General features: G+C 42.9%; 1 protein-coding gene and 1 pseudogene across 6 annotated transcripts; both read left to right on the forward strand.

Moving 5' to 3' along the window:
- Window positions 1-1543: 1543 nt before the first annotated feature.
- On the forward strand, window positions 1544-44108 carry TTK (TTK protein kinase). Of its 5 annotated transcripts, none has more exons than XM_081187348.1 (22): window positions 1544-1889; window positions 17112-17255; window positions 18177-18402; window positions 20042-20148; window positions 20324-20467; window positions 21134-21230; window positions 21320-21386; window positions 21475-21572; window positions 24899-24980; window positions 27460-27583; window positions 28079-28251; window positions 30030-30199; window positions 32426-32534; window positions 33189-33281; window positions 33549-33706; window positions 33799-33947; window positions 35234-35358; window positions 36784-36864; window positions 39667-39843; window positions 41136-41226; window positions 41424-41521; window positions 43465-44108. In XM_081187348.1, the coding sequence occupies exons 1-22, from the start codon at window positions 1802-1804 to the stop codon at window positions 43549-43551; spliced, it is 2688 nt and encodes an 895-aa protein (XP_081043474.1). In that variant the 5' UTR covers window positions 1544-1801; the 3' UTR covers window positions 43552-44108. The 5 variants fall into 5 exon arrangements, with proteins under 5 accessions (XP_081043474.1, XP_081043475.1, XP_081043476.1 ...); XM_081187349.1 differs by lacking the exon at window positions 1544-1889 and adding an exon at window positions 7760-8627; XM_081187350.1 differs by lacking the exon at window positions 1544-1889 and adding an exon at window positions 8639-8805.
- A 24546-nt stretch (window positions 44109-68654) lies between these two features.
- LOC308583304 (nuclear receptor subfamily 0 group B member 2 pseudogene) lies at window positions 68655-70769 on the forward strand (annotated as a pseudogene). The gene is made up of 2 exons (XR_014013488.1): window positions 68655-69329; window positions 70456-70769. The product of XR_014013488.1 is annotated as a nuclear receptor subfamily 0 group B member 2 pseudogene (transcript).
- Window positions 70770-72089: the final 1320 nt, after the last annotated feature.

Consider the following 72089-nt stretch of genomic DNA (forward strand, 5'->3'; position numbering starts at 1 on the left):
GGGGATACATTTCCTGTGTTCTGTTGACCCTGCTGCTACATGTTCTCTGCCTGCTTGCTATGAACAGCATTTATTTTCAAATCTGTCCCTGTAATTTCTGTAACATGTAGTGATGCAGTGTCACTGGGTAGGGCCTTCTCTTGAGCCAGTATAAATGACAAATTTGGCAGTGTTGAAGTGCTTCATCATAAACACCACAAACAAGGCGATATCATTCCTAGCATGCCATCTACGAAACCCTCAAAACTGCACTTGAGACAGTGTAGCTCTGCAATAGAAGCAGTAATGCTATGGGGGGAGGGTAGAATCCCTGTGACCCACATGTATGAACATGGGGCTAAGCTTTGGTGACCTCTAGGTTGGATTGTTGCAATGCGACATGCATGGGGCTGTCTCTGAAGATGCTCAGAATCTTCAACTGGTGCAAAATTCAATGGTCAGATTACTCACCAGAACAAGACATATATTGAGCATATTACACCAATCCTGACCCAACTACACTGGCTGCCAATTAGTTTCTGGGCCCAATTCAAAGTGCTAGTGTTGACCTATAAGGCCTTACATGGCTCAGGACCTCAATACTTTATACAGACTGACCCGGACCCTGTGCTTGTCATCCAAGACAAGCTCTATGTCCCCTCTCTCCGAGAGGTTTGTAGAATGCTCTCTTCAGAGAGGCTTGCCTGGTGCCACCATGATATGTTTTGAGGCGCCAGGCAAAAACATTCCTCTTTACCCTTGCATTCGGCTATTAAATAATCTATAGCATGTTAAATATGTGTGTGGGGAGGGGACTGTTATTATGATTCTTTTATCATTATGCTGTCTATCATTATGCTATGTGTTATGTTTTTATTATTATGCTCTGTTGTTAATGTTGTACACCACCCTGGGTGATAAATCGGGAAAATAATATCCAATAATAAATAAGAATGTGTGGCATGAACATAGACATCCTGGCTTTAATAGCAGTGAAACAGGAAGAGAATAGCAGACCAGCAATTTCAAAGGAGGGGCCTCAAAATGTAGGCCTTGAAGGATTCTTATCTAGTCCTGTTGACAGAGTGCTTCCAATAATTATACATTATTCTTGGCAAGGTTAAGGAATAGGTCAAGGGCTTGTCTATCTAAAAGGTGTTAATATGGCTGAAGTCATGCTTCATATCTGAGTCATTCAGAACCATACAATTTTCTCAAGAAGGTAATCTGATGCTTATGGGAAACCCACATGCAGGACCAACTGGAGCACTTAACACCTAATAGGCATTATTGAAATCTGGTGAGATAAGACTCAAGACTGGAATGTAGAAATTGAGGGGTATAACCTGTTCAAAAGGAATAGACCGAACAGGAAGGGAGGAGGAGGAGTATACGTAAAAGATGTGTACACTTGTGAAGAGATCCATTACCTGGAGCACAGAAGGCAGATATGGGTACAAATTGTAGGAGAAAGAAATAGCAGTGACCTTACTGTGCAGGTCTGCTATTGACCGCCAAACAAGACTGAAGACTTGGATGATGCCTTCCTAGATCAGATTACCAAGCATTCAAAAAGGAGAGATACTGTAGTCATGGGAGACTTCAACTCCCTTGATATCTATTGAGACTCAAACTCTGCCAAAAATGTAAGGTTCAACAAATTCCTCTATTGCCCTGATGTCAGTTTCATTTCCCAGAAGGTGGAAGGAGCAACAAGAGGATCATCTAACTTGAACCTGGTCCTCACCAACAGGGAGTAACTGATTGATGAAGTGGAGGTACTGGGGAACTTGGGAGGAAGTGATCATGACCTCCTGATTTCATGATACAGTGGCAAGGGAAAGTTGAGTGTAGTTGGACATGCACTCTGGACTTTAAGAAGGCAAAGAACTACTGGGTGAGATCCCATGGTCAGAAATACTCAGAAGGGAGTCCAAGGGGGATGGGAGTTTCTTAAAGGTAAAATTTTGAAGGCACAAATGCATGCAATATCAACAAGAATGAAAAGTGGGAGGCATCTAAAGAAACCGGAGTGGCTGTATAAGGAGCTTAGAGATGAGCGAAGATATAAGAAGTGGAAGAAGGGGGAAATCATGAAGGAGGAGTATACAAAAGTAGCCACAGTTGCAGGGAGAAGTCGGGCAGGCGGGCCAAAGCTCAGAATGATCTCAAGCTTGCAAGAAAGGTTAAAAATAATTTAAAAAGATTTCTTCAGCTATGTTTGAAACAAGAGGAAATACAAGCAAGTGGTAGGTTCTCTGCATAGAGAAGATGGAGAAATGCTACTTCGTAACAGAGAGAAGTCAGAACTGCTCAACACCTAAAGGTAAAGGTACCCCTGCCCGTACGGGCCAGTCTTGACAGACTCTAGGGTTGTGCGCCCATCTCACTTAAGAGGCCGGGGCCCAGCGCTGTCCGGAGACACTTCCGGGTCACGTGGCCAGCGTGACAAAGCTGCATCTGGCGAGCCAGCGCAGCACATGGAAACGCCGTTTACCTTCCCGCCAGTAAGTGGTCCCTATTTATCTACTTGCACCCGGGGGTGCTTTCGAACTGCTAGGTTGGCAGGCACTGGGACCGAGCAACGGGAGCGCACCCCGCCGCGGGGATTCGAACCGCCGACCTTTCGATCGGCAAGCCCTAGGCGCTGAGGCTTTTACCCACAGCGCCACCCGCGTCCCATCGCTCAACACCTACTTCGCCCAAAAAGAAAGCAGTGTTCAACCTGGTGATAAACAGAATACATGATGGAAGGAGGAAGCTGGAGCCCAAGACATGAAAAGAGGTTGTAAGGGAACACTTACCGGTAGCTACTTTAAATGAATTCAGATCTCCAGGGTCTGATGAGCTGCATCCAAGGCTACTAAAGGAGCTTGTGGATGTAATCTCAGAGCCTGTCTATTATCTATGAGAATTCCTGGAGAACAGGTGAGGTCTTTGCAGACTGGAGGTGGGCAGATATTGTCCCTATCTTCAAAAAGGGCGGGAAAGAAGACCTAGGTAACTACCAACCGGTGAGCTTGACAATGATACCAGGAAAGGTCCTAGAACAGATAATTAAACAGCCTTTGAGCACTTAGGAAAGGATGCTGTGATTACTAAGACCCAGCATGGGTTTCTCAAAAACAAGTCATGCCAGACAAATCTAACTTCTTTTTTTGATAAAGTTACAAGCTTGGTGGATTAGGGGAATGCTGTGGACGTAGTGTATATTGATTTCAGCAACACTTTTGACAAAGTCCCCCATAATATTCTTGCAGAGAAGCTGGTAAAATGTGGGCTAGATGAGGTAGCTGTTAGGTGGATTTGTAGCTGGTTTACTGACTGAACCCAGAGAGTACTCAATAATGGTTCCTTATCATCTTGGGGAAAAACTGACAAGTGGGGCACCACAGGGTGCTGTCTTGGGACCGTTGTTGTTTAACATCTTCATAAATGACCTGAACGAAGGAATTGAGGGGGTGCTCATTAAATCTGCAGATGACTAAACTGGGAGGGATAGCTAAGACAGAGTGGGGGATTCAAGATGCCCTTCAATCTGTTGACTGAAGAACTGGGCCCAAACTAATAAAATGAATTTTAATAGGGACAAATGTCAGGTTCTACACTTAGACAGGAATATCCAGCTGCACCAGTTTACGATGGAAGACACCTGGCTTGTCAGCAGTACATGTGAAAAGGATCTAGGGATCTTAGTAGATCCCAAGCTTAACATGAATCAACAATTTGATGCAGCAGCAAAAAAAGTGAATGCTATTCTAGGCTGCATCAAAGGAAGCAATAGTACCACTCTATTCTGCCTTGGTCAGAGCACACCTCAAATTTTGCGTCCAGTTCTGGGCACCACAATTTAAGAAATATATTAACACGCTGGAATGCATGCAGACCAGGGCGACCAAGAGGCTCAAGGGTTTGGAAGCCAAGCCTTATGAGGAACAGTTGAGAGAGTTGCATATGTTTGGACTGCCCGCTTATTCCCTCACCCCAGTAATGCTAGATGAGTAGCACTCAGAAAGGGGTCGTTCTTTGCATCCCTGCTCTTCTAGTTAGTCACTGAAAGGCAGGAGAGAAGTAGAAAGACTGAAAAGGTAGCGGGGAGGACTCCCAAAGGAAAACAATGGTCCCTGTAAAACCAATTAATCAATTTGCAAAGGCCAGAGTAAAGAAGCACATATTTAGCAACCAACAGAAGCTGTAAAAATATGGTACTAGAGGCACCTCTCTTGAGAGGTCTACATTCTCGAGGCTATCACTGAGATGGCCTCAATGTGGTTGTGCTATCTATATTTGTATCATGGGCAGCTGAAGATGGGAAGTGGGGCAAAGAGCACAGGAAAAATATAGTTGAAGAAGGTAGGTATGACTTGCCTCCCTTGCATCACATATAGGCTATGCTCACAGTCTTATTTAATATTGCAGATAAACCAACTACAGTACAGTATTGACAAATTACTGATAAATTCATGACAGACACACAAGACTTTGTTTGCCATGTAATTTTACACAGTGCATTCGTTTTTTAAAAAAGGTTGTTTGAATATCTGTTTAAAGTATTGCTATCACAACATCTAACACACACTAGGTGTGGTGAATATACTTTTGCAAGATTCATTTGTCGACTCTTGAGCATAAAAATGTGCCCAAGTGATGCTTAGGTGTTATGTTGAAATTAGAGTAACATGTATGGTCAAATCTAAAGCACTTTTCCACATAACAAGTTGAACACTTCACTGTCTCACACATTGCAGGTGTGTGCTGTTGTTACAACACCTACCGTAATAGGTGTGTCAGCTACCTTAAGGTGTGTACTTGTTTGCAAGAATGATTCTGTATCCTGACTTTCACATTAATATTCATCTAATCTTCCTCTAAGTAAGTGGCTTTGATTTAATTTTTAGCATTATGTGATAAGAGCACAGTCATCTGTCAGCAATGAAATAGGGATAGTAACCTGGATGATTCAGTTAATTGAACTTTTTATACTGACAGAATTATTCTTCTATGTTTCCTTTGGAGACACATCTATTAAAAATATGGTTTACCAGAGCTTGTTAAGAACCTTAAGGAAGTATTTACATTAATGGTTTTAGGCTGTGCATTATAAACCCAGTTAACTAGCAAAAGTCCCTTTAAGATAGGTTAGTGTTTTATTTACTGTATTAAAATGTATTGGACTGGTATGTGTATTAACATCTGAATTAGGAGAGGCTATACAGTCCCTGGGGCAGTGCATGGATGCAGTTGTGAGATGAATGAGAAAAACCAAGCTGAACTAGAATCCTAGCAAGACAGAGGCGCTGTCAGGGAATATTTCCTATGTCCAAGAAATTGGTCACGCCCACCCTGGACGAGGTTGCACTCCCCCTGAAAGAGTAGGATCACAGTCTGGGGGCACTTTTGGTTCCAGCTCTGTTACTGGAGGCTCAGGTAGCCTCTGTGGCTAGACTTGCCTTTTACCAACTGCAATTGATACAACCATTCCTCAGCTGGGGAAGTTGGGCCACAGCAGTTCATGCGTTGTCTACTTCAAGACTGGATTACTGCAATGTGCTCTATGTGGGGCTTCCCTTGCGCTTGATTCAGAAGCTGTAGTTAGTCCAGAAAGTTGTAGCACAAGAGCAGGAAGGACCACAGACAGCCATCTAGTCCAGCCCCTGCAATGCAGAAATCTCAACTAAATCATCCATGACAGATGGCTATCTTTCTTCTGCTTAAAAACCTCCAATGAAGTACAGTCCGTTGCCGCTCATGGGAGTCTGTTCCACTGTCAAACAGCTCTTACTGTCCAAAAGTTATCCGGTTTTAGTTGGAATCTCCTTGTCAGCCTATAATGCTTGTGCTCAGAAAACTGCACTGGGCCAAGTTTCATGGGTGTAAAGCCCTTAACAACTTGAGACCTGTTTACCTCTGAGATTGCCTTACCCCATATATGGCCACATGACCACTATTATAACCACCATTCCATATTTGTAAAAAATTAGTATTTTAGTGTGGCGGCACCTGAACTCTGGAACTATTGCCATCTTCTTGGCACCCGCCAAAAACCTTTTTGTTTAGAAAAGCCTACCCAGCCTGTAAAATACTAATGTATGTTTCAATTTGTTCATAGTTTACTGCTGATTTTATTTTTTGAATGTTTTTAAAGAGTTGTTTTTACTGACAATTTTCTCTCTTTGTAAACCACTTTGAGGGTTCTTGGGTGTGTATTTTTTACAATCAAGCACTGTATAATTACATGAGATAAATAAATATTATGGTATAAAAATTAGTGAGTTGCTATTTATGGGATGCGGGTGGCAATGTAGTCTAAACCACTGAGCCTAGGGCTTGCCGATCCGAAAGTCAGTGGTTCGAATCCCCGCAATGGGGTGAACTCCCATTGCTCGGTCTCAGCTCCTGCCAACCTAGCAGTTCGAAAGCATGTCAAAGTGCAAGTAGATAAATAGGTACCACTCTGGTGGGAAGGTAAACGGCGTTTCCATGCGCTGCTCTGGTTCGCCACAAGTGGCTTAGTCATGCTGGCCACATAACCTGGAAACTGTACACCAGCTCCCTCGGCCAATAAAGCAAGATGAGCGCTGCAACCCCAGAGTCGTCCGCGACTGGACCTACGGTCAGGGGTCCCTTTACCTTTATTTATAGTTAGTTGATTTTTGTTGACGTTTAGTCGTGTCCGACTCTTCGTGACCCCATGGACCAGAGCACGCCAGGCACTCCTGTCTTCCACTGCCTCCCGCAATTTGGTCAAACTCACATTAGTAGCTTCGAGAACACTGTCCAACCATCTCATCCTCTGTCGTCGCCTTCTCCTTGTGCGCTCAACCTTTCCCAACATCACGGTCTTTTCCAGGGAGTCTTCTCTTCTCATGAGGTGGCCAAAGTATTGGAGCCTCAGCTTCACGATCTGTCCTTCCAGTGAGCACTCAGGGCTGCTTTCCTTCAGAATGGATACGTTTGATCTTCTTTCAGTCCATGGGACTCTCAAGAGTCTCCTCCAGCACCATAATTCAAAAGCATCAATTATTCGGCAATCAGCCTTCTTTATGGTCCAGCTCTCACTTCCATACATCACTACCAGGAAAACCATAGCTTTAACTATACAGACCTTTGTCGGCCAGGTGATGTCTCTGCTTTTTAAGATGCTGTCTAGGTTTGTCACTGCTTTTCTCACAAGGGAGGAGCTGCTATAGCATAACAAATGCAGGACAAAGACAGAGCAGAACATTTGTGGGTATAATAAGCTATGAGGTTTATCAGGTGGTTTTGGGGTATGCACAAGTGTGGCCACCAGAGAACTTTTGCACTTGCAAACTAAGATGCTGTCTAGGTATTTATATTAATGACATGATTCTTATTTGTTTGATATCATCAAACGCCCCTGCACCTTTACTTAAAAGACTGCACAACCTATGTACACATGCAGTTGATCTTACTGACTTCAACAATTTGTACACTTGCTTGAAAGGAAGCCCCCAGTGAAGTAAATGGGAATTGTTTGCAGACAAACCTGTTTAGAGCTGCCATGGGGAAATACCTCACTTTTGGATATTACATGGTGAATGTCTTGTTGCAACAGGTTCCACAAACTACTCACTCCACCACAGCAGTAACCTACTTGGCTTTCGGCACATCATTTTGTACTCTCTCTCACACAGAGAGAGAAGTAATTCCCACTGAGTTCAAGTTTAAGGCCTGCAGCCTTAAACGTCCAGACTGATCTTTTTCATTTTTAGAAGAAAAATAACAATAAAGTAAAGAGAGAAGCTTAAGATTTTAATGTGAGAATTTTGATTTCCTGCTGGACTCCCAAGATCTGTTGTTGATCTCCCCCTCCTCAAATTTATTTCCTTTATAAAGTCAAAACACTGGGGCCTGCATAGACTCCGCTGTCAAGTCCGTTTCATATTCTTTGGGTCAGTTTTGGGGTCGTCGTCTTCCACCCCCACCAATGATCTTCCTTGTGCAAAGGGAGGCAGCCAAGGCTGCTCCTAAGCAGCGCTGGAAAGCAGCTAGAAAGCTCGGAGGGTGGCGGGGCGGGGCGGGGACGACGACGACGCAAGTCTCCCAATGGCCATTAAAGGCGCGTGGAGACTAGCTGCCACTGTCGCGCTGAGCTTCCCTGCCACCTCCGGCCTCAGCGGCGCTCCTGTTTTGTTACCTCACGTGCCCAAGAAGGGGCGGGGCCTCCCGCCTTCCATGACGTCACCCCTCACAGCCGCTCTCATCCCGCAGAGTCGGATTGAACGGACTGGCTGGGGCGGAATGACCCTCGGGTGGCAGGGAGGGGCGGGGCTTTCTCTACGTCATTGCAGCGCGCGCTCTGCCAGTTCCAAGGTTTCGCTTCGTTTCGGCTTTCCCCGTCACGAGGGCCGCCGAACCCTTTTCGCGTCCACTTCTGCGCAAGCCCATAGGAAGCCGGCGGCGGCGGGCGGAGTGTGTGGAGGGGGAAAGAAAGCGGCCCGCCGGCTCGTCAATCAAACGGCGCGCCAATCGGGAGCTGGGCGCATCTTTTTGGCGTTTACAGAACCGGCCAATCAGGAGCCAGTTTTCGGTTGGTGACGGAATTTAAACTGAGGAAAGCTGTTATTTCCCCCCTCACCCCTTTCCGTGGAGCGTCCTGGGAGGCATGGAAAAATCAAAAACAAACGGTGAGTCTCGTCTTACCCGCCCGCCCCGGGTCCGGGGGCAGTTTAGCCTTTGCGGGTGTCTGGCTCGTTGGTGAGGAGGCTGCCCTCCGTTGCCTGCTTGCTCGCCCGGCCTTTTCTCCCCTGACGGGTGAGAGACCGTGTGGGAATATTACACAAGGAAGCATCCCTTGGGCTTTGGGTGAGCTGACCACATACAATATAAGAGAGCTGACCTTGGGAGGCGGGGTCCCTTGGTGGCTTCTCCCCACTGGCCGCTCTCAGTGCTGGGAACCAGTGCGGGATTTGCGTATAAGCTAAACAAGCTATAGCTTAGGGCCCTACTCTCTTGCCCCCCCCCCCATTAAAGGAAGAAAAAACTACTATAATACCATATATAAGTATTATAATTATATTTAGTTGTATTTCAATTCAACAACTAAATACCATATTTTTCCATGTGTAACATGCCCCCATGTATAAGACGCCCCCTGTTTTTGGCGACCCAGAATTAAGAAAATGGGGCGAGATTGCCCCCGTGTGACTACCCCCTCTTTGTTTCCCCAGGGTTTTTTTATTGATTTTCCAAATTTAAAACACACAAAAAGGAAAGACATTGCAATATTAAAAATAAAAACGAACATATAAACACCTAACTGTTAGAAGCCCAATTTACCGGTAGTTTCCATTGTTAAGTGACTTCCTCAAATCCCTCCTAACTGAATTTCAATAGATCTCATTGTAGCAGTTTTCCAATATCCACTTTTCAATAAAATTAACTTATTCAAATTACTATCTTCCTTCCTTTTCATAATATTTTCAATCCATAATGTTATACAATTCAACATATTTTAATCCTAGGCCAATGTGGTACTTACAAGTAATTATACTTATGTTATATTAGAATATCCAGCTGAATAGTCCTTAAATTTCTTCCATTCTTCTTGATGTTCCTCCTCTTTCTGATCGCGTATTCTTCCAGTCAGGTTGGCCAGCTCCAAAAAGTCCAACATCTTCATCTGCCATTCCTCCACTGTTGGTATTTCTGGCAATTTCCAATTTTTGGCTAGCAAAATTCTTGCTGCAGTTGTGGCATGCAAAAACAGTCCAACATCTTTTTTTGGGCAATTCCAGCCCTATTATTCCAAGTAGAGAGGCTTCTGGTTTCTTAATAACATTATTTTAATAACATTATTTTTTAGTAAAAAAAACCTAGTCTTACACATGGAAAAGTACAGTCCATAATTTGTTATGTGCAAATGGCTTTAGATACCTATTAGGTCCATAAATTACCATTTAGGATATATTCAACCCAAAAAACAGTGACAACAGGGCCCCATTAGCTTCAGTATCTTGGGGCCTCATCAAACCTACCATAAATCTGGTCCTGCTGGGAACATAGGAAGCTACCAGCTACCTGCTGGGAACATAGGAAGCCAGACTACTGACCCATTTAATTCAGTATTGTCTTCCACGGTTTCACACAGCAGGCTTTTGCAGCTCCTTATCTTGAAATGATGCGGATTGAACCTGGGACCTTTTGCATGCAAAGCATGTGCTTAATAATATAATAATAATATTTTTTGCACCCTGCCCATCTTACTGGGTTGCCCCACACACTTTGGGTGGCTTCCAACATATATAAAAACATAATAAAACATTAAACATCAACAAGCTTCTCTATACAGGACTGCCTTGAGATGCCTTCTAAAGGTTATCTAGTTACTCATCTCCTGAGCTACAGCCCTTTTCCCTACTAAATAAATAAAACATAGGGTTTTTTCCTTGTCTTATTCCCATGCTGGGGACGGGGGACTTGATGTTTATTTTCATCCGTGTCTTCCTGGATGAAATTAAAAATTGAGCTTGAAGTCACATCTCTAAAATGCGATGTTGTATCAGAGGATTTATATGCCCCATCCTTCCATTAGTAGCATGTTGTTGCTAACAATATAGTCCAGCAATAAAAAATACTGGCAACAAAGCAACGTATGCAAAGTAGCAGTGTCAGCATGGAAGTTAATTACCATATTTTTCGCTCTATAGGACGCACTTTCCCCCCTCTAGAAATGAAGGGGAAATGTGTGTGCGTCCTATGGGGCGAGTGCAGGCTTTCGCTGAAGCCTGGAGAGCGAGGGGGGTTCGTGCGCACGACCCCTCTCGCTCTCCAGGCTTCAGGAAGCTATCCGCTAGCCGTGGGAGACGCAGCTCTCCCACAGCTAGCGGAGACCTTGCCGGCACCCAGAAGCTTGGGGCGTGCTGAGCTCAGCACGCCCCAAGCTTCGGGCTTAGCGCAGTGCTCCGCTAGCCGTGGCTCCCACGGCTTGTGGATAGCAGCCTGTTCTGGGGGCTGGGGAAGCTCGGGCTTCTGGGGGGGAAATAATTTTTTTCTTTATTCCCCCCCCCCAAAAAAAAACACTAGGTGCGTCCTATGGGGCGAAAAATACGGTATATTACTAAGACCTGGGCAAACAAAAAGCCCTAACCACAATTAATTAGGGAGTAACACTTTGCCTATTTCTCCACTATCACCAAACTCCTTTGCCCCCAACCATATGAAAATATGAGCTCCATAAACTACTCTTTCTTGGTCAAATTGGAGCCACTGCATTTTTTAAATCAAACAAGAATTCATCTCCTTAAACCAGGACTTAATGTTGGCTAGGAAGGAAGAGATTATAAGTGCCTTCATAGTCAGAAGAGTTCAAAGGATCCGAGGCTCCACTCTAAATGCAACTGACAGGCTTTGAGGATGTTGCTTGAGTAGTGTTGAGTAGTGTTGCTATCCTAAAATATAGTAGCATTGCACAGATGAAACCAAACTAATTGTGGTGGCTGGTATTATTTTTTAAATTTACATACCACCATTCTTCAAAAGTTCACACCTTTATATACCACCATTCTTCAAAAGTTCACAGGGCAATTTACAGTATAGGTAATAAAACTTCACAAATAGCTGTTATGCAGTCCAAACCTATTCACATTTACATATGAGTAAGCTGGTTACTAGTCTCTACCCATGGAAATATGCATTTGCCAACTGAGGAACGCACTTCATACACCTGTCAAAATGGGCACTAGTCCATGGAGCTCGATGCCACAATATATCTGCTTATACTACAAGATTATTTATTGCAGTTTTTTGTTGCAGCAAATGTGGCTAATACCTTATAATTACATGCTTACGAGGTTACATGTTTACAAACTCTTGCAAGTCTATATTTGTTCAAGATACTGGGATCATTTGAAGGTGCGGGAGTGGTTTGGTAAATAAAAAATTATCTGGTTTAATCAGTGGCATAAACCAAGTAAAATTCTTGATTGCCAGTGGGAGAAGTTGTATAACTTTGTGATATTGTAATTGCAATTTCTCTCACCCCCACATAAGTGAGACTTGGGGCACTGGGTCTGGTGTTGGTGTAACACAGTGCTTGTTTCTTAATTCTCTTCTACTTGTGTGACAGCGTGGGAAATCTTTACCTATTAAGGGCAAGTCTCAAACTAGCTATCTGTAATCTTGCTCCTTTAGGATTAATTTCAAATAATTATTTAAAATCATTCTCCCAAGATTATGTAGGATTTATGGCTCTTCGGGTTTGTGTGCATCTGTGTTAGAAAATGAATGTTTGAACTTACTATTGGCATTTCCAATTTGTTTCACTTCAATATGCAGTTAAGATGCTCTTTATTTGAATGTGTTAGATTCCCTTCCCTCCCTGGATGCAATTAAGCATAGTCCTTGATTGGCCAACATGTTAAACTCTTTTGCACTCTGGATATTGCCTACAACAGCAGAATTTCTTGGCTAAATCCCAGAGTTGAAACTTGGATCTCATCATCCTTTGGCCGTTGAATCTTCTGAGAATGTTCCCATTCACCTCCTAACTCTTCACATCTTATGATAGTCATTCTAGTTTGTGACACAACACGATAAAAGCAGTCCACCAGCATCTCAGTTAAGCCTCCAGCCTCTGGTGTGAAACCTGCCAGGCTGCCATACAGACTTAATGGGCTCCATTTAGCTTGGTGGGTTACAGTTCTGGTTGAACATTTTGCTTGACAGGCCCATTTTACTTTATTGCTTTTTGGTCTGTTTGGTTTGTGATTGCAATTCCTTTGCAACTTTAGTCAAAATTTTTGGGTTGTATACACAGATGGTGAATGCACAGGGGTTTGGGCTCTGGCTCTGGTGTGGACGGCCCTGGGTTTGGGATCTGGCGTGGGTGGTCCAGGCTCGGTTGCGGGCAATATAGGATTAGGTTTGAGCGCAGACTCTTGAAATATGGCAGCCTAAACTTTGGGCGACCTCCCCTGAAAATGCTCAAAGTTGTACTGTTTGATGTTTAAAATATCAATTTTAAATTTTGGGTTAAAAAAATAGGGGTCGTCTGATACCTGGGGGTGTCTATTGGTACTTACATCCGGATTATTTCTCTCCCTGTCCCCGCCAAAAAAAAAAAAAAAATAGCAGAAAGAGGAGGGAAGTATACATAATTCACAAATCTAAAGCAACAAATCATAATGAGATTGTGTACAATGTTTGTCAATGATTTGCAAATAATCCCTGATAGGGAGGGACTTGGTGCAAAATGATAGAAATGTACTGTTGGTATTATTGCCTCCAGTGATACTTAATCCTAATCAAGGTCACCCAGTAGCTGCATGTGGAGGAGCGGAGACGCGAACCCGGTTCCCCAGATTACAAGTCTATCGCTCTTAACCACTACACCACACTGGCTCTCATCTCCACATGCATCTACTGGGTGACCTTGGGCCAGTCACACTTCTCTGAAGTCTCTCAGCCCCACTCACCTCACAGAGTGTTTGTTGTGGGGGAGGAAGGGAAAGGAGAATGTTAGCCGCTTTGAGACTCCTTCGGGTAGTGATAAAGCGGGATATCAAATCCAAACTCTTCTTCTAATATAATAGTAATATATTTTTTCAATTTAAATAGAGGGTTAACAATGAAAATCAGACTGATTAGGATTAAGTATCACTGGAGGCAATAATACCAACAATACATTTCTATCATTTTGCACCAAGTCCCTCCCTATCAGGGATGAGTTTCATTCAGTTCTGAATATGTGGAAACCAAGAGACAACTCCTCTTAGGTTTTTCACAAGTTGCCTTCAAGGAGGATGTGCTAAGGTATATTGTGAATGAAGCAATGCCTCTAGCTGTGCCTCTGACACTCCCTTTTATATAAATATGCAAGGCGGATACCACCTGCCCTTAAGGATGAGTCTTGCCACAGTTCACAGGTACGCCTCAGATGAAATTGATTCCCAGATGCCCTCAGGGCGTAATATAGAAACTCAGTTATTTTGCTTATGTTAAGGAGCTAAGCAGTTCTTGGCCTACTGTGCCACTAAAATGTGATCCAAACCTGTTTACACCCTTTCGTTGTAAAATCTTGCGCTTTAGAAGTTTTGTTTCCTGATAACCAAGGTTTAATTGAAGAAACAATTTGATGTTTTGGTCCAAATAGAAAGAACTTTGTTTGCAAACAGGACAAACAACTTAAATATTTACAATTTACATTTGTTGAGCAAGTTCTACATTTGCAGGCTGTATAGAGAACAGCAATTTAAAGACAAAAAGGTAATGCTATATAAACTTTAATTTCTCACACTTAAAAACCCACAATAGGAGAAGGTTTCAATAAAATATAACTTAATTCTGTAGGAAAAGTAACCTTTTGCCCTGGAACACTATGGTCTTAACCAGTGGTGTAAGGAGAAACACTGCATGGGTCTACTGAACCTCTCTGAACCTGGTTTCACATTTTGTGAGTTTCCCGCTACTACAGTGGTCATTGAGGAATTAATCTGGTCTCTTCCTTCTGCAGGTTACTGCTCTATTCCTTCTGGAGAAGAGGCCACTATCTTATCTAGTAGAGCTGCCTCAACAGACTCACAATCCATTTGTGACAAATTGGCAATAACTTTGATCTAAATAGGCAGCATCCCTGTAAGCTTTCCAGGAAGCTCCAGAAACTGAGCTGAGACTTGAGGAAGCAAGTGTTTATTAAGTAAAGCAAACATTTGCAATGAGACTAGAGGTGAAGCTTTCTCTGAAGCAGAGGGAATCATCGAGGGGGAGAGACTGATATAATGAGTGAAAGAAAAGGGAAGGAAAGTCGAGACGAGAGAAAGGCTTGTTACCTATCCCTGGTTTGCTGATAGGCACTGAGAAGGTGAGGGAGCATCCTCAGTGGCAGATAAAGCAAGGTGTTCTCAGGCTATTCTTGGACACCTATTTGGTAGGGGAACAAAGAACGGGGGTGGCTATCCCAGGCTGCAGTAGGTTTTCACTGCGTAGGACTGCAGGATAATTGATTGAAAAGATGACATCCAGCTGAGAGCTTCAAGAGTGGGTTGAGCATCATGGCAGGTCTCGAAAGCATACCAATCATAGCAGTCTAAAGACAGTTATACTTGCAAGAAAATAAAACACAAGGTTATTTCATGGGAGAATAAAAGGTGGAGGAGCCAGAGCTATTTTGGGTTGTAGATACATGGTGCTTGTGGCAGATTAAGTACTCCATGATGGTAGTGATAGCTCATTCAGGAATGAAAACCCATTGTTGAAGAGAGAAGCCAATTCCATTCTGTTGAATTTCCAATCTAGAGAAAAATGAGAAAATGATTAATATGCTGGAATGATTATGGGTTGTATCAGTACTTTTTTTCTTTTTAAAAAATGTTTAGGGGTACTCTCATTTGCCTACTAATATTGAAATACTGCCCCTCAATGTGGCCAAACTTTAGATTCACAAAATGCAAAATGTTTAGGGGTATGCATACCCCTGTGTCCCCCCAGAAAAAAACACTGGGTTGTATCCAATAATGTTTCTGTGTGAGTGAAATGGACTTCCATTCGTGCAATGGAAACAATCTGCCCTGCTGCATAACCCCAATATCTCCAGAGGGTTGTGGTACCCTCTATAACAGATTTGGGGAGGGTGCAGGAGGCTGAAGAAGCGAAGAGAAGACGGGGAAGTCCTTCTGTGCAAATGACATTGAATTTGACCCTGTGTTTTGTTTAATTGAAATAAATCTCTAGGGTTGTTGGCAAGAAGAGAATTTGAGATTTTTAGCAAAATATTGCAAAGGTTTGCTAATAGAAGTACTGTACAGAAATTATTTCAAATGTGATTCCCTTGTCTTCCACCTGAATACATACGGAAGTTGTATAATACTTGCTTCACCCCAGAGGTATGGATGGGAATAGTTTAAGGGTGGATTGGGGTGGGACAAATGTGGCAACTCTCTAGGGTGGCCTTTCACTATTTCAACAGGTTGTAGCTGTTGCAATCTCTGTTTGCATCTTGCTATATCACAAGTAGATTACTGACAGCAAACGGGCACATACATGTATGTGTGATTGTGTCACGTCTTCAGAAGAGTTGCTTGACTGGCTTTGTGGGAATATACAGGATTTTGGCTTTTTTTAAGCTAGGGAAAGGGCAAATACCTGTTCTTGCCCATCAAGTTACTTAATGGGTCCCCCCCCCCCATAATCTAATGCATTTACTTCAAAGTAAGTCCTATTGAGTCACTTGATTTCCCCCTCTAAATGTATATGATTAGGGTAGAAGCTTGAGAGAGCAATTGCGTGGCATGGCAAGATCCACCGAGATGCAGTGGGCCTCTGGCTCATCCAGTTGATTTCTGGCTTATTTGGCATTATGTTCCCAATCCCAGCTCAGCTAAATATATGTGGGTGTAACATGCTCAGCTGAACCTGATGTGGCTTGGCAACCCAGCATAAAACACTAGTTTAAATACTTGTCTTCCCTCTGCCAGTCTTAGGTAGAACAGTAGCATATACAGTGGTACCTCAGGTTAAGTACTTAATTCGTTCCAGAGGTCCGTACTTAACCTGAAACTGTTCTTAACCTGAACAGTTAACTTTAGCTAATGGGGCCTCCTTCTGCTGCCGCGCCTCCGGGGCCCGATTTCTGTTCTCATCCTGAAGCAAAGTTCTTAACCTGAAGCACTATTTCTGGGTTAGCGGAGTCTGTAACCTGAAGCATATGTAACCTGAGGTACCACTGTATGCTGCTAAGTGGGATTTGGATCTCATGTAACTTTACACTGGCTCTACACCAGCTTGCTTTACACCAATTTAAAGGTGTAAAAGTACATACATTGTCTCTATTTTCAGACCATAAAGTCCATTTTACAGATCAGTTATATTTGATGTGAGAGTTAATATTGTATACAGTATAAGGTTGGGGGATAAGAGAGGTGGGAAGAAAAGAGGGGCATAGTTGAACCCAATGTGTTTTGACTATACACAATTTTGTCTTTAGGCGCAATCCCAGAACATAACACTTGCATAAATTGTGGATTTACTGTATTTCTCTTTCATTGAAATAATTAAAAAAATTATTTAACAAAAATTATATGCTATTTGATTGTAAGAAGACCCTACAGCAATATAAATAGCATTAGGTAACATTTGTTACCTTTTGTATTCAACACTGACTTTTCTTTTTCTAGAAATGCAGGAAGAAGATTTAAGTGAAAATGGTATGTTTGTTGCTTCTATTATGAGTAGGGTTCAAGACCTGAAAAGCAAATATAAAAATGACGACAATACTACAGCTGAGCTTAACATCACGAAGGCATCAGTGGATACAACAGGTATGTAGTATTTTGTGACTGCTGATTAGTAGTGCTTTCAAAGCCCTTTATGCAGTTCTTCCAAAGTGTCCGACAACCAGATGTTTCTGAAATGCTGCACAAACCACTTTGGAAGCTCTGTGATTGCTGCTTGGGGCACGCTGACCACACAACTTGCAACTTGCTTCTTGCAAGTTGCTTCCTAAACGCTTAACAATTAGCTAGTTGCTGGGTATTTGAGAAGTGCTTCACAAGGGACTTGGCAATTTGGGGGGGGGGGATGAGGAGCTTCTTTTTTAAAAAGGAGCATTTTTATTTCTTTCCTGAGGAAACAGTTTGAACTCAAAGTGGCTCCCTCAGCACTTTGAATACACTTCTTTTTCTGATGTGGGAGAAATGCTCCAATTTTAAGAGTATTTCCCCTTCTGCGCAGACTTCAAAGGGGTTTCCATTGTTCTGTTTTGCTGAGATTATTTTATCAGAATTTTTGTGTCTCTAGTGATCATATTTGCAGAGAAGCTTGGTGCTTTTTAAGACTTGGATAATTGTTTATTTCATTTGGTTTGCTAGCACCCTTCTTAAATCCTTCCTGCAACTCAGTTCTGTGAAGCCACTTCAAGTCCATGCCACTAGATGGCTTGTGCCATGGCATGTGGAAAATAAGAACACTTTTGGCAAGTGGAACACAACTGACATTTTGGTGTTGTATAATTTCTGTTGTTGTTTGTTGCTTGCTGCGGTGCCTTTCAAAACAAAAGGTAGGTTTGCCCATTCTAGGTCAGAAGGCCTGGCCACTCCTAGAGTGATGAATCAAAATGTTGGAACAAAAAGAAACTAAAACGTGTGTTGTTTTAATGGTTCCTTTAGCTGTTTGTAGACAATACTGCATCTTGTTCTTTATAACAAAAATCTTAACAATGCTTTTCTCTTGGTTTTTTTTAGATAACTCTGGAACAGTTAATCAGATTATGATGACTGCAAATAATCCTGAAGATTGGTTAAATCATTTGCTTAAACTGGAGGCTAAGTGCACTCCTCAGGCTGACATCAGCTTGTTAAATAGACTGATTGGTTGTTACAGGCAAGCAGTTGCATCATTGTCTGCAGAAAAATACCATCAGAATGAAAGCTATGCTCGCATCTTGGTTAGATTTGCAGAACTGAATGCGTAAGTATTCATATCTGGCAAACAGAAAGTTTCAACATTTGTCTTTTACCCTCACTGCAACTACAACTCCTTAATCTTTGTATGGAAGATGATTCTGTTGCTTACAATAGGGAGCTAGTTGGACATTTATTGACCACTGTATGACTCATGATTGCAAGGATTGGGGAGATATTGCTGGAGCTGATATGGCACAGAAAGGCATGGGATAGTGTATCAGTGGAAAAGTTAACATTTTAATTAGAAGTACCCAGAGTTCAATGTAGAACAGAAGTTTATTTCCGTCTGGTTTGATTTTGTGACCTATGTCAATATCCAAGAACATAGTTGGTCTCCGCCACTGGCATTTATAACAACCTGGTTAAGTTGAAGTGTCGTGATTTCTTTGTGTCTTTTCTTCTTATGTGCCTTTTTTATATCCCCATTTCCTGAATTTGCAACATAAAACATTTTATTTTGGTTATACTTACCTGATACTGTCCCTGAAGATTATTGTATACATTTTATACACTCCCAGTGTTTGATATTTGTTTGTAATTGTTATGATACCCACGTTAAAAGGAAAAAAATCATACGTCAGTTGTTGATATTACATATCGTATTTTTCCGTGTATAAGACAATGTTTTTTGTTTAAGGCAAATACACCATTATTGTAGGATGCCTAGGGTGGTGTGGTGTAGTTGATGTTGACACTGTGCTCCAGCAGTCACATCACCTCCTTGGTGTCTCCGCTTAAGCAGGCGGCCAGGAAGGTGGTTCCTTTTCCCGCTCCCTATTGCTAGCTATTGCCCACTGCCTTGCCTTGTCTGCCTATGTGCCTCAGCAGCGGTGCTCCACACCCAGGAGCAGGCAGGGAAGCCAAGCACCACCTGATTCCTCCACACCACCGGTAGATTTTTTGGGTGAACAAGCTCAACAGCTTCAGGCGATCTCGGGTGTTTAAAGTTTTGATTTCTTAATTTAGGGTTCAAAAAAATAGGGGTTGTCTTACACGAGGGGCCATCTTAGCCATGGAAAAATACAGTAATTGCTTTGATGCTTAGGACTGAATATATGAATATATATCTAATGCCTCTAGAAATGGAGGCACAGTCAGCATTTGTTCAATAGACAATATATGAGGTTCCCATCTTTTGGAATTGCAGTTCTTTGTGCATTGGGAAGATAAAGTAATATTGAAAATTTGATTTTCTTATTGTGAACACTAAATAAAATGTGTCTGGACCACACCTGGAAGGTGGATTCCTTCATGTATTTACGTAACATTTAAGATATTTTGAGGGAGCGGAGCTTGCTAGTGGAAGGCATTTTTCCCTAATACCAGCAGTAAACAGTGTAAAAGAAGGACTATGGTATAGGACTACCGCTGTCTAAATTCTGCAAGGAAGAGTGCACCCAGGATGGGATTTTTGACTGGAAAGAGTGAGTACAGATGATTTGCAGGCTACCTCGTTTGCTGTACAGTATGTATTGTGATGCATACTAACCTCTGGTTGAAAGCAATTTAATTTTCTTTGAGCTAATTTGTAAGCACTGCAAAATTTAGGTGGCATCACCCTTTCCCAGTAAACAAATATCATTTGCATGCATGTGTGAGGTGAATGATTGAAACACTTGCTTCAAACTATTCTTTCTTTGCAGCACTGGAGACCCAGAAGAGGCACGCGATCAGTTTCATCTTGCCAGACTAACCTGCAGTAAATTTTCTTTTGTTCATGTGGCTTTTGCACAATTTGAACTCTCTCAAGGTATGTGGATACAGATTTACTCAAAATTTGGCATGGCTAAGCTTTGTTACTGACCACATTTCCTATCCTGGATAATGGTTGTAAAATGCTAATAACTGTTTTTTTTTTTAAAAGTCATACCCACAAAACACCCCATTTTAGCACAAAGTTCATTATTTCGTATTTTTTAAATTAGGAAATCTGAAAAAAGCTAAACAGCTGCTTGAAAAAGCTGCAGAAGTTGGAGCACTTCCAGTAGAAATGTTGGAAATTGCTGTAAGAAACTTAAGTTTACAAAGAAAGCAGCTACTTTCGGTTGAAGACAAAGAGAATTTGACAGGTGAGTCTGAAGCAGACTATAGGGTGAAATTGACTGTTGCACTAAGGTGATCGTATATCAGCATAAGCAGTTCTCCCCTCTTCTGCTACTGCATGCTTAGTGTTCTGCTAGCCCCTCCCCCCCCAAGCCGATGGGAGGGGGCTTGGGGGAGGAAAGGAGGAAAAGCCCCTTTGCACTCCTGGAACTTGGTGTGCTGTGTCCTGCAAATTTAGTTGAATCTGGTCCATTTTGTTGAAATTAAAAGGCTCCTCCTCCCATGAGCCTGGCTTCCCACTTTCCTGCCCTATCTCCATATATCCTGTTTCCTCCCTCCCGTGTGCCATATTTCTTACCTTTCACACTTGAATCCAAGCACACATGCACAGAGTCAAGCCACCATCAGTCCTTCGCTTTTCCAACCAGTTCAAGATAGAAGGTGGGAGAATATAATCTTTCTATGTTAAGTTTGGAGTCATGATCAATATAACATAGACATTCATTCAAGTGTTGTATTCAATCTAATCCTTGTTGTATTGGGAAAATAAACTCCTTAAAGATCACCACAGTGTGGTTAAAAGGTATATAAAGCCTGCATTGTTCTCCATGTTGTAAATCAAATACCCAACTTTTGGTATTTAAACAACTAAAATGTTTATTTTTTTCTCTTAATAAATTACATGTTTACAGCTCTAAACTCTCATAATGAAGCTGGAAACTTCCTGAATAGGAAAATAAATGTTGATTCTAATGAGATTTCTGCCAGTACTCATAGTTCTTGCCATGGGTAAGTAAATCCAAATATTGTGTGGAATTCTTTTTATTTTATTTCCAAGTGCTGTGGTACAATTAGAACTGTCCAACTCTTTTTTTCAGGGAGAAAAAGTATTCTCCTCAGGAAAGTGAACGCAAACCATTGAAGCAATTAAATAAGTCTAACAAGGTAGGCCTGTTTAAACGTTTGTGTATTCTTGTACTTGATTTTTTGCAATTGAGTTGAGTTCTACTTCCACTTCCATTTCCATTTTTAGATGCGTCCGTTTGGAAGAGTTCCTTTCAGATTAGTAAGTGATGATGAGGATGACTCTGTGGGGATGGATATTCCATGTGCAGCTAGTATTGCAAAGAGGTACAGTCCCTTTTAAACTCACAAACACTTAAGTAACTGTTGATTGAACAAAGATATAAAGCACAGTCCATTATTCTGGTGCGTGAACTTGTGGCTCACTGCAAAAGGGAATGGAGGGGTAGATGTATCATTATATAGGATGTACACCAGAGATTTCCATTGAGAATAATGGCCAGTATGTACTGATCTATGCACGCCCAACAACCAGCCAAAAGGAAGGATGACGGTTTTACTAAGTCATTTATTAGTCTACTCAAGAAAACAAATAGTCCATATACAGATTTTCAACCGTTATGTTCCCCATAGTAAACAACTCTGATTTATGGAATGCTCTCTGCCTAGCACTAGCTGTCATCATTTGGGGGCTGGGCAAAAGACATTTTTGTTTTCCCAGGATTTTTAGCAGCACTAATTTAATTGTATTCCAGTAGTTATGCAATTTTTATAATTTTAATTGTTTTACTTGGTTTTGAATTGCTTTGTGGCTTTCTTCTTAGTGGCAAACAATAGATGCGTTTAAGAAGGCTAAAGCTCTGAGTGTCAGCAGTGAAAATTATTCCTCCCAATTCTGAACTGCACAGGTGGGGCATGGATTGTCTTGGTAGAATTCCTTATCCCCTTCCAAGCTCCAAAGTATGAAATAAGCTGAGCTGGTTAGGATGGGAAGCATTTTTCCCACCTCACTTTTCTGCAGAGGAGAGTTGGTAGCTCTTGCAGCTACTGCTTAATAGGACTCTACTGCCAACATCCGCTAAAAACCACATATTTGCATCCTCTCTGAAGGGCAGGTGTAAAGTAAGGTTACCAGACATCCTTGTTTCCTGGGGACAGTCCCCGGATTTATAAATCAGTCGCCTGACAAAATCCATTGAAGTTGAAAATGTCCCCGGATTCATTGAAAAACATCTGGTAACCATAGTGTAAAGGGGAATCCTGCAGCTGATGGTTAATAGTGGGGTTCCAAGCCCCTTTGTTGACCAACCAATAGCAGCAGCTTTAAATAAAATGTAGAAAATATTTTAAACTGCAAGCAGCTACCTGTAACATGTGGTTGATGCATGCGTGGGACAGCTAGTGCTAGTAGCTGAGACTGCACTGTGTCTGTCTCTGTGTGAATTTGAGAGGTTTAGTTCTGAACATTTATTATCTACCGTAAGTTTATGTTTAGCCTGACAGATGCTCTTTCTCCCACATTTCAAATCATTAGAGTTTCACAAGCTTTGCTTTTACATCCCTACTGGGGTCTTCTGATTTGTTGTACGCCATTTGGGGTTTGTTCTTAATAATGACAACATTTCTCTCAGACAAAATAGCCATGATCAAAATGATCACACTCCCAAAACTAACCTACCTATTCCAAACCCTCCCAATCTGGATCCCCTCAACCCAACTTCGCAGTTGGCAGAGAAAACTACACTTTTTCATCTTCTCACATAAAAAAAAACAAGAATAAGCCCCAAATATCTGCACCTCCCCACCTCAGAAGGAGGATGGGGAATCCCCAACATAGAAGCATATTACAATGCCAACCAAATACGCCATATAATCTCATATATACTAGAAGATGAGACAAAACAATGGGTACACCTAGAGAGGGACACAATTGAAAACACCTGCACCACAACATACCCACTCCTCCCAAACAAACTAAAAAAAATTCCCACAACACTTAACAGGTACACACAGACCATGCTCAAAGCATGGAAAACACAAATAGGCAAACTATCCCCAACCCCATCCCCACTAATCCCCCTGGCGTACCACCCATTATTCCACCATGCAGCACAAAACCTCAAGATAAAAACCTGGCGAACCAAAGGCTTATATTGCCTAATAGACTTTTATAAAAATAACAAACCCTTGTCAACACAAGAAATACAAGACAAACTAGAAGACACCCAAATGCCCTGGTTAACACAACACCAACTACATGCCCTCTTAAACAACCCAACAGTAAAATCAGCAGCAACTTGGCCCCTGACAACCTTCGAAAACCACCTCCTAAAAACAAAGGGAAATGGTAAAGGGACGGTATCCGCAATATACAAAATACTACTACAAAATCCCACAAATCCCCTAGACGCAATCAAAAAACAATGGGAGAATGACATAGGCTATGAGATTAACCCCACTCAATGGACCAGAATGTGGTCTAAACCCCCCTTTAAATCCATATCAACGAAAAGAAAAGAACTCACACTGAAACTCACCTACAGGTGGTACCTAACACCAAGGAAACTAGTGCTAATACACCCAGGAACCTCACCAAAATGCTGGAGAGGGTGCACCTCCACAGGCACATACCTCCACATGTGGTGGGAGTGTCCCAAAATCCAACTATTCTGGACAACAGCCATACAAGAAATATGTAAAATAACCAAGCAAGTAATAGACATCACCCCAGAATTGGCCCTACTAAACATCTTCCAAGACAACAATGCCCATTTACACCACAAAGAACTCATAACCCACCTGCTCTCAGCAGCCAGAAACACCATAACCAGACACTGGAGAGACCTGTCAGGAGTAAGCATGGACCAATGGTAGCAAATAGTATGGGAAACAGCCCTACTAGAAAAATTAACCAATAAACTGAAACTGACACGGGGACAAACAGAAGAAGACGCCTTCACCCCGGTATGGCTCCCCTTTATCACATACACAGCCCAACAGGACAGTGACAATAATCCACCAACAGCATACAAATCAATATGGCTAACCTGATCCAAAACACCCACCCACCTCACCCACACACGAAAACAAAGATCACCACAGCCAATCACAAGCAAACAATCACACCCTAGGCCAACCCCAACCTCTCTCACCACCAAAGGAACACAAGTGAACAACACAAGCAACGCTGACACCAAACTCTACATACATTAAACATAATAGAAACACCGCCACCCGACCCCACCCCTATCCATCCTCCCTCTCTCCACCCCCTCTCTTTTTTCTTTTTTCTTTTCTTCTCCCCCTAATGCCTCAACAAATGAAACGGATTTGTAAAAATGTTACATGAAAAAAAATACGAGGCACTACACTTCTGTAAAACAAGAAAATCCTGAATAATATATATATATATATATATATATATATATATATATATATATATATATATATATATATATATAATGGCAACATTTACTGCAGGGGATTCTGTAATGCATAAATGCCAGTCTTCTAATATTGACATGATGCTATGCAATTGTTTTCTGTGCTTATACCTGAGCAGAGTTGGGTATTTGTACTTTCCTGGACAAATGCAGATCAACTTGTGTGGGCATAGTGTTAACATACAATTAATGTTTTGTTTCAAAAATTAGGAAAATATCTGACAGCAATTTGAGCCAGTTGCCACTGTGTGAGTCAAAACCTAATGGAAGTGATATACCAGGAGACTTGAAGGTAATTTGAAAGTTCTTACTCAAGTTAATGGTCATGGTTGATAAGATTGCAAGTGGGGGATGCAGAAACAGGCTCAGAATGTGTAGACAAAGTAGGAGTTTAGTAGCACCATGATAAAAAAGCAGATTACCTTGGTATTAAATGTGGAAATACAAAGTAAGCAAACTACTCACTGCTGCTACTGAGGGTGGTTTCCCTCCTTGCCTCATTCAGACATACACTAAGTGCGCAACATACTCTCATTTAACTTGTGTGCGTGACAATCAATCAATATAAAAGAAGGGGCAAAAAGGACTTGGTGTTCCAGGAAAAATGAATTTGGCAATCCCACCTGTCATTGAATCATTTCATCTGCAAACTTCCTTAAGCTTCCACTGCTCACAATCCATGGAACCAAGAGTGCAGGAGCAGGCCATGAAAATCATGTTCTTCCTCCTGCCATGGCTTAAACTAGCTGGGGAAAAATTTGCATGTGAGCAGGAGGATATGGGAGTAGGAGCATGCAATCATTCTTTCTCCTTCTGACCTCATTCAAGACTCCATGACCACCTTTCCCATTTTAAAATCCCAGTGAAGTTACAACATGCAATTTGGGAAACTCCTTATTCATTTCTCTCCCCCCTCCCCAAGGGACTAAGCCAGGGTTTCCAAACTTTTCTTGTTGGTGACACACTTTTTAGACATGCATCATTTCACGACACAGTAATTCAATCTTACTAGCAAGCCGGAAGTTAAATTAACCCCTTTCCAGCTCCTGGAGGAGCATGGGGAGAGTTTGCATGACACAACTGCACACTGCTGCTGACACACTAACGTGTCACAACACACAGTTTGGAAAGCTCTGGACTAAGTAATGCATGCTTGAGTGTCATTTGTGCGTTAAGGTAACAATGAAACGAGTCACTTTATGTAGATGTTGCTATTTATGTGCAGTAGTTTGAAAAGTTTGTGGTTTAGAACCTTTCTCTTTGGGCCCTTAGAGGAGGCACTTTTAATATTAATCATAAACAAATTGTTCTTAGCAACACCTTTCAGTTATCATTTAAAATGTTATTCAAACAAATCAGATTGGGCCTATGGAAATGTTCACAATATGAATGGCTGTTAACAAAAGGAAGTCACAGCTTAATGTTAATACTACTTTTTAAGTGTTCAAAGCACTCCTTTTTTATTACCCTTACAAAATACAAACATTGATAAACTTATCCCCATATTGTAGATGAAAACAGCCAAATTAGCTAGCCTAAATGTCAGCAGGAGCAGGCAGAAAGCAGATCTGGATCTCTGCTTTATTGGCAAGGCTTTCTGACTCTCAATAGTTGGTCAGCAGCAAGTAGAAAAGAGTTCTCTGCCATGGTTGGTGGCATGTCTTGGTATTCCTTGCCTGTTCATCTTTGAACAAGTCTTTGTGAAGCTTTGCTGGACAGTTTAGAGTTGTTAGAATTTCTAACTTATGAGTTGCAGTAGATCCGTAGATTCACTCCCTTAACTATTATTATCTTGCATCTAACTCCTACCTCTCTTGCCATTTTTTTGCACCTTGGACCTATCAACCATGGGGTTCTAGTTTAAAAATAAAGTAGTTCCCACAAGCTTGAAGTTTGCCCACCTGTCTCTTTGTGAGTTCATGACTGAGGTGAGATTTCAATCGAGGATATCCATTCTTAGCTTCTACACTAAACCAAACCTTAAGTGGGTGGCAGCCCATAGAATTGGTGCGCTGATGTTCTAGAACTGATGAGCTGCTTCTCAAAGCAGCTTGTGCCATTTTATGTGACAGGAAAGAAATGAAGCAAGGTTGGGGAAACTGTTCTGAACTGGAGATCATGTTGCCATTCAAATTGGCCAGTTTGCTGACTAAATATGCAGAAGCATCAAACCAAGGCATTTGCAGAGATTTACTGACACAAATCTCAAGAGTTCTCCCATATGCAGATATTATCAGTGTCATTTCTCATCTTTCAGTTTTGAAGATAAGGATGCATTTTGTCAGGATGCAAGCAGCTGAAGATTATAAGACACAAATTTCAGAGTTTGCTCCAATAGAAGATAAAACTGTAAAAGCTGTTTCTAGTGTCTGTCTTGTTATTGCAGTCAAGTTATAGTTCACTTCCCAAGAACTCAACAAAGCCACCCAGAGTGACTGGATATAAATAATAAAACAACAATCTGACATTTAGAAGACATCTGAAGGCAGATGTCCTGTATTGGGAAAATTTTTAGTGTCTGATGTATTACAATTTTTATATGTGCTGTAAGCCACCCTGAGTGGCTGGGGAAACCCAACCAGATGGATGGGGTATAAATAATAAAATAATAATTATTACTATCATCATCACCACCACCATCAAGATTGTGCAGGAGAATAAGCAGGCTAGGATCCTTCAGTTTTAATTCTATATTAAACCATGGAGTCAGCTGAGTGTGTGGCTACCTTTTTTATTGGCTTTGTTATAAAAAACTCTTCTTCTTTTTTAAGCCTTTACCAAGCAGATGGTTAATGGAATTGCAGCCACCAGATGATGAGAACTCAGAAGTAGCTACCAATTCAGCTCCAACCTTAAAGAATAAATATGGCTCTACTTATGCTGTTAAACAAAAAGGTTTGTTTTAACTCTGTGGGATTGGACTGACGTGGGTATCTCAGTAGACTTTTAACTTTGGCATTTGTGGATTGTTCATTCTGCACTTGATTAAAGTAGCCAGAGCATAGTTGGCTTAGCTGAAAATTAGAAAAGAAAATGAAAAGAGGCTACCTTTTCCCCCTCCAAAGCACGACCATCTGAATGTAGTTTTTGTTGCTTGCCCTAGAGTCCCATATTTTAGATCCTCTGTCTGCATTGTAACTTGAGGCCACTGCAGAAGTTCAGTTTGCCCAGTGCATCTCCCCTTCCCCTAAGGATGACTATAGCTCCTACCACCCGCTACTCCTTTCTCCCAGCCCACCACATGTATAAATTCAGTAAGGCTTAACAGCACTTTTAGTCTATTCACGGTAACTTTTTTGTGCTCCTTGTCTAGTCCAACCTCTTCCTTTTCTGAATATCTTGCTGTAAACGCCACCATGTTCTTTTGGATAACTGGAACTATTGTTTTAGAAACTGAGGAGCACCACAAGGAGCCAAGTACCATAGAACCAAGCTGCCTAGAAAGACTACAGCACCCCTCTGTTCCTCTTGAAAATGATGAAAAGAAAGAGTTAAGATTAAATTGTCGTGCATCTGCAAATAAGTGGTTTAATCTTGAAGCAATGCACAAAACAAACTTGGAGGTAATTTTATTGACTTATATAAGTGATTTTTTGTTATGTTGTCTTCATTGTCATTAGTACTGAAATGTAAAAAGTCCACCTTGCCTTGTTTGCAGTGATACTTTAGCCACCCCGAAATCCCTTTTTGAGTAGGATAAAAGTTGTATAAAGAAATGTACACTTGTACATTGGAACTTCTGCTCCCTCTCTTGTTCCCCTGCACCCCATGAAATCTGTTCCAGGTGGTTGGAAACCCCAGAACAGATTTTGGGAGCACATGGGGAGGAAGGATTTTCATTGCAAAAGTGGAAGGCCTTCCATGAACAACTTCACTGGATACAATCCTTAGTGTAATACTTTAGTGGTATATCATGTTCATTCAGTCTCTCATTGCCAGGAAGCCGTTCACAGCTGTAAATTAAATCTTGTTTTTAGTCAGCGGCATTCAAAGATGGCACTAGCAAAGAGGCATCTTTGAAATACAAATATAAAATTTGTATTGGTAGTGCAACTAACCAGTAAAGCAGTAGTCTTCAAGACATATGTGATACAGGCCTATAATTTAAATCCCAGTATTCCCATCTCTAGCAAGCTAGAATTGCTTGAATATGGTATTGTGTGCACAGGCTTACTATCGAAACCTCCTAAAAGTACTTGGTGCTTGCCTAGTGTTTAGATATGCATGACACATCGCATGCAAATGCTAGTACAAACCATAATATTCAATGGATAAGCAGAGCTTTGAATTCCAGAAATGTGTGCAGTTTAAAGATCAAGTGAAATTGCACCTTTGAGGGGCTCCCATCCAAGTACTAACCAGGCCTGACCCTACTTAGGTTCCGAGATCCGATGAGATTGGGCGTGTTCAGGGTAGTATGGCCATAGACAAGGATTTTCATTGCAAGAAAATGGAAAAGCAAAACCATCCCCTCGAAGTTCGAATGGCAAGCAAAACTAATAGAGTACTTACAATTAGCAAGGAGAATGGGGGCAGTGAGAGGAAATTCAACACAAGAAGTAAATAAGGAATGGTCAGTAATTAAGGAATATCTCAAAGGGTACTGTGATAATAAATGCTTTCTGGCAGATACTGAATGAGCCATGCAATATAAAGTATTTGTTAGATAGTTACATTAACGAAAAACAACTTCACACAACTGTTTAAATAATAGTTTAATTGTAAATTAGTAAAACGCGGGTGGCGCTGTGGGTAAAACCACAGCGCCTAGGACTTGCCGATCGCATGGTTGGCGGTTCGAATCCCCACGGCGGGGTGCGCTCCCGTCGTTTGGTCCCAGCGCCTGCCAACCTAGCAGTTTGAAAGCACCCCCGGGTGCAAGTAGATAAATAGGGCCGCTTACCAGTGGGAAGGTAAACGGCGTTCCGTGTGCTGCGCTGGCTCGCCAGATGCAGCTTGTCACGCTGGCCACATGACCCGGAAGTGTCTGCGGACAGCGCTGGCTCCTGGCCTATAGAGTGAGATGAGCGCACAACCCTAGAGTCTGTCAAGACTGGCCCGTACGGGCAGGGGTACCTTTACCTTTTTACAATGGGTAGAGTCGGAAGTTTCTTTTCTTTGTTGATTCAAACAGTGAATAAACACAGTGAATGTTATTTTGTTGGTATTGCATGTATTTTAAGAATCTGTCTAAAAAAATCTTCAGTAAATTTAAAAAAGAAAAAAAGAAATTTCACCTTTGATTTCCACTTAAATTTTATTTAGCAAGCACGCACTAGTATGTGGATTTTATATGATGTATGCTTACTTGAGAACTGATGACATTTTCCCCATTTTATAGGGAAAAAACTCAAGTGCTGAACAGCCAGCTTTTCAAGTTTCTAAAAGATTTTCACCACCAGAGCCAATTTTTCGAAAACTTTCACCACCAGAGACTGCATCAAAGATAAACAGCCAGTCACTTGTTGGCCCAGTAGCTAGCAACAACACACTGCGAGATTACATGGCCTGGTAACGTGTGTGTGTGTGTGTGTGTGGTGGTTTATTTTTTTCAATTCTATTTTACCGTATTTTTCGCCCTATAAGACGCACTTTTTCCCCTCCAAAAATGAAGGGGAAATGTGTGTGCGTCTTATGGGGCGAATGCAGGCTTTCGCTGAAGCCTGGAGAGCGAGGGGGGTCGGTACGCACCGACCCCTCTCGCTCTCCAGGCTTCAGGAAGCTATCCGCTAGCTGTGAGAGACCCAGCTCTCCCAGGGCTAGCGGAGAGCTTGCATGCACCCAGAAGCTTGGGGCGCGCTGAGCTCCGCACGCCCCAAGCTTCAGGATTAGCGCAGTGCTCCACCAGCCCTGGGAGAGCCGCGCGGCTCTCCCACGGCTAGCGGAGACCTTGCCTGCACCTAGAAGCTTGGGGCGCGCTGAGCTCCGCACACCCCAAGCTTCGGGATTGGTGCAGTGCTCCGCTAGCCCTGGGAGAGCCGTGCGGCTCTCCCAGGGCGAGCGGAGACCTTGCCGGCACCCAGAAACTTGGGGCATGCTTTGCTCCGCACGCCCCAAGCTTCTGGATTAGCGCAGCGCTCTGCTAGCCCTGGGAGAGCCGCGCGGCTCTACGAGGGCTAGCGGACTTCTTGCCGGCACCCAGAAGCTTGGGGCGCGCTCAGCTCCGCACGCCCCAAGCTTCTGGATTAGTGCAGCGGTCCGCTAGCCCTGGGAGAGCCGCGCGGCTAGCGGAGACCTTGCCGGCACCCAGAAGCTTGGGGCGCGCTGAGCTCCGCATGCCCCAAGCTTCTGGATTAGCGCAGCGGTCCGCTAGGCCTGGGAGAGCCGCGCGGCTCTCCCAGGGCTAGCGGACTGCTTGCCGGCACCCAGAAGCTTGGGGCGCTCTGAGCTCCGCATGCCCCAAGCTTCTGGATTAGCGCAGCGCTCCGCTAGCCCTGGGAGAGCCGCGCGGCTCTCCCACGGCTAGCCGAGACCTTGCCGGCACCCAGAAGCTTGGGGCGTGCTGAGCTCTGCACGCCCCAAGCTTCAGGATTAGCGCAGCGCACCTGGGGGGGAAATAGAAATTTTTTCCCTTATTTTCCCCCCAAAAAACTAGGTGCGTCCTATGGGCCGGTGCGTCTTATGGGGCGAAAAATACGGTAAATTTTGATGGAATTTGCTTTTGTGCTGTTTAAGCAAGCTAATGGTTATATGTACTAAATAGAAGTGTGCATCTTCAGTGCTGGGTAAAGCATTTATAGAGTGCCTGAACTTGAAATAACATCCCTCATCAATAATTCTGCATGGCGTAAAAATGAAGCAGTAGTAGTAGTAGTAGTAGTAGTAGTAGTAACAGTAGTTTGATTTATTGTCCACCCTTTACCCTAAATGGCTGCGAGTCACAACAATTTAAAATGCATTAAAAACAATTTAAAACAAATTCCAATCACAGTGCCAATCTAAACACCCACGAGGGTCTGCACAGAAGGAGTTGGCCTTCCAGATATTTGGGGCCTAAGTCATTTAGGGCCTTAAATATTAACATGAGCTCCTTGAATTGGGCCCATTGGCAACCAATGCAGTTGTTTTAAAATAGGGGTTATATGAGATCTAAAGGGAACCCCAGCTAGTAAACTGGCTGCTGTGTTTTGGATCAGTTGAAGTTTCTGAGTTGTCTTCAAGGGCAGCTGCACACAGCATATTGCAAGAATCCAGTTTGGAAGTTACCAGAGCATGGTGGAGTACAGTGGTTCAGTAATTTCTGCCCGAAAGGGGCTGTAGTTGGCAGACCAGCTGTGTCTGGAAAAGTGACTCCTTGCCAATGAGGCCACCTGAGCCTTGCAGTGACATCTGGAACAGGCCACCTGCCCTTCTCCTGCACTTGAGAACTTGGGACACATGACTCCTTGTTTTTTTCAGCATCAATTTATTGGCCAACATCCAAGCACTCATCTTAACACCTCAACCTCCTCTTCCAAGTCAGGGGAAGAGAAGGATTGAGCTGGGTGTCATCTTTGTATCGATAACCTCTTACTAGAAGTACATGCGCTTCAAATTAAGATTAAATTTAATATTTTTTGGAGATGTTTGGGCAGTTTTTTGGAGATGTTTTTGAGCCAGCTTTAAACATTACATTCAACTTCAAACATTGTGACTTGGATAAAAAATTAAGCTACTGGTTAAATACATGGTTGATTGCGAGGTGGGGAGTGTATTGCTGCTTGTGCAAGGATTGTAATGCTCAAATGCCTTTGACAGTTTCAGTACTCCAGTCGTAACGAATAATTTTCTTCACCTGAGTAAGGACACCACACCATACAACCAGCTTTCCTGTTTGCAAGCTTGTACTCCCTCAACTCCATTCCAAGTGCGTACTGGATTACCGGTAACCTTTCTAAAATAAATGACTCTGAAAGTGCATTATGAGATAATGAAGCTGATCCATAGTGGGTGAAACCCATTCTTACGGACAAGCAAGCAGTTAGAAATTTTTATTGCTTTTATCACTAGTTGTTTGCTGTCCTGAACTCCTTTGAGAGGGATGGTGGGATATAAATTTAAGAAAGAAAGAATGTACATTTAATGTTTCATAACACGGTTGTCTTATATTAAATATGTAACAAATTTCTGTTTTGTTTCTGGGCTAACAGTTTTGATGCTATGCTCTTTAAGCTGTGCTTGTAATCTGCAACGTGTTGACAATTTTATGTCAGTCCCACAAGAAATACCTGAACATACTAGTAAGCTAGAATATTAAATACAGTGGACGCTCGGGTTGCAAACGTGATCCGTATAGGTTGCACGTTCGCAACCCACAGCAGCGCGTCTGCGCATGCACAGGTTGCGATTTAGTGCTTCTGCGCATGCGCGACTGCCAAAACCCAGAAGTAACCCGTTCCGGTGCTTCTGGGTTTCAGCGGTCCGTAGCCTGAAAAAACGCAACCTGAAGTGTCTGTAACCCGAGATATGACTGTAAATATCTAACATATGTTGCTTTTGATGTGTATTTTTTTAAATTCAGATTTCAACTCCTTTACCTAAAAATGATTGCATCAGTATTAAAGGAAAATGGTACACTGTGTTGAAACAAATCGGCAGGGGAGGATCAAGTAAGGTGAGATTTTAAATGCAAGTTTTAGTTCATTGATAACTGTTGCTTGCGGAAGGTGGTTTAAAAATAATCACTGACATAACATACCATGTCATTGCTTCCCCTGCCCCATCTCTCTTAAGCAACACCATTCTTTTTGTATTGTGCTTGTAATAGGTAGCTTCCCTTACAGGGTAAGTTCAAGAAGGTCCCTGACCTTGGTGTAATTAACATTTGGTAATGCACTTAAAAACAAGCAAAACTGGTGGTTTGTATTCCTTTTTTCCCCAGGTGTTTCAAGTACTTGATGAAAAGAAGCAGCTTTATGCTATCAAATATGTCAATTTAGAAGAGGCAGAGGAACAAACTTTAGAAAGCTATAAAAATGAGATTGCACACTTAAATAAACTTCAACAACATTGCGATAAGATTATCCGACTGTATGACTAGTGAGTAAATGTTTTTACAAACCCAGCTTAATTAAAAACACCTCCCAAGTGTCATTTCCCATATATGACTTCATTTTCACAACTTGTTTTAGTGAAATTAGCAAGAAGAGTATCTACATGTTGATGGAATGTGGAAACATTGATCTTAATACTTGGCTTAAAAAGAAAAAAATTAACCCATGGGAGCGGAAGAGCTTTTGGGAAAATATGTTGGAAGCTGTCCATACAATCCACACACATGGTATCTATAAAAGCTTATTTCTATGTATTTGAAGACTTCTACTGAACCTTTCAACACTTGCTGTTCACAGGAATGGCTACCAATGAATTACTAGTCAAATAATGCTTTAGATTTCTATCTTTTTATGCATTCATAAACTGCTTTGAGGGGTTTTTTTTCTACAATCAAGCGGTATATAAAGAAATTAAATCTGCCTCTTGGAAATCTAACAGAGAGGGACATATGCTATCTGGCTATTTATTTGCATTGCCTTAACTGTTTATATAACTATAATACTTTCTTACTTTTTAAAGCGCCATCTAGTTATCTATATCACTATCACTGCAACAAATAGTCTTGTATGCTGTGAATGAGCCACCGCAAGTGTATGGCTCATGTGCTCCCCATTCTTCACCTTCTGTGCAAGTAGGAGAAATTCAGAAGTTTCCTCATTCACTTTCAATTAACCACAGTTTGCTGTGTCATTCTGGCCTGGAATTGAGGCTAATCTTAAGTGTGGCTAGTTTAAACAAGCCAGCTTCAGTAACTGGTTTGAAGTTAGTTTAGGATTGGACATCTGGGTTGGGTTGTGGGGATCTCGATGGGTTGGCACCTCCTGTCCCCGGCCAGGTTGATGTTGAGGGAGCTGATGCCCAAGTCAGGAGCAGACTTAAACACACCAGGAGGAAGTCAACCATGTGTGAACCAGTACTTGTGATTTCTTTCCATACAAACCACAAGCAGAAACTAAGTTTATGCTTGTGGTTGGTTTCCTCCTGAGCACAGCAAAGTCAGGAAGGAGTAATGGGCAGATGTACTTAGCAGCGTATACCAGAATTCATGCAAGTTAACTATTTGTATTACATGAAATTGAACTTCTGTTATGGTTTAATGTTCAGTGCGAACCAGGCTAGTAGCAGCAGTTGAATGGAGCATTTTAATTATAACATTTAATTATATTCTGGGAAAAAGTAGTGTCTTGTTTTGTAAATTAACTGGAACTAGTTCTAATCTTGGAATATGTTTCCACAGGGGTTTTGTTTTGCTTTTGTTTTGCTTTGTTGTGCAATGATGAAGGTTAGATAAAAACCTGTTCCCTCTGTGAAAGTAAATAGATTTCTTAGAGGAGGGTGAATGCCACAGCCAAATTGCAGTCTCCCAGGTCTGTTATCATAGCTACAAAAGGACCTGGCTTTTCCTCCCATCCTTGTGTGTTGGGCCAAGAAGGTTTGTAGAATGGGTGTGAGAGAACAGAGTAAATGCACATATTTTTAATTTGTACTAACTGAACAAATTTTAATTTGCAGGTATTGTTCATAGTGATCTGAAACCAGCAAACTTTCTGCTAGTGGATGGAATGCTAAAACTAATAGATTTTGGCATTGCAAATCAAATGCAGCCAGATGTGACAAGCATTTTTAAAGATTCACAGGTGAGACTGTTGGGGCATCCTTGTGTTACCCTATTATAAAACAGTACGAATGTCTGTTTTCACAATGAGAGGACATCAGGAATAATGTGAGGAGTTTTGTGGGTCTTGATTTGTGTTTGCCTGTTTTAGGCAGGTTGCGGGTCTAGACATAGTCATGGCGCATGGTTTCCCAGAGTGTGGACTACAGGAGGCACGACTACCCCAGATGAAAGAGAGAAGGGATATTGCACAAAAGTTCATTGGAAGCTGCCTTATACAGAGTCGGCTCTTTGGTCCACCTAGATCAATATTGTCTACACAGACAACAGCATCTTTTGGGGTTTCAGACCATCTTTTCCAGCCCTACCAGGGCTGGAAATGCCAGGGATTGAACCTGGAGTCTATTGCATGGAAAGCATGTGTGCTGTGGCATGGAGTTGCAGCCTGAATTATGCCCGGTTGCTGCGGAAATGTTGCAAGGTGTAGGTTATATGTTGGGCGCCGGCATCCAACAGAGATGTATAGCAGTCTATACATGCAGGGCATATCCCACTTCAGATGGGTCTGAGAAGAGTACTCATACAGGGTGAAACAGCATAAAATTTCACAGAGAAATCCTGTTTTGTGGGTTTTTTAGAGTTAGGAAATAGTTAAGCCTAATCCAGTTCACTTAGTATCAATATGTACGTAGCAGACCCAATCTCTTGACAAATTTTAAGAGGTAGGGAGTGGGCCCTATGATTTCCTCCTTCTCTCCTGTCCAATTTAACAACAGTCAATGGATACTTTGGTTCGGACATTAGCTATGGTTCCTATTTTACCAAGGTTCTTAACCATCCTCAAATCCTGGTTACACACAGAATCTGATTTGCCTTAACCATGGTTAACATAAATGTGGCTATATTTCTTCGCTTCAGTTAAGGCAACAGGAGGAATTTTCTCTGAAAGGGCAGAGCTGTGGAGAGGAGGTTCACAATCCCACAGAGCACTCTCTTAATTACTGTAGCTCTGTTGCTTGAAACTGATTCACCAAACCTGGCAAAAGTTGCTGGTGGCTTTATTGGGGTGGAGAATTGGGCATATAGTGTGACAACATCATTTTGAGTACATTTTTTTTTAAAAAAAGTTAATGTAGACATTGTCTGAATCATTCAGTGTTGGATTAGAATTACTGAGGAATTTTGAAAATTGCCTATAAAATTTCTCTGAGATACAGTTGCCTTCAACATTATGTTAAGAGCTTTGTGAAGTTTCCTAGACAAGCTTGTTTTTCCTGTTCTAAAGTTTCTAACGAACTATAGCAGGATTTCAAGAGGATTAATTAAAAAAATGGTTTGTGAGCATTGTTTTTCAGGGCCCTTTTTAGAGCAATCTTTCTAACAAAACATGAGATTCTAATTTTAAACTATCAATTAATCACATGATTATATTTTTAATTGTTACTAGGTTGGCACAGTTAACTACATGCCACCAGAGGTAATTAAAGACATGTCTTCCTGTGGTGAAAATGGAAAACCAAGGTCAAAGGTAAAAAATACCCTGTGGTTGAAGGAGGGAAATGCTTTGGTTTGGATCTTACTTTCTAAATCTCCACAAACCCAGGACAAAATCATTGGGGTTTTTTTTGTATGCAGTGATGTGAATAAAGCAGTTATAAAAAGGCTTGTATGGGCAGTGTGGTGGGACGGTAGCAGAAGTTGAAATAGAATTGATCCTGGGTTTAATAAGAGCTTCGTAATGGATTATATCCAGTCCCGGCATAAAGACACTGCAGCTTTATGTACTTCTTGGGTGGCTGGCAATCAGGGGATCCTTGGGGAATGACTGAGATGTGGGGCAAGAGGCTGCAGTAGGATTGAGGGGAGGGGCATCAGATGGAGGCGGCTTACTGCGTGGAGAAGCAAGGACCCTTATACTGGTGCTGGATGCTTCCTAATGAAAATTTGTGAGAGGAAGAGCTCAAATGTGAAACTAGCACCTTAGGCAGCCACATGGGAGAGTGAACTTTGGGGAAGGGTTGTCTCTGATTTTAAAAGCATAAAGAAAACTGCTTGGTTTCTGTCCAACATTGCAGTAAGGACAAGCAGATACATATTTTGACCCTATACAGCCAGCAAAAATACCGCGGAGGTCAGGAAGACATTCCTACATATCTATATATATATGTACATAATTTTTGGTGTGTGTTTCCTTTCCACAGTTTAAACCATGCTCAAGGTGGCTTACAACATAAAAAAACATGACTCCCACATAACGGAAGTAATAATAAACAATAAATAACAATTTTTGCAAAAATCACAAGATCTAAAATAAAGGTACAAACAGGAACAGCAACAATGCCCCCCAATAAAACCTCCAAACAACACGCCAGCCCAAGAGTCTGTTCAGCTTTTGTAGCTGGAGTGAGTCAGGGCTCCGCCTCCCAGGCCAGGTGAAAAAAGGCCTGCAAGGCAGGGAGCAGCTCTCCCAGGACTCACAGCCAAGATTCTCTATGGCAGGCATCCCCAAACTCGGCCCTCCAGATATTTTTGGACTACAATTCCTATCATTCCTGACCACTGGTCCTGTTAGCTAGTCATGATGGTGTTGGGAGTCATTCTGCAAAGAAACAGTAAAGATGTTTGTACCTTTAAGAATTGTTTCTGTGAGCTTTGGGCAGATTGGGTACAGCTGGTCATAACTACAAAAGGAGGAAAAGTTGCAGTTTGAACTTTGCCTGCAGTGAGAAAACACCCACAATGTTTGTTGTTTTGTAATAAAACCTTTATTTGATTTGGTTTTACACCGGCCTCGTGGTGTCGTTGTTTCTGTCATCTGCCACCAGAAGAAAGCCCCCCTCTAACAAATGGGAATTGTAGTCCAGTAACATCTGGAGGGCCAAGTTTGGGGATGCCTGCTCTATGGCCTCCTCAGCAGCCTTCCTTCAAGCACAACCAAACCTTATTTCTTAGGCCTTTAATGTTGTGGCATTTGCCCGTTCTTTTGGAAATACCTGTACAGGGGGAGAGAAAGAGTTAATAGGTAGACCAATAGAAAAGCCAGAGGCGGAGCCTACCTGTTTATAAAAAGGGCTTCGCCCAAAGTTTAGTTAGTTGTTAGTTGGTTGGTTGGGAAGAAGCAGTTGGGAAAGCAGTTGGCAGACAGATGGAAATAGACAGTTTGTACAGTTCTTGTGTGAGGGGAGGTAGAAGAGTTAGAGACAGGATAAAATAAGACTAAGAGGGTAAAAGGTAACAGTGTTTTGAATGCATTTAAAGTTTATTTGTGTCTGCAATAAACTACACTCTTCATTGTTAACTTGAGAATAGTCGGTGAGACGACCGGGGGCTCCATACGAACGCCACAAATGTTTACACTACTTTTAAAACGATTAAACTCACTGGTCTGTCTTGAAGTTAATTTTTTTAAAACCTTGTGTAACGGTGATGTTAGCCAACAGAAGAGCAAAAAACACTGCAAGGTTTTTACATGCATTTTCTAAGTAATTTGTTAAGCAGCCCCATAAAGTATTATCATTCCCATCACGTAGATGGGGGTATGAGGTGGGGAGCAATTTATTTTACTCTTTTGCAAAATTGTTTCAGCCAAAGACTTGTGGGCTTAAGTGAACAGAGTAAAATTGCCCTACATTAAGTTGCCTATGTTCATTTTCTTCTATAAGCTGACTCCCGTGCCAGCATGTTAAATATACACAAAACTGAGGCTCCCTTTGTCTATATTCCTCCTCTTCTTCTGAAACTCACCTACTCATGTTGAGTTAAAAAGCAGACATTCCAGTGTAACAGGTTTATGTTTCAGTCAGTGCGAGGTAGTATGAGAGAATCTTTATCATTGTATTCCACTTTCTGTTGATCCCTTACCAGGGCATTAGTTTCTTAAACAATTTTTATGAGCAATATTATTCATCGTTTTAAATGGTCTGCCTTTGAAGCAATGTTTCCATTCTTTTAGATTACAAAACTGATAATGTAGATTTCTCTCTGTGGTTTTAACTGTGTGCAAATTACTTTTCCTGACAATTAACATCCTACTTTTGGCAATATGCATTGACGCAGAGGTGTGTCATTGATCAGATTTTGAAATATAGACGCCCTCCTTTATTGCTTAATTGTTATGCTGTTGCACCAGGTTTTGTAATTGATTGCTTATTCAGTTGCACCACGTATGTTAATGAAATGGCAATAGCAATAGCTTCAAAGTCATTGTGTTAATTGTGTGAGGAGCATCTATCTATCATCTATCTACCTACCTATCTACCTATCTATCTATCTATCTATCTATCTATCATCTATCTATCATCCATCCATATATCCTTGCCTTTGTTTTTAGATCAGTCCAAAAAATGATGTTTGGTCATTGGGCTGCATTTTATACTGTATGACCTATGGAAGAACTCCATTTCAGCACATAACAAATCAGATTGCAAAACTTCATGCCATAATTGATCCTAGTCATGAAATAGCATTCCCTGATATTGCAGAAAAAGACCTCCAGGATGTCTTAAAGGTACCCACCTGTGTAAATTTTGTACAATATAATTTTGTTTAGCATTCTTAATGTATATATCAAACAGTTCCTGACTTTATCATTTGTGGTTGGGGCGGGGCGGGGGGGCAGGGAACTACATCTGGGCTTGGATCCTGAGAACCATGAAAGGAAGCTCACAAAGGGGGACTTTCTTCGTTCTCCTCCCTAACGTTTTCTCCCCTACCCCAGGGAAAGTTGAAAGGTCCCTCTGAACAGCTTGCAGTGGGGCACAGGCAGGCTGCTGAGGGAAGGAAGAAATTGCTCAAAATCTGGTAGAAGGACCTCCTCCTTGAGGAGAGGGTTTTTTGGGGGTGGGGTGGGGTGGAGCTGTAGTGCAGAGGACAGAAACAGGAAAGAGTCTACATTCCTCAAGTGTCTTTTGGCATATTATTCTTGGGAGTCAAGCTCTGTGCACTTTTGTATGTGATTCTGTTTCTCTCCAATGCCTAGGCAAGTTTAAGGGCACCGTGTATTTTTTTTAAAAAATACCATGTACTATATGTTATGTGTTTGATTATACCTGAAGAACATACAGCATACAAGTGTTTATGTGAAAAGTTATTTCTCTTGGCTCCTTTTAGAGAACTAGCCTATTGGAAAGAAGGTAGCATTCTGCTTAATCTTAGTTTGTTATCATTCATTACCATTATGATTGTTCTAACATGGCCAGTTTGTTTACGGAGTTGAGATAACTTTCATTCATTTAGTGCATCATTTGGACCTACTGTTTATTTATTCCTGTGATGTAGAACAGTAGTTCCCCCAACTTTCCCTCCCATGCACCACTTGGAAATTTATAAGGGTCTTGGCAGACCACTTAATGGGTTTGTTTGTTTTTTATCTGCCTGTTGTAGCGATCGTAATGCTTTGTGCTAGATGCGGTATGATTCTTAATTTTATTGCTTCTCTTAATATGTTTATTGTATTACAATTTTTAAATTATGTAAATTGTAATACAATAAGCATATTAGAGAAGCAGTAAAATTTAAATTGTAAGTGTTCTTTACAGAAACTGCTGGGACCGCCTGAATAAGCTGGCGGGCCATGGGTCACTTTTGGGGAAACATTGACATAGAATATTTACAGAATCCATTCCATTGTGAAACAGCAGGCTGAATCTGATGCTACAAGGCACAAACTAGATTAATGGAGTGCACTTTCAGTTCGCTAGGGATACCTTTCCTATATAAAATGTGGAATACAATGTTGAGCTATAATATTCTTTAGAAAACTGAGTTTTATTGATTCCGTCTTGTAACTTCTCCCCTCAGCGCTGTTTGGTAAGGAATCCCAAGCAAAGGATATCTGTCTCTGAATTGCTGGTTCATCCTTATGTACATATTCAAACCAATTCACAAACAGGTAACTTTATCTGTTACTGAATTTCACTTTATTTCACCAGAGTTTTATATAAAGGTGTTCATTCTCTTGTCTAATACTCTGACAGAGTAAACAATATACCTGCTAACCTAAGTATATCACCAAGTGCTCTGGTATCTGAATTTTCATGCAGCTTAGCTGGACATTTTAAGCATAACCAGATTTTAACATTTTTCTAGGGGATTCAATCACAAAAGGGACAACAGAGGAACTAAAGCGCATCCTTGGTCATCTTGTTGGCCTGAACTCTCCTAACTCCATTTCTAGAGCTACTAGAGTAAGTAAATGAATTTCTGGCAGTCGTATTGTTACTAAGAACGTGATATTTATAATACTTAAAGCAGAAAGAGAATGTAGAACTGATACAGTTCCTATTTTTATTTATTTATACCAAATAAAGAAGATACAAAGATACAAAACAAGACACATAAAATGTCCACTTGGGACAGGAAGGCGTGTATGACAAAAGTGTAGTGAGGAATGTCGTGTGAGATGGACAGGAGAGGGTGCAAAAATAGTGGATTTGAGAAGCAGCGGATCTTAATAGGCAGTGGTGAATGGTTTGGTGTATAAAGATGGGAAAGGCTTTCACCCTAACAGGGAGTGACATGGTATAAAACGGCAAAGAATATAAGCTCGTAATCTTCAAAGCAATGTGTTATGGCAAGTAAACAAATCCTACCAGCCGCACTTCATAATAGTAATATAAGGGAAATGCTCTCACTTAAAAGAAAGATTTGGCTGGCATGCAGGAGGCATTCATAAACGAGAGCGGTAGCTCCTACTACCCACCTGCTGAAGCTCAATCTGTTACTCATTCATAGGGATTATTGGGTGGTTTCTAGTGCTAGGCCTACTCAGAGTAGACCCATTAAAATTAATTATTTCACTATCGTAGGTCCATTAATTTCATTGGGTCTAGTCTAAAAAGAAGCTAGTTGAGAATAACCTATTGTATTTAAACTATATGACACTTCCAGCAGAAACTTCCCTCAAGGCATTTTATTTAAATGATTACTCATCTTGTGATGAAAACTGAGGAACACAGTGAATTAAGGGATTAAGTTAACCACAGTCAAGGAAAAATCCCTGTGGGATAACTGTGGAATCAGCTTTTCTTCATTTTATCCCATTTTGGTTTTTTTTTTTTTTTTTTTTTTTTTTTGCTTCTGAGCATGCTTTGCAGTGCTTCTTGACAACATTTGCATATTCTAGCAATCCTTTTTTAGGTGCAATAAAAGCTGGCATGAGCATTCTTTTTAAGCCAAATAGACTTGAATTCCAAGATTAGGTTTTGACAAAAGTGTGCAAGTGAATAATCTACAGTTTTATAATTTTTCATTCAGATGTAGACAAGTCAAAGGGTGCCCAGAGTAGGCAAACATGTGGAGCACTGGGGGAAGGAAGGGTTAGATTCTGTGCACAGAACTCCATTGCTGGCTCACTTCCCAGAATCAGTATGACACTGGCTAGTGTGAGCATTGAACCCCTGCTTATGGAGAGGATTTTTCACTGGATTCTACATGGAAATGGCATATTGACAAGAGGTTGTTTATCACAAAAGGATCCCTTTCCCAGGGAGCTTGCAGTCTAAATTTCATCAGTGACTAGGAGAGAGTGGAAGGAATTGGGGCTAGATTTTTTGTGGGCAGGGGGAGACAGAGTGAGTGTCGGGCTCTCCGCTCAGTCAAGCTGATAAAGCCTCATCTTCTTCCCCCGAGTCCTTTGGAATTGCCTCCCGATGTGTTTAACGACCTGAGCCTTTGATGAGGCCTCAGGCATATCCTTCAGCAGAGTTTCCAAAGCAGCAGAAGTGTTGAGATTTATGGGTATATGCTATGCTTTATTTCTAAGCTATGCAGACAGAAAATACATCCTCTCTCTACGAAAGCAGAGAGCAAAGGAACAAAGGAAACAGGAAACCACTAACGTCACATCCCGTCTCCTTTCCTGTGAGACTTCCAACAGCCTGGAAGGTCTCTGGAATGTAAACAGAGTCCTGTGACTCCAAGCAGCTGCACATTGATAAGAACAGAAACTAACAGTGAGGTGGGGGGGTGCGTTATGTGAGAATTCAGATAACTATGCTTTCAACTGGGGGTGTGCGGGAAAGGGTTAAGTCAAATGCTCCATGCAAAATATGAGCTGTAAAAGGGGGTTTGAAAGAAAACATCATAGCATCTGATGATCTGATTTGCTTCTTCTTTTTAAATGTTTCAGGCTTTATACGAGCAGTGCAGCAACGGTGAAGGTTTAGATGTGTCTGCTTTTGCAAACTGTGACAAGAAAACACGGAGCACAAAGTGATACATAAAGTTTAGCTTTAAAAAGTGTTAATGAAGACATGATAAGACTATTCTAGGCAATAGTTGGTCTGTTTAAACCGAACTGCCTTGCCTCTGATAATTGTTTTATGGTCTAAATGTTCTTTGTCATTTGTTTATCCAGTATTTGTATGTTGGTCTTATGGGACAGTCGGCCTTGCTATATAACTTTGACAGATTGGTTCAGCATGTGGATATTTGGGTACAAAACACAGATGAGGCCTTAAAAGTTGAAAATGTGGAAGATATTTTGTTGCATTTCTTTAAATCATGCAAAAAAAGACGACGACTGGGTGAGAACAAACTTTATTTGCAAGCCTCTAGTATTTGCCAGTATTTTTCTTGAAATATTGACTTCTTTCATTTCGTTTACTGGTGATGTGGGACACTATGTAATTTAGCTACTCTTATGCTCTGCTTCTTGTTTTATGCTGTTACATACTGACATGGACATGTTTTGATTCATAAACGACACCAGACATTGTAATAAATAAAAAATGAACTCTGTAAATAATAATAATAAAAAGATTTATACTGTTATTCCTAGAATGTGATTTTAAAAAAATAAATGGAAGAATTCTTCCAAAATTAAATAGCTGTAAGTATTGAAATACTGAGTACCTTTACAAGTTTGGAAAGGTGACCAAAATAATCCTGTATGTGAAATCTTAGGTTGTCTCCAACTCAGCAATGATAGCTCCTTTAACTTTTTCAAGTTCTGTGAATTAGTTCTTCATTAATGTCAAGATGGTAGATATTTCCTCTAACTATAGGCACAATTACGACATTCAGGCAAAGAGAAAGCATATTAAATCTTCATTATAGCTGAATAATTTAGTCCAGGGATTAACACCTGCTCCAATGCAGTTTCAGGAATAGCAACATTGGATTTTAAATACTGTGGCTTGCTTTTAATTTCAGCAATACTTCTTTCTCTGGAGATTATCCTTATTTGTGCAATTCTTGGGGGCTGGGTGTGTCTGTTTTCATATTATGAACCTACAAGAAGAACCTGTACTTCATTTTCTCATATGTTAAATGTTTTAGTTAGGAGTTGTTCTTTTAAAGCACTATATAAATAATTATTACTTTGCCACAGAGTCCACCAAATGGTGGGAATGTGTATAGAAATAGGCCTGTAAACATCAAATCCAGCTTGGTGGGTCTGTGATTGCCAGGATCCAATTTGGAACTTAACTCTGTTACTGATTATTTAAATTTTCTAGGCTCCCTTTCAAGGCAAAAGGGCTTTCTAAGAGTGTAGAGCTCCTACTATAGGATTTCACTACCATATAGACATTCACAACAAGTGTGGGGATATCTTTGGTTCTCCAGAAGCTGCTGAACTTACAACTTTCATCAGCTCCAACAAGCATATGGCCAATAGCCTAGGATGATGTGAGTTGCAATTCAGCAACTTCTGGAGCACCAATAGCGAAGATGTCTTGTAATCCAGCTCTGCAATCATATAAAACTAGTTAAACCATTTGAACAGGAGCAATTCACCCTACAAGACTTAGTTGGAAGTACTGTCTGTTCTACCCTGATTCAAAGCATTGCATCTACTGAGTTCTGTAATGGGAAGAAATATGGAAATTAATACTAGTTTGTCTTTTTTCATTTGCATCTATCTCATGGCATCATTGTCATTATCGTGAATGATATATGCAATGCACTATATTGAATCAGGGACGTGGGTGGCGCTGTGGGTAAAACCTCAGTGCCTAGGACTTGCCGATTGCGTGGTCGGCGGTTCGAATCCCCGCGGCGGGGTGCGCTCCCGTCGTTCGGTCCCAGCGCCTGCCAACCTAGCAGTTCGAAAGCACCCCCGGGTGCAAGTAGATAAATAGGGACCGCTTACCAGCGGGAAGGTAAACGGCGTTCCGTGTGCTGCGCTGGCTCGCCAGATGCAGCTTGTCACGCTGGCCACGTGACCTGGAAGTGTCTGCGGACAGCGCTGGCTCCCGGCCTAGAGAGTGAGATGAGCGCACAACCCTAGAGTCGGACACGACTGGCCCGTATGGGCAGGGGTACCTTTACCTTTACCTTTATATTGAATTGCAGGGACTTCCTGGGTGGTAAGTGGCAGTGCTTTTGTGTAAAGACTCAGAGAGGTTTAACCATTTGTCCACAACTGGATTTCTGTCTCTTTTTAGCAATTTGAAAGAAGGCAAAGGGCTGTATTAATAAGCAATAGAAATGAAATAATAAATAATGACAACAACAACAACAACAACAACAACAACAACAACAACAACAACAACAACAACAACAATAATAATAATAATAATAATAATAATAATAATAATAATGGGGGGGGAATAATATGGATGCTGCTTCCAATAAAACAGATGGCTGGTCAAGCCCACTAAAAAGGGGCAACCAAGAATGCATACAGAGAGAAGATAATGGATTTTCCACACCCTCTTCACCCATAACAGCTGATGCCTCATTCTGTTGCAGGAAAAATCCCTTTTCTTTATTCACCCCAGTGGATTTTAAAAAAATTATAATTTTTTTTTTTGCCTCGGTGGTTCTCAGTATTTGCTTTAACCCCTCCCCTGCAAAAACAAATCAAATTGCCCTCTTTCCATCTGTGGACCCATGCAATCAATGCCCAACATTTTAAAAAAAAATGTGGGTGGACATCTAATTGTTGGGAGCTTCAGGTGTTGCCTGTGAAATCTGACACCCGAGACCTCTTAACTAGTGAATGTGACACTTCTAAACACAGCCCTTAATCAGGTTCACAGCCCATCCCTCCAAGGTGCATTATGAACTCAGAAATCCTCAGTGATGACAGCCCCACTCCATTCCCAAGGGATGGGAGAGGAGCCAGGATGGGTTGTGAAACTGGATGAGACGAGAACTTAGCTTGCAAATAGGTGGGAGAACGACAAGACTAGTCTAGTCCATTATGTATCTCCTCTAAGCAGACTGAAGCAAGCAGCTGTGTTGCCTAGCTCTTTCTCTGGTGATGGCCTGCCCTCTCCTGTTCACATTTCCACCATAGCGATTGTGCCTTTGTCTGTGTTGTGGCTTTCATGTTTGGCTGGCTCAGTGTCATCTTGTGCCTCCTTCAAGCCTGAGAAATAGCAATGAAGAATAACACCATCTCATTGAGAAGGGGCTGATCTGTTCTGGGCAACAGAGAGATAATTCTAAATTGACTATGTATATTGTTCGGTTAAAGGCTCTGGGGTAGAGAATTCTGCTCTGAGCCCACAAGACTACAAAGATGAAGTCCAGGCCTGCAAACCTTTAAACCCAAACCAGAAATACCTCCAGTCATATATGGAGATCAACCATCTGCTTGACTCCCACATTTCGAGGCCCTGGTAGGCTTCAAAACCAAGCTATTTATCAGGCCTCCATATGTGGTGCATGTCTTGGGAACTCACAAGCTGCATAGGCCAAATCTGCACTGTTATGTAAGTGTGTGACACAGTTCTGGATCTCCTGCATGCTCTAAGAGCCTGACCTATGGGCAACAGCTTAACCTTATGCGAGGTTAACCCTCTGCTAAGTTATTTGTTTCTTACCTTGGATTGAACACTTACGCAGACTTATGTGGAGGGACCTTTTCAAAAGAACGTGTAGATTGAGCAGTTTGGGTTTGGCTTGTTCGCCGCAAGCATATTGTGATGAGTTTGTGAGTGCTGGACACTTCTAAATTGTTGGAACCAGTAAGTGTTAGAATTTAATCAAGGCTCCAGGTGTTAAAGCTCTGGGTGTCAGACCTGTGCATATTAGACTGTATGCTAGACACTTGTAATCCTTTAAATAAGCTAGGTGTTGAAAACTCATTAAGCAAGGCTAAGCTTCCTGTGTTGAGGTGATAGCCTGAGGAGGGCCATTTTGAATAAAAGATCAAGGGACTTGGTCTGAGACAGCAAAAGGATGGGGCCCCTTCCTTTCTCAATAGGAAATGCCAGCGCTTAGAGCAGGCATAGGCAAACTCCGGCCCTCCAGATGTTTGGGACTACAATTCCTATCATCCTTAGCTAACAGGACCAGTGGTCAGGGATGATGGGAATTGTAGTCCCAAACATCTGGAGGGCCGGAGTTTGCCTATGCCTGGCTTAGAGAGTTAGAAGATATGTGACCAAGACGCAAAGCAGCCGGCAGGGCATGATGGCTGATGGCTGTTTGAATCCAGGGAGAAGCAAGACCCTCTTGGGGTGCTGATATTGTGAACCCCTCCATTGTAGGCTCAGGGTGTATATATGTGTAATTAAATCATACATCATAAGGACACTCCAGTCTCCGCTGTGCCTCATTCCCAAAGGGAACACAAAACCTGGGTAAGCCCATGTAGCAATATTTTTATTTTATCTTTTTGTAAACAGCTTTGGGGTTGTTTTTTAAAATCAAGTGGTGTGTAAGTTTTATGAAATAAGTGGGTGGCATTCAACTAGGTTTTTCTCAGAGTAGACCCACATTAATGGCCCTAACTTAGGTCAATTGATGTTAGAGGCTCTACTCTGAGTAAAGCTTAGTTGAATACTGCCCAGTGTGGTTGTCTCTCAAGTTCAGAACACTTCAGTCCGCCCTGGACCTTGAGGTGCATTCTCCATGTTGTAGAATACCAAGCTTCCAATAAATTCAGGGAATGAGGCAGTAAAAATAAACACTTGCATTTCCTTAGTTGTACCCAAGTTACATTCCCTTTATGGTAAACAAGTTGCTGTTTGAAACCCGCTAGTCTGAAACAGAAAATAGCTTAATCACCTCTACTGTAGCCAGCAGCATTTTCCTTCCACAAAAAAGCCTTGCATATCCCCTTCCTAACACGCATGACGTACAAACAAAGAGTAAAATTAGCACCCTCAATGAATACAGAGTTTATGACTGTAAAATGCAGGCTGAGCCTGATCATGTTCATACATACTTCCAAGATAGTTTATATGTGCTTGTTAACCTGTCTTCACAGGTTGTATGGAAATCTAAATTAGAATGGGAAACATACTGCAGCCTGAATGTCGCTGAGGGGGCAAGTGAAGTGGGGATTCTCCCCCAATCCCCAAGCGATGGAAATGATCCCAGCAAAAAAACAAAAACTACTAAGGAATGATTAGCAAGAGAGCTGCAGTAGATGTTCTCTGTGTGCTCTCCTGGGAATTGTTGAAATCTTAAGATAACAAAGAAACAGTGGGGTCACTCAGAGGAGAAGATGGTGAAATGCAAACAGGGGACACAGAAAGGGCTGAACTCCTCAATGCCTTCTTTGCCTCAGTCTTCTCCGATAAGGAAAACAATGCCCAACCTGAAGAATTTGGAGCAAATGATTCAGCAGAGGAAACACAGCCCAGAATAACTAAGGAGATAGTACAAGAATACTTGGCTAGTTTAGATGTATTCAAGTCTCCAGGGCCAGATGAACTGCATCCAAGAGTTTTAAAAAAACTGGCAGATGTGATCCCAGAACCACTGGCAGTCATCTTTGAGAATTCCTGGAGAACAGACGAAGTCCCGGCAGACTGGAGGAGGGCAAATGTTGTCCCTATTTTCAAAAAGGGGAAAAGAGAGGACCCAAATAATTACCGCCCAGTCAGTCTGACATCAATACCAGGGAAGATTCTGGAGCAGGTCATTAAGCAAACAGTCTGTGAGCACCTAGAAAGGAATGCTGTGATCACCAATAGTCAGCATGGATTTCTGAAAGATGAACTTTAAGAGGGAGAAATGTAAAGTATTGCACTTGGGCAGAAAAAATGAGAGGCACAAATACAAGGTGGGTGACACCTGGCTTGAGAGCAGTACATGTGAAAAGGATCTAGGAGTCTTGGTTGACCACAAACCTGACATGAGCCAACAGTGTGACGCAGCAGCTAAAAAAGCCAATGCAATTCTGGGCTGCATCAATAGGAGTATAGCATCTAGATCAAGGGAAGTAATGGTGCCACTGTATTCTGCTCTGGTCAGACCTCACCTGGAGTACTGTGTCCAGTTCTGGGCACCACAGTTCAAGAAGGACACTGACAAACTGGAACGTGTCCAGAGGAGGGCAACCAAAATGGTCAAAGGCCTGGAAACGATGCCTTATGAGGAACGGCTAAGGGAGCTGGGCATGTTTAGCCTGGAGAAGAGGAGGTTAAGGGGTGATATGATAGCCATGTTCAAATATATAAAAGGATGTCACATAGAGGAGGGGAAAAGGTTGTTTTCTGCTGCTCCAGAGAAGCGGACACGGAGCAATGGATCCAAACTACAAGAAAGAAGATTCCACCTAAACATTAGGAAGAACTTCCTGACAGTAAGAGCTGTTCGACAGTAGAATTTGCTGCCAAGGAGTGTGGTGGAGTCTCCTACTTTGGAGGTCTTTAAGCAGAGGCTTGACAACCATATGTCAGGAGTGCTCTGATGGTGTTTCCTGCTTGGCAGGGGGTTGGACTCGATGGCCCTTGTGGTCTCTTCCAACTCTATGATTCTATGATTCTACATCTGACTCTTCACCTCGATTCCTCAGCACTTGACTGGCAGAGCTCCCAGTGCTGAAATCATGAGATGCCAACTCTAATCAGATGAGTCGCTAAAATATGGGTGGATCTCGTGTTGGAAGAGATGATTAAGGAAGAGGTGGCTGTGTCTTAGGCAGCAGTCCATGTACCTGTAGGTCTTCCTTTGGAGTAGGTGTGCATAGGATTGCACAAATTTAATATTCATGCACTGAATGTTATCAGCTCTTTCACAAAAGAGCTTCACAGCTTCATGTTGAGGCCGCAGAAGATAGCTTCAATAAGTTAACCTTGGGTGCAGCGTTGACATACACAAAAGGAATTGCTGGGCACACCTGTTCAACAGATGTGTGCTGCTTTTAAAGATGCAAATCTCTAGCTCAGTGAAAAGGAAGGTTGGTTCGGGATGGCTCACCCTAACAGGTGGTTAGGGGAATGTTGACAGGAGTGGGTGAAGTTTCTTTCCATGTTGCTCTGCTTTTCACCAAAGCATCTTTCAGCTAGGGCCAGTAGGCAGATGTACCTAGCACTGTCTGAAACTGTACAAGAGAAAGACATGGGATATAGCTTAATGGTAGATCTTCTTACGCAGAAGATCCCAGGTTCATTCCCTGTCATGTTTGGTTCAAAGGCTCAGGTTACAGGTGATGGGAAAGACCTCTGCCTGAGATCTTACAAATCTTGATTGCAATCAGCATGGACTAAATTAGGTTAGAAGCCTGCACAGGCCATGATCACATTTATTAATCCCAGGGTCAAAAGAAGCTGGAGACTGCAAGGTAGCTTCCTGTTATATCTGCATTTGGGAAGCTGCTTAATGGTTTCCAAGAATATGAAACCATGTTTTAAAGTTGCCTTCTAGAGCCTGGCTTGCTTGCAAGCTATTAACCATAGAAAGCTATGAGTAACACTGGCTTCCTGGCTTGTTTACTTGCTTGTGTGAAGGGAGGAGAAAACAGCCATGGATGAGATGGCAGGATCATTCCTGGCTGTTTAATCTTCTTTACCAGGTTGCAATGTGACAGCATCCCCTAGAGGAGAATAATAATAATACAATAGGGTTGTGTGTGCATTTAACACCGAAAGTGCTGTATTTTACCTTTTCAACTGATAGGGAAAGTGATCTGGCTGAGTATCCTCATTCCACTATTAGAAGTTGATAGCAGTTCATCTATTAAACTCAGAAGGTACTTTGTCAACATGTGACTTAGGACTGGGTACCGACTGATGTTACTGCAGAATGAAGACATGTTTGAAGTCATGTAGCAGGGTTGGGGAACTTGTGACCTTCCAGATGCTATTGAACTTCTCATCGCGAGAGCTCTGATAGGCATGGCCGATGGGCAGGGATAATGGCAGCTATAGTCCAATAACATGGGGTTGGACTGGATGACCCTTGTGGTCCCTTCCAACTTTACAATTCTACGATTCTAACAACCCTGGAAGGCCAATGGGCTTTCTGTCCTTTCAATACAGTGGTACCTCAGGTTAAGAACTTAATTTGTTCCGGAGGTCTGTTCTTAACCTGAAACTGTTCTTAACCTGAGGTACCACTTTAGCTAATGGGGCCTCCCGCCGCTGCTGCACGATTTCTGTTCTCATCCTGAAGCAAAGTTCTTAATCCTGTAACCTGAAGCGTCTGTAACCTGAGGTACCACTGTACAAATGACAACAGCAAGTCTTTGACTTGCATTTATTATGCAGCACAATGGCCACAAACTAGTATGTCATGCACTGAAGAGAGGCAAGAGCAGAACTTGCTTGGTTCCTTTTGCTGACCTCAGATGTTCATGTGAAAATGGCCACTGGATCTAAAAGCCACATACCGTGGTACCTCGGGTTACAGACGCTTTGGGTTACAGACTCCGCTAACCCAGATATAGTACCTCGGGTTAAGAACTTTGCTTCAGGATGAGAACAGAAATTGTGCAGCGGCAGTGGGAGGCCCCATTAGCTAAAGTGGTGCTTCAGGTTAAGAACAGTTTCAGGTTAAGAATTAAGTTCTTAACCCGAGGTACCACTATACTTTGAGAGAAGAAGGTGTGTCTTCAGCCTTCCCCTGCAGCTGCCTGCTTTTCTAGGAATCTCAAAGGTTGAAGAAGAAGCACTTGTGGCCAGATCCTCCTCCTCCCCTGGCAATTTGATTCAGGACATGGGAGGAGGAGGAACGGACGTACTTTTGGGATAGGCATAGGTAGTAGATGTATGTTGCAGCATGCAGCAAAGCAAGAGGCTGAAATTGGAGCAGGGAGGTGACAGCAGAGAGGGAAGGAACGCTGCACACAAGTCACTTTGACTTTAGGTTGGGGTGGGGAGAAGTTTCAAATGTCTGCTGATTAATTGCTTTTAAGAACAAAGACTGTGAAGTCGGTGCAACTTAATTGTCTAAGTAACACTGCTTGCCAATATACTGTTTCTTCACTCATTATATTCTTGCTTGCATCTTGTTCAAATGTCGCAGCCTTAGAAATGTTTTCCCTTCTTTTTTTAAGATCTGTGATAAACACAAAACCTCGTCAACCCACATGCATTTGTGCAATGAGAGTTCAGGGAGAGGATCTCAACAAGATTCCACAGCAAAGCAAACAGACATGCTTTGGGCACATCCAAGTACCAGCTAACATTAGAGACACTGGAGAAAGCTGAGTGATTCCACTCAGCGGCGGAGCAAGCCGATAAGGCGCCTGGGGCAGTGCGTGTGCCCTGCGCCCGGGGGGGGGGGGGAGCAGCCTGCAGGTTGGGGCAAGCCGGGGCAGGACTGCCTGCCTCCTCCCCCTCAGCTGCCCTACAGCTAAGGGGGAGGCGGCAGGCGGACCATTTGGGGCAGCGCAGAGCCTGCGGGTGCCCAAGCCACCGCATCAATCTCAGGAGAGACGTGTGGGTTAGGCATGCTACACGCCTCACAGTGAGTGCCGCCCAGCATTTTGTCACCCCCCTGAGTGGTGACACCTGGGGCGGCCCACCCCCACCGCACTCCCCTTCCTCCGCCCCTGATTCCACTCTGGCTCAAGGCACAGTCAAGCTCGACGATGACCACTTTCCATCAATGCCTATGTGGCATAAGGGCAGGTAGATGGGCCCCTCCCGGAAGCAACCCGCAGGCGCAGGTTAATTCTGTGCCCAGGGCGGCTGTCTACCAGCTACATCTGGTACGCAGGCTGAGACCCTACCTGCCCGTGGACTGTCTCGCCAGAGTGGTGCATGCTCTGCTTATCTCCCGCTTGGACTACTGCAATGCGCTCTACGTGGGGCTACCTTTGAAGGTGACCTGGAAACTGCAATTAATCCAGAATGCGGCAGCTAGACTGATGATTGGGAGTGGCTGCCGGGACCACATAACATCCGTCCTGAGAGATCTGCATTGGCTCCCAGTACGTTTCCGAGCACAATCCAAAGTGTTGGTGCTGACCTTTAAAGCCCTAAACGGCCTCGGCCCAGTATACCTGAAGGAGCGTCTCCATCCCCATCGTTCAGCCCGGACCCTGAGATCCAGCACCGAGGGCTTTCTGGCGGTTCCCTCATTGCGAGAAGTGAGGTTACAGGGAACCAGACAGAGGGCCTTCTCAGTAGGGGTGCCGCCCTGTGGAACGCCCTCTCTTCAGATGTGAAGGAATTAAGCAGCTATCTTCTTTTTAAAAGACATCTGAAGGCAGGCCTGTTTAGGGAAGTTTTTAATATTTAATGCTGTATTGTTTTTAACATTTGATTGGGAGCCGCCCAGAGTGGCTGGGGAAACTCAGCCAGACGGGCAGGGTATAAATAATAAATTATTATTATTACCCAGCCAGATGGGTGGGATATTATTATTATTATTATTCCCCCATTTGATCAGTGTTCAAGTGACTGGATCCAAGAGGCACTAGGGGCATCTTCCCTCCTTGCAACCTGGCTAGCAATGGGAGGTAGGTTGGCAGTGCACCTCTACCTGCAAGGGGCTCTGACATCTAAGCTACCTGACAGCCGTGATCAGCCAAGTTAGAGACTATCCTCCTAGTGGGGAAGGGTGTGGAGTAAGTGAAGGAAACAGTGGCTCAACCGTTGCTCCATTGCCTTGATCTGTTAACGGAAAAATCCGAGGGCTCCCTTGGACAAAAACAAAGACACCAACCAGGATAACTTGGATCAAAACAGCAGCCTGTAGGCTTGGCCTTTATTGAACTGTTGCAACAGGGTGTTCCCCTCACTCGCAGGAGAGAGGAATGACCCAGAAAGATGGTGTGCAAGACCTTATAAAAACTTTTGAAATTCCCATCCTCTAGGTCAAGCCCACCCCCAGAAACATCATGCATACATTACAGAAAGGAGGGGTTGACATCATGCATACATTACAGAAGGGGTTGACATCATGCATACATTACAGAAAGGAGGGGTTGAGGGAGGAGTTGTGGTGGTAACCTGAGTGTCCTGTCACCTGGCTGGTTCTTCCTTTCCCCCTGCCCATGAGTCACTTCCAGGAGACAAAGGGGAGTTTGCAGTTTCCTGCCCCCAGAGGGAAGATCTGATCATTGTCCTTTGTTTCAGTCCATGCTGAATCCACTCCCATATGCAAGTTCTTTGTGATCCTGATTGTCTTCTGTCTGGGATCATCAGGGTTGACATAGCAACTGGGCAGGGCTCCTGTGGATGTGCTGGGATGGTGAAGGGATTATGGCTGACCAGAACCAAGCCACCCCCCTTTGATAGTCTTTGTCATATGGAGTAAAATAAAAATGGAACAGTGCAAATCCGATGTATGGTTGATTTTCTATGAATTTATAACAGAAATGTGGCGTATGTAGTGTGTGAGTGTGAGTGTGTGTGAAGTTTGTACAAACAGAATGATTGGGATGGGGGGGTTCCTACTACAGTTCATTTCGGTTGCCCTTTTCTCGTTGCCCAATATTATAATGCCATCATTCAAATCTTTGGTGTCACTGTACAGTTCTGGTTGCCTCACCTCACAAAGGAGGTAGGATATTGCAAGTAAATGCCACAAGGGGCGTACAGTTCTTTTGGGTGGGGCTCCTAGTCTATGAGGTCCCAGACTGCTGTCCTGTTGTTCAGCTCTGGCAGCACCTCTGTTAATATGACCAAAAATCTAGGTGACCATTGTCTGTTTCCCTAAAGTTATTTTAACCCTTTAATGAGAGATTGCCGTCTCATATAAATTGGATTGAAGTATAAGGTTGTCCTTGTCCAGTATAAATGTTTGTTTATAACACTGACAAACAGTCCTACCAATCAGAAAGGCGGCACACAATTGAATATGCATTTGCCATGTGTAGGGGTGCAAATATCCAGAGATGTAGTGATCAGGTGGGATTGCTATGAGGAATTATAACAAATATAGAGTAAGCCATCTGTGTCAGCAATGAAAGCATTGCGTTGACTGGGTTTAAACTATTTTGATATGATTCTTGATCAATCTACACCTCTGCATCCCTGTTCCATTCCTCTTTCTTAACAAGTCACGTACACTGCCAGTTGTCGCCAGGCAGGCATCCTGGGTCATCAAAGACAGTGGGCAGCTTCTTTGAAGTAGCTTTTCTGATATGTTAATCTTAGGATGTTAATCTTAGTGCCAGTAAACAGATCTCACATAAAGGTGATAATGATCGCTGTCCTCCTGGCCACCCTCCTTATCATGTATATTGCTTGTTTATCACCTCCGGGGTTGCCAAATGCTGTCCTTTTTAGTTCTGTTGTTTGTTTACCCCGTGCTTAGTTAAGTTTTGGTAGTTTAACTTTTCCCCAAGTGGGGTTTGTTGAAATGCTCAGAAGAAATCTGATTGGTTCTTACGAACACTCTGTAAAAAGCTCTTTTGTGAATAAAACGACCTGGGCCAGGGGCTGGAGGGAGGGACAGAGAGAGAGATTATTATACGCACCCTTCCCAGAGTCTTGCTGGTTCAAGCCTCTGTGTGTATTCTTATTAATCAGAGTTCAATCCTTCCTTTACTTTGGGAACGCCTCACCATGTTTGCTAAGCTGGTTTGACTCAATGTACCTTAGCGCAGAGATCTGTTAAAGGGTTCCCAGAATGCATTTCCTCACTCTTAGTTTCTGAGAATTCTATTTCTGATGAAACCTTTGTTTATAGAATTGCTATGGAACTGCTGCCAACATATTTGTCACAGTGAATATTAATAAAAACATAGTGATACATCACTATAGAGTATGCAGATTTGCTCTACTTGTTTCTGCTAACAGAACTGAAAAACAGAAAAGAAATAAATTATCTGTGCTTCCTACCACTTTATATAGCCATTTTTAAACATTTTTAAACATTCATTTTTTCCTGACTTTTCCCCTTTGGTCTCTTTGTTCTTGTAAAATTGAGGCACTGCCAATTAGCCGTGATTAACAGATGAGCTTTGTTGTAATATTTTACCCTTATTGCCAAGAAGAGGTACTGAGCTGGGCATGTTAATGATGAAATCTTCCTTAGGCTAATCCTCCTGCAAAATAAAACAAACAAACCAGAAAATCATGCTGTGTGTAATGGCACCATTTTTTTTTTCTTTTGCTGTGAAGCCATGTTCTAGTTTGTTTATGAATTTTATGAGGTGTGAAGGAGCTCCCAGGCTATACTTAAATACTATACTACGAAATAGGCCTGTCCTGCTCTTTTACTTATTCATGGGCAAATACATGATCAGACTTGAAATGGGAACAAATATTGCATAGCACAAAAGCTAATGAAAGCAATCTCATTCTGCCTTGAGATCTGGAGTTTTGATCTGATCATGGTGATGGCTTTAGGTCTCTCTGGTTCCTGTTTATCGTTATTCTTTATTGTTTATGGTTTGTTAAATTTTGCTACCATGAAAACACTCTCTAGGGCTGATTATCACTTTAGCCGAGTGCAAAATAGATGTTTTCCACCTCAAGTGGCTAGAATGATGCACTAGAAGTACTGTGTTGCAGTGGTTCTGTTCCTACCTTGGACAGCAGATTCCAGAAGGTGGTTCTGGGGGAATACTGCCTGACTCCATGACATAGTATGCTTTGTGGTCCCCCATATTGTTTAACATCCACATGGACCTGCTGCGTGAGATCAACCAGAAGTTTGGGGTGAGGTGTCATCTGCTTAGATCAAGTCTGATAATAGAAGCCAAATCCTAGGGTCTGAAGCCCTTTCCCCCAACCCCTCCCTCCTTGCCACTCCCAAGGGTGGCGCTTGGGGGGGAATTGTCATCACGCCACTCCTTGGTGTGTGGAGTACCTCAGGGTGCGATACTCTCCCCGGTGCTTTTTAACATCTTTATGCGCCCCCTCGCCCAGCTTGTCCGGAGTTTTGGGCTGGGTTGCCATCAGTATGCCGATGACACCCAACTCTATCTGTTGATGGATGGCCATCCTGACTCGGCCCCAGACACACTGACCAGATGTTTGGAAGCTGTGGCTGGATGGTTACGTGGAAGCCGGTTGACGTTAAATCCTTTGAAGACAGAGGTCCTCTGGCTGGGACGGGACGATATGGGATGGGGGGGGGGCAACTCCCATCTCTTGCGGGGGTGCAATTAGTGCCAGCACCGTCCGTTAAGAGTTTGGGTGTAATCTTCGATACCTCCCTCTCTATGGAGGTGCAGATTACAGCTATAACAAAGGCGGCATTTTTTCATCTCCGCCAAGCTAAGCAGTTGGCCCCTTATCTCTCTCGCCCTGACCTAGCCACTGTGATCCACACAACGGTCACCTCCAGACTGGATTATTGTAACTCGCTCAACGTGGGGCTGCCCTTGAGACTGACCCAGAAACTCCAGCGGGTGCAGAATGCTGCGGCGAGACTCCTTATGGGGTCTTCGCTGCGAGATCACATTCATCCGGTACTATACCAGCTGCACTGGCTCCCGGTGGAGTACAGGATCAGGTTTAAGGTGCTGGTTTTAACCTTTAAAGCCCTATACGGCCTAGGACCCTCGTACCTACAGGACCGCCTCTCCTGGTATGCCCCACAGAGGAACTTACGGTCTGCAAATAAAAACATCCTGAAGGTCCCAGGCTTCAGAGAGGTTAGGCTGGCCTCAACTAGAGCCAGGGCTTTCTCGGCTGCGGCTCCAATCTGGTGGAACACTCTGTCACAAGAGACTAGGGCCCTGCGGGACCTGACATCTTTCCGCAGGGCCTGCAAGACAGAGCTGTTCCACCAGGCCTTTGGTCAGGGCCCAGCCTGACTCCCTCCTCTGGCAACCTGCACAGAATTTTGCTTAACGGTTGCCATTAATTTGATTTTATTTAATTTTTATAATGAAATGTTTTTAGAATGTTGGATTATTTAATTGTTTGATTATTTGATTGTTGTTAGCCGCCCTGAGCCCGGCTTCGGCTGGGGAGGGCGGGATATAAATAAAATTTATTATTATTATTATTATTATTATTATTATTATTATTATTATTATATGTCAGGAGTGGGGATCCTTTGACCTTCCAGATGCAGCTCTTATCAGCCACAGCAGGTATAGCCCGATGGTCAGGGATGATGGGAGATGTAGTTCAGTAGCACCTGAAGGGCCAAAGATTCCCCACACCTGGTATACATGTATCTTGCTGGTTGCAATTTCTCCAAGGTTTCTTGACTCCCAATTGTTTAAGAATAGCATCAATAAAATAACACTTCAGCCTGTCTTCCTGAATTGTACTGCGAAAATGAATAAACCTTATGAGTGGATTTTTGTGAGTTCTGATCAGTTAAGGTATCCAAAACAAATCCCTGGATTCAGAATTATTTCGTTCTAAGTACATGTCTTTTGTCCCAGGCAAGATTCCCCACACCTCCCCATCCTTGTTAACGGAACACTGAAAAAAGAAGCAACAGCCTTTCCACCCTCTTCAGCCAGCAAAGGTGTGTTTCTGCAACTTGCTCACTTACAAGAGGATGATTAAAAATAGAGAAGCTGGGGAAGGATTGAGCAATTTAGCATTCTGCATCCAGCTGAGGGCACCCTCATGCTGCTTGTGACACTGTTAAGGCCCAGAAATCTATCAGTAAGCAAAGTATCACTCTTTGCAGAGACAGGGGATTGTCCTTGTCGCCTGTAATTTCTGGGACTGCCTCAGCTACTCAACTGGTTTATTTAATCATCAGCTCATTAGCACCATCTATCTCAATTACAAAACCACTATCTTTATAAGCTTGACACCTTAGCTGGTCTTTGGCAGCGGTGTAGCTAGCCACTCGGGTGCCGGGTGCGGCGCTTGTGTCCTGTAGCTGGACGCAGGGTGAACCACCCATGGGGACGGGGTGCATTGTGTGGCGCCTCTCTGCTGCCTCCCCCTCAGCTTTAGGGAGAAGCAGAGGGCAGACGCAAGTCCCACACTGCTGTTTCAGGCAGCGCTGAGCCTGCAGGCGCTCAAGTCACCATGTCACTCCCAGGAGAGACGCGTGGTTTGGGCACGCTGCAGGCCCCACGGTGACTGTCGGCCACCGCAGTGTGGCGCCCAGTGCCAGCCATGTTTCGCTGCATTTGTTGACTGAACTAAAAAGTTTCGTGAGCCCATTTTTTAAAAAGAACCTTATCTTTTGTCATTTTGTCAGGGATGACACCGGGGGTAGCCTGCACCCACTGCACCCCCCTTCCTCCGCCACTGGTCTTTGATCATTGTTTGTGATTTTTATCCCTGAGATATGCTTGGAGATGCTGACTTCACTCTGCCTCTGCTTTGATCCAAAGTGGGTTCTGCTCTGTTCTGAAGTTTTCATTCATAAGGGGCTCATCCTATATGAATTTGAGTGGTTCAGGGCAGACAAAAGAAAGTACTTCTGTGCCTAGCCAGGGCTGGGTCCAGGTTTCTGGGGGCCCTTGGCTCCTCCCCTTTCTCCTGAGGCCACACCCATCCCTCTTAGCCTCAGCCCTATGAACTAAAACAATTTTTTTACTAAATATAAAATTGTCAAAGACAAACACAACGCTTAGTATTTCTCTAGTTGCCTTTTATTTTGTTTTCTTTGTCTCCACAGTATAACTTGGAGATAACTCAACCTGCTATCTTAGACACACTTACCTGGGAGTAAGTCCCACTGAACTCATTGGGGCTTCCTTCTGAGTAGACACGTGTATCGTACTGCACTGACAGAGGCAAAGCTGAAGACAGGCGCGCAATTTAGAGGTAAACAGAAAATGTAAACCACCAGAATAATTTTCACCTCCTCTCTTGCAATTAGGAAGGGTTGCAGCAAAGTTTTGTTGCAACAAAGAATAAAAGTTACTTGTGGCACCTCAGAGGCAATTAGATTAATGCAGAACTCTGTCACCCCCTTCAGTGTTTCAACATGTCTGTAACATTACACAGCTTCTAGATTCTATCTCTGAGTGCATTCCTGTCAGAGACAAAATTCAATCTGTAATATACCTATTTAATCTCATGAAGTTTAATTCTGGGTAGACTTGTGTTAGGACTGTGCTCTACCAGAGTACATTTCTGCATTTTAGGGGCTGCGCTCCTGACCACTGAGGTTACATCAACTACAACAACCAATGACAACACATCTCATACCCTGCAACATTTCTCCAATGAAAATAAGGGCATCCTCTTCAACAACAACACCTCACCCATCTGACTGTGTTACCCCATCCACTCTGGGCTGCTTCCAACATATAAATAATAATATTAAAACATTAAACATTAAAGAAAAACTTCCCTATACAAGGCTGCCTTCAAACGTCTTCTAAAGGTTGTATAGTTACTTATCTCCTTGGCTTGGGAGTCACATAACTCCATACCCTCCAACATTTCTCCATTGAAAATAGGGATGTCCTAAGGAAAAGCAGGACATTCTGGGATCAAATCAGAAGCTGGGACGGTTTCTGTAAATCCGTGACTGTCCCTGGAAAATAGGGATACTTGGAGGGTCTGACATCTGTCATGACAGCATCTTAGATTAGTAGGCAGGGACGTGGGTGGTGCTGTGGTCTAAACCACTGAGCCTCTGGGGCTTGCCAATCAGAAGGTCAGCGGTCTGAATCCCCGCAATGGGGTGAGCTCCCCTTGCTCTGTCCCAACTCCTGCCAATCTAGCATTTTGAAAGCATACCAGTGTGAGTAGATAAATAGGCACTGCTGAGGTGGGAAGGTAAATGGCATTTCAGTGCACTCTGGTTTCTGTTCTGTTGTGCAAGAAGCAGTTTAGTCATGCTGGTCACATGACCCAGAAAGCTGTCTGTGGACAAATGCCAGCTCCCTTGAACTGAAGCAAGATGAGCACCGCAACCCCATAGTTGAATTACCATCCAGGAGTTCTTTACTTTTTTGTAATGCTTCAATAATTCTATTCCTACGTATGTCTACTCAGAGGTAGGCCTCACTGAACTCCACAGGGCTTGTTCCCTGATCCTGGTATGAGTGTATAGGACTGCAGACTAAACTAGTTAGTCTTAAAGGAGCTACACAGAACTGTTAGCAAGAGACCTAAGTAGGAAACAATATGTGTCTGAATACTAGTTGCTGCAAATCACAGAAGGCAAAACATTCTTGCACTCAGTGATTGCCTGCAGGCTTCCCATAGACATCTGGTTGCTCCATGTGAGAGAAGGATGCTGGACTAGATGGGGCGTTGGTCTGATGATCCAGGAGGGCTCTTCCTATGCTCTTATATATCCTCATAGTGAAGTCTGTCTCCAAAGGGGCACCCTCTGTACACAGAAGGGAACTATCAGGAGGCTTGAGAGAACCCCAAGGTTGTTGGGAACACAGCTCAATGAGGATTGAATATGCTAAGTGGAGATGCAATGCAGTTGCATGGTGGGTGGGAACCAAACCTGGGGGCATATAACAGAGTGTCCTCAGAGAATCTTTCACCTTGCAACATTTTGTTCCAGCTGTCAACTGTCTATCATAATTAGGGAGATTCTCACAACCAGTTAGGAGGCTGAGCAATGGTTCAATGGAAGGCTTTCCCACCATCTGGCCAGCTGGGGAATTAGCTCTCTGTGCACTTAGATGCATATCTGCAGAGCATCTCCAGTTATTGCTATAATCCAGGGATGGCAAAAGTGTGGTCTTCCAGATGCTGCAATTCATCAGCCACAGTCAGCGAGGAAATGATCTGGAACCATTTGATTTGCTGTCTGCTATACTCCCTGGTGAAGTCAGCATCAGAAAGTTAGGAATTAATTATTAGGAATTAAAGCTGTCTGGAGATTGTACAACTGTCTGCAGCAAAACCTCTCCCTCTCTCAATTCTCTGCTATGCTCCTGTCTCATTCGTGCTTTGCTTCTGCTACCGGCTGGCCAGTTTTACAACTGTGATTGGTGAGCTCCTGCTGTAAAACTGGATTTCCTAGAAAATAATTTGCATTGCCAAGAGCTGCTTTTGGAGAAATCAATGATGTTTTTTCCTTACCTGCATTGGCAAGTGCTGCAGCCTACCATTCAACTATTTGTTCCTTGGGTGAAATATGCTGATATATAGACTAATTTCCCTAGTAAGCATTGCCAAGGTAAGGAATTGCCTCCGAGCGTGGGAGTCAGTTGACTGTTTTGAAGTTCTTCATTTAATTCCAGGTGTGTGGTAAGGAAGTAAACTCTGCACATTCTTTAGAAATGCTTCCTCATTTACAATCACTTCATTGAGGGCTGGTACTGAGAGCAGGTGATTGCAAGGCTCAGATTCAGCTGTGCTATCATAGAAGTTGGGAGTAACCAATTCAGACAGATCTAAAATGCTAAAATTGTTTATCCTTGTGAATCACATTTTTTATCCCAAGCTAGTCTGCTACTCACAAGTGCTGTGGTAGATGCTGTCCTACTATCATTGGAGCCCAACAACAGCTGGAGGACCACAGATTCTCCATCCTTGGTCTAAGGCCAGTTCTGAAAGCATTGCCCTTGATAAAACCAGACTCTCAGAAGGTGCATTGAAACACCTGCAAATCACACCCAGCATCTTGTAACAGTGGGTGTCAGTCTCAACACTTTCTAGGGTTTATGACTATGGATCATAGCACCACTGCAATTGGAAGGACTTGATATAATAAGAGACCTCCCACCATGAACTGTGTTGACCCTGAGCTCCCTCAGAAGATGGTGGACTCTCCTTCATTGAAGGTTTTTAAGCAGAAGTTGGATGGCCATCTGTCATTGATGCTTTAGCTGAGATTCCTGCATTGCAGGGGATTGGACTAGATAACCCTCTGGGTCAAACTGGGCAAGGTAAACAAAATAACGAACAGACAGGAAGTTGTAAGAAATAAATGGAGAAAGGTGCTAGGACATGCACTCATCCAAGAACACCCTTCCCCTCTCCATAAAGCTACATTAGTCCAAAGGTAAAGGTAAAGGTAAAGGGACCCCTGACCATTAAGTCCAGTCGTGGCTGACTCTAGGGTTTTGGCACTCATCTCGCTTTATTGGCCGGGTCTTGTGGCTTCCGGGTTATGTGGCCAGCATGACTAAGCTGCTTCTGGTGAACCAGAGCAGCGCACAGAAACGCCGTTTACCTTCCCACTGGAGCGGTGGCTATTTATCTACTTGCACTTTGATGTGCTTTTGAACTGCTAGGTTGGCAGGAGCAGGGACCGAGCAATGGGAGCTCACCCCGTAGAGGGGATTCAAACTGCCGACCTTCTGATCGGCAAGTCCTAGGCTCTGTGGTTTAACCCACAGTGCCACCCGCGTCCCACATTAGTCTAAACAGAATTTCAACCCCAGATTTTCAATCACGGGATAACTACCAAGCACCAATGGAACCCCCTTTCCACCCTATGCTCTCAGGAACCAGATTCACACTTTGCTGAACCCATGGAGCAAGGAATGGCTGAGAGAGATGCTGTAGCCTTGCTGGTAAAGGATAGTAACAGGGAGACTTCAATCCTCACGCAGAAGGCACAGAACTCTGGTCCCTGATGGGTTCCACTTACTTCCGCAAAGGCACACCTTTCTCTTCCCTCCTTCTCTTCATTCTTAGTGTGTGTCTGTGGCAGATCACTATGCCTACTCTCCAGGCTTTGGGTAGTCAGGGATCCTTTGAGAACAAGCTGTGCATGTAATGTATGATCTGATGCCCACTGATTGCTGTCTGAAGCAGCACCCATATCTGTAATCTCCTTTATTTCATGTTTTGTTTCAATCTTTCTTGATTCCTGTGGTGTGTAAACTTCTTAATTGGGCATAAAGTTAAGGGTGGAAAGACTTATTCATAACAGAGGCATGTTTTGACTCCCGTAAAAGATCCCCAAACCCTCTCAGAAGTGTATGGTAGGTAATGGGCAGGTCGGTTCAGACACACACCTGGTAGCAATTGCCTCAGCGTGAAACAATGGAAGCAATGGGCCTGAGGGAAACTGAGCCATTGGGAGCCACTGAGAGAGGAAGCAGGTGTTTTGCAGCTCTCATGAGCCTGAAGTGCAGAGGGTTTGTTTAGAGCTTCCTTTTATGTTTGGGGTTTCTCAATAACAGTATCACAGAATATATCCAAGGTGTGTGGTGGAAATGGCTTCAGGTAGGCCATATCAATGGGACGCGGGAGGCACTGTGAGTTAAACCACAGAGCCTAGGACTTGCCAATCAGAAGGTTGGTGGTTCGAATCCCCGCAACAGGGTGAGCTCCCGTTGCTCGGTCCCTGCTCCTGCCAACCTAGCAGTTTGAAAGCATGTCAAAGTGCAAGTAGATAAATAGGTACCGCTCCGGCAGGAAGGTAAACGGCGTTTACCTTCTCTGGTTCACCAGAAGCAGCTTAGTCTTGCTGGCCACATGACCCGGAAACTGTACGCCGGCTCCCTCGGCCAATAAAGCGAGATGAGCGCCGCAACCCCAGAGTCAGCCACGACTGGACCTAATGGTCAGGGGTCCCTTTACCTTTACCTAGGCCATATCAATGCTGTTGGTAATGCAAATAAACTTCAGCAGCTTTGATTAACAGAAGACCCCTTGGCTTCTCATATGTACTTCCAACAATTATGTGACGCTTAGGGCTTACCAACATTACAACGATGGTTTTTAAAGCCCAGCAGGTGTTGCATTTGCCATTTTCTCTCTACCACCAGCAATGCCTGTCTGCTTGCACTCCAGTTAAATATTAAACATTCCACACTCAGGTTATCTGCATCCCTTATCACTTGTTTCCTAGCTGATAATGTTTAATCACTCAAATGTTGTAGTAAATCCATAAAGTTTATAGATAACATGGTTTTGTGTCCTTGGATTGTTTTACAGTTTTCTACAGGTCACTGGATTCAACCTTGAGGCTTGTCAGCTGACCAGAAGGATGGTTCATAGCCATTTGTACTTAGAAGATGGCAGATTGAGACTTACTCAGTGGGAAACAACATTAGCACAACATTTTGGATACTTAGGGGTTTGGGTCTCATTTGACTCCCTGGGTCTAAGGTTTGAACCATACTTGTGGACACCATGGTGCTTTCAGACACCCTCCTGGCAGATGTCCCCAGTGCTTTTTTCCTAAAAAAATAAAAATAAAAAAATGTTTAAGGGCACTCTCATTTCCCTACGCATATTTAAATACTGCCCCCCCCAATGAGGCCAAACTTAGATTCACAAAATGGTTTTTTTTTTTATAAATTGGGAGCATCCAGTGCTTTTTTCAGGGGGGGCGCAGGGGGAAACATACCCCTAAGTCCCCCCAGGAAAAAAGCACTGGATGCGCCCTTTAAAAAAAACCAAAAACCAACCTTGAGGGTTCTTTGCTTTTTCTTTGGTTGGAAAGGTTGTCTGGGTTATGAGGGGGAAAGTTGGCCTGCTTTTCTTTCCTGTGTTTTATTTGTTTTGGGGAGCATAGGCATTTTGCCTTCTTTGAGGGAGGGGAGTTCTGAACATTACTAGCCTTTCTTCTGTGAAACTTGATTCATAAGTGTGCCCCCAGCCTGAAAAAAAAGGTTCAGTGGCCCCTGGCCTCAGTTCTCCGCAGGTGACATGGCAAGTTGCCTAGAAGGAAGAGTTCCAGAAGTCATATGCTGATGCCTTATCATGACCAATAAAAACATGGCCTTTCCTGGAGTTTTTGACTCTATGCCACACTGTAGCAACAAGGTCCCAGAGTTTAAACCTTTACTGTGGAGTTAGTAGTAGTAGTAGTAGTAGTAGTAGTAGTAGTAGTAGTAGTAGTAATAATAATAATAATAATAATAATAATAATAATAATAATAAAATTTATTTATACCCCACCCATCTGGCTGGGCTTCCCCAGCCAGAATAGGATTCTTATGCTACCTGGGGCAGAAAGCAGAGCCGTAGCTTTTTTTCCTGAACACCTGAAATATGTGTATGCTTATGCTCAGTATTTTAGAAGCGGGACCTAAGAACTGCCATGTTATTTTAAGCAGATGTACATGTACATACTTCTATGCTCCACTGAGACTAATTCCCAGGTAACAGGACACAGGATTGATGCCTTAATAGTCCTGCGTGTGTGAGCTGGGGACCGGCTTGTCAGTCCATCAGTTCATCTAAGACTGAGTACCATTCCCTCCCATGGATGGATCAGTGGCAGAAACACAGACATATCGCTTTCATCGATAGATGTCCTTTGTCACTCCTGCTGAGCTCTCCATTTACCTTTTTGTGGTTACTTAGTGGCTTGTAAATCCAAGTGTTAAATTAATGTGATGAGAAAAGCTTTACATGTAGCAAGATCCAGAAGACATTGTAATTTATGGCTGCAGTCTTGAAGTTGAAATGCCGTTGTTTGTTGGCTAGTCATACTAATCTCAAACGCTACAAAAACCAGGGTGTATCCCTGATTCACCAGTTCAGTGCATTAACCACTAGGCTGGAGGGCAAAAACATTGCTAATCACACTTTCAGAGGATCTAAAACGTAGCCTGCGATTTCAACATGTGTTTAATTTGAGGCTCATAGGGACTTAGAACCTATTAAAGCAGGTGCGTTTCTTCTCCTTATTTGGAGAGCAGCAAACTATTGTCCCAGATCTGTTCTCACCCCCCCAGCATTTGCAACTTGGTTGGAGAGCAGAGCATGTGCACTCCAAGTATAGCTGGAGACTGTCTCTGCACATTGCTAATATTGTACATCTTAGGACAAGGACAAAAATGTGAATTGCAAAAGGGAATGATTAATGAAAACAGGAGTCTGGTGTTCTGCGTGCTGGCTGAGTCTCTCTCTCTCTACAAAATCTATCACCAGCTGCATCCCTTTCATTGCAACAAGAAACAAATGCTGTAGGTAGGGGCACACAGACACCTGTGGTCGAGCATTATTGCCTCCTGTGGCTCAGGGGGCTTCCTGCTGAGGTTCGGTCAGACAAGCAAAGGGCTTGGGCAGCTCCTTGAACCAAAGCTCCTGGGTTTCTGTGGTTTTCCCAGAGTTCCTTGAAGCCTTAACAAAACAGTGTGGGTGGGTTGCTTTGTGCTGTGTGAGCTATCCATATGCATAACTTGACCCAAGAGAGAGATGGCATTGTGAGGAGGAGTTGAAAATGAGGCAGCAATATGATGCAATGGCATCAATGTCACAAGCAGGTAGGGATTAGGTGTGGTAACAAAGCTCACCAATAGTAATTCAGTTCCAAAACAGGGAGAGTGTGTCTAGCCCTAATCCTATGGCGACAGAAGGATGCTATGAAATGCTAGATGGGGCTAATATGTTAATCGGGATTAATAAGAATTCCCACGGCCTAGACAAAGCAAAAATTGGGTATCGGCATTAGCCACAACCATCTCAGGCTGATTTTTGCCTGTGCGTTATAGAGAGATGTGAGAGAGCTGTGTTGATGGCTTTCACTGAGCAGATCTCATCTGTGGACGAGTGCATTTTCCTGAAATATTAATTCCAGACAAAAGGCCTTAAGAGAACAGTTTCTGCTTGCCTATATATCTCACCTACCACACTTCTGATGTGCTGCTATGGGGAGTAGGGAAAACCACCCACTTCCATGCAGCAGAACCAGGTGTGGAAATGGTGAGACGCTCAACTTAAAATTCTCCCATTGCAGTAACTAGCGTGTCCCCACTGCTGTGTTCATGAAATCTTCCGGAGCATGCATTGACACTGCTTCTTCTTCCCAGTGCCCATCTGTTCAGGGAATGAGAAGAGGAGCTGTAGTAAGATGAACTGATTTTCTGTGCATGTGGGATCATTGCAGGACATGTTGGTTCCAGAAAACAACAAGACAGTTTATTTTTATTAATTATTCGTTTGCAATTATATCCCACTTTTTGTCCAAGGAGCTTAAATGGCAGTTTCCCAGCCATCCCTGTTTTATCTGCACCACAACCCAGTGAGATAGGTTAAACTAAAAGGCCCAGGGTCGCCCAGTGAGTTCTGTGGAGGAGCGGGAATAGAACCTACTGCCCAAATTTCTTACTATAATGGCAGACTGCAAGCCAGCAGGCTCACTCTTAAGACAGGGCCATGGCTGTGACCTTATAATACAAAGTGTGCGACTGCAATAATAGCCATTGTTTTCACATATGAAGTGCATGGTGTTGGGGCATGGAGACAATTGCCCTTATGCTGAGGTGATTCGTGACCATAAACGTCACGCTCGCTTCCCCTCCCCCCCCCTGCTCATTCATTCAGACCATTTCTGCCCTGTCAGGGTTTGTTTAGCCACACCTTGGTTGGCTGTGGATGAAAACAGTCAGGAGCAAATAAAGTTCAAGGCAACTGCTGCTGGGGTCACTATTTACTGTTTGGCTTCCTGTGTATAAAAACCATGCCATGCCTACCTTGTTGTCAGGAATACTCGTTTCTGTTTTCTCATTATATTTCCGCATTGATCAGTTCTCCAAAGGGCAGAAGATCCCGGGCTGAGCACTCTCTTAGGAAGCTGTTATGGCTGCTCGAGGGCCGTTTGAGATGGGTGGCAAATGTTGCAGCGGCTCAGTTTCTCCCCAGAGCATCCTCTACCAAATCCTTAACAATGAAGAGCGATGGAAGACTGAAGGGAACCCCCAGTGTTTCCCCCTTCCCTTTCCGTTTCCAAATATTGGCTGCCCCTGTGAGGTAAACCGAAGAGTCATCCTGAAAATACCGGGCATCACCTGCAGCAGAGCGTCGGAAGTGCTTCTGAAAACTATCACGTTCATAAGAAAGCTGCCTTCTTTTTTCCAGTTGCCCCTGGAGGACCAGATCCTCTTGATACGACAGGGCTGGGCACCCCTCTTCCTACTGGGTCTGGCTCAAGAACGGGTGGACTTTGAACTCTTAGAGACCTCAGTCCCCAGCCTCTTGAAAGCAGTCCTCCTTAATCAGTCTCCGGCAGGTGAATACAAACTGGAGAACTCTCCTTTGGGAGCATCACTAGCAGAAGTTCAGAAGATTAAGGATTTCCTGGGAAAGTTCTGGAACGCAGACATTTGTGCAAAAGAATATGCCTATCTTAAAGGAATTGTTCTATTTAATCCTGGTAAGTCTCGTCCAGGTATTTTCAAGGGCTGCAGTCTTGCCCTTAGTTCGTTGAGCATTGCTCCTATTAATACCCAAGGGACTTAACAGCTTGACTTGACTTACTTAATGACAGGATTGCACCCTAAAACTGCACAGTTCAGGGTGCAGAAATAAATTTAAAAGTTGCTTAAGAGGAAGGAATTTTAAATTGGGTTTTTACATGTTTTCAAAAATCCATTTTTAAACCTTTCTGACTTTCAAACTACAATATACTTTTTCTTTTAAAAAAGTATGTATTATATATAATACACATGCAGGTGTTGTGGGTGTATGGGAGCTAAAATATCCAAATTTACTTTACCGCTTAAAACTTTAGGCTCTAGTCTAATGTGAGGGAGATGTATGCAGGGGCAATACTAGACAATGCACAATGTAAATGTGATATTACATTACTATAAGTCAGGGGTGGGGAATCTGTGGTCTTCCTGATGTGGATTGCAACTCACATCAGCCCCATCCAATTTAGACAATTGTAAGGGACGGTGGGAGCTGTAGTCCAACAATTTATAAAGGGACACAGGTTCCTGTTTCCAGCTGGAAGTGCTGCTGCAATGTAGGGAGCCAATTACTACAAAAATGTGGTAACAGACCCTTCAAAAGAGATCTTAAGAGGATGGAGTCATTAGTGACAAGAGCATGGGGCACTAAATATAATTAAAGGTTCATTCATGAAACATTACCGTGGGCTTTTGAGTAAATGCCTAACTGCAGTGGTAACCAGTTGAAAAACTTTATGGCATTCTGTATTTAGAAAGAAGTTGTCATCTGCTCAATTTCGTCCACCTTATTTATTTTTAAGCCAGCTTTTTGGAGTCAATCCCTCACAAGGCTGTTTTCAATACTGTGTATCAAAACATGAGTTATATAAATCAAAATATCTAACCTATAAAACAAACAGCAGGAATCCAAAATGAGGGACTAAAAAAGAAAAACACTGAACACAGCATAAGATAAAAATGGACCACACTCCCAGCGAACATGCAATAAATGGCATTGCCATAGCTCTTCACACTTTCCTGCTCTCAGAACCAACACAACGAGAAGATGCATTTATTTCCCTTATTTCCTTATTTCTAATTTTACAGACCTCCACGACTTAAAATGCCACCATTATGTCCAGGCCCTTCAACAGGAAGCTCAGCATACTCTGATAGAGTTTGTCTCAATGACTCATAGCAGAAGCAGGAGGAGATATGCTTGGATGATGGAATCGCTTGGTTTTCTGAGGACCTTCAGTCCAGATACCATTGGAGAACTCTTCTTCAAACCCATCTTGGGTGATGTCGACTTAAACACCTTACTTCTGGAAACACTTTACACCAAACAGGTCAAACTTGGCCTTCCAGCTGTTTTGGGACTACAAGTCCCATCATCTCTGACCACTGGTCCTGTTAGCTAGGGATGATGGGAGTTGTAGTCCCAAAAGAGCTGGAGGGCCAAGTTTGGCCATGCCTGCTAAATGGTATATCCTGTGCAATGTATGGATTTTTGTCACTTTACAAATGTGGCTGTGTGAGCTTTGAGTCCCCCCTCCCACCCAAGCCTAAGCCAATTACTCTATAAAGCACCTTTCTCCAGTTAACACATAATAGATGGCTCACAGGTCAACACATACATTCTTTAGACAAGTCTAGGGCCTCCATCTTCTGAAGTATCTCAGGCTTCCCCCAGAACCACTGCCACAGTCTCTCACCTGGTGCCACAACTGGTGTTGGCTCAGGTTCCCAGGGACCCTGCCCTCACTTTGGTGTAGCTCTCTCTTAAAGGCTGCTTCCAGAGTCTTTTCCTTGCAGTCTTTTTTCCAGCTCTTAACCTGTGACCTCTATGTTTGTGAGCATGGGTATGTAAGTCCTTGCTGAGCAGCATTAGGTTTTAAGTTGTTTCTACATGCCGGTTTGTCTGTTAATTGCTAATTAAGTAGGTTTTATGGCAGTACATTCAGGTCTTCGATGTCTTGAAAGGGATGTTGCTGCAACTTTACAATGCATTTAGTATAACCTGAGCTTTATGTGTGCACTTTGAATTCCACCTCTATATAATTTGCCCTTTATTTTTCACATACCAACACCGGTATGCAAGTTTTCGGTTAACGCTACCTTGTCAGGTATGTGGGGTTAGGACTGCAGTCTTTGAAAGCAACCTTGCTGCTTTTACTTCCTCTCACACACTCTCTTCTTATGAAAATTAACATAATTTGATTCTCATTCCGCAAGGATGAAGAACAAGTGGAACCAGGCTTTCCAAGGGTGGAGAAACAAGCAACTAAATAAATAGTGGTGCTCAATTTGACCTTTCTGTGAACAGAACAGGAGTTGTTTGCTGCAAATTTCAACCAGAGGTCCATTCAGTAGAGAAAACGTAGAATACACATGGGTTGGGAAGTTTGGAAGAAAAGCAGGGTGGGCTTAAAGCTTTAGAAGGAACTGTAAAGTATTTCCTAGAAATTCTTCAGGGGATGGAAAGCAACGGTACAAAATCAAATGCAAGCTTTGGTCTGCTGCTGCAGGGTTACAATTAAGTCCAAGGTAATGAACCTATTAAGGAACATTTATTTAAAAACTATTCAAGATCTTGAACTTAAACATAAAAAACTGGTTCAGCTAGAATATATGCCAAGCTAGAGCAGCATAGATGGGAACTGGACGCTGTGGAATCTCATTATGTGGCCAAGTCACTCCACTTTGTGAAACCAAAGTTCAGTGCTCTAAACTCTTAGCAA

The sequence above is a fragment of the Podarcis bocagei genome, assembly GCF_964188305.1.
Source record: "Podarcis bocagei genome assembly, chromosome: 3".
NCBI lineage: Eukaryota > Metazoa > Chordata > Lepidosauria > Squamata > Lacertidae > Podarcis > Podarcis bocagei.

Excerpts from the sequence above, each read along its gene's own strand:
- TTK (XM_081187348.1), top strand. The coding sequence starts at position 1,802 with ATGATACAGTGGCAAGGGAAAGTTGAGTGTAGTTGGACATGCACTCTG. Across the intron at positions 17,256-18,176 it reads GGCATCAGTGGATACAACAG|ATAACTCTGGAACAGTTAAT; the intron begins GTATGTAGTATT and ends GGTTTTTTTTAG. Across the intron at positions 35,359-36,783 it reads GCATTTTTAAAGATTCACAG|GTTGGCACAGTTAACTACAT; the intron begins GTGAGACTGTTG and ends AATTGTTACTAG.